Below are 72,089 nucleotides of genomic sequence, written 5' to 3'. Positions count from 1 at the left end.
ATTTGTCCAAAATCACAAGATTATTAATGGTCTTATTATTTTTTTATGAAAATAAGATTATGTCATTTCATTGATAATCAAATGAGCAATGCAAGGAGGAACTTGATTGAAAAACTAGAAACAAGTGAAAAATGGGGATGCCCTAGCTAAAGCATGAGCTACACCATTGCCTTTCTCCTCACAAACCCTACTTGAAAGGTTTTATTGTTTGCTAAATCTGCTTACACTCATTGACGATAACCCCAACTTTAGACTCATATAATTTTTCAGTATTAACTTTGTGGACGACTGCCTTGTTGTCCATTTCAAAAATTATATTTTAGAGACCCAAATTAACAACATGGGTCAAAGCAGCACGTAAATCCCATGCTTTTCCTTCCATGACAAGCAGACGAGGGCATCAACATTGGGTTGAAGCTGTCACAAATGAACCCAAACTATCTCGAATACACATGCTTACACCTGTACAATTCAGTTCATCAAAAAATGTTGCATTTAAACGATCCGTGCAGGGGTTTACGCCGTGAGATTTGTTGTTGGTGGGCATGATGAGCAGGCATGAAGTGGTCGTGGATGTTTTAGCTCATCCCGGCTACCCAAATTTCATAGCAAAAATTGATTGTATCAATAGAGGTGTTTACAATTAATGCAGTCAAATTGTTTCTTTTACAAGTAGAGCAAGCTATTTGCTCCTTGATGTATTTGATTCCACTACTTTTCTATGAAGATTTACAACTAAATAACAAATGAAATAAGTTTCAAATTCTCGCTAATTAATGTATATTACCTTGCAACTTATTCCAAATAATGCCAGTATATGTGCATAACATGTAAATCAAAGAACAAGAGTACTTGAAAAGCCAAAACCTAAAAGAAAAGACATGATCCATGTAAATGATCTATCCTTAAGTACTTGAAGTGTTGAAATTTTAGGGGATCCTTATAAAATATCAATAATCACCAAGAACACATTATGTTAGAGATTATCAGGAAGACTTTTAGGAATTCATGAATTCATTATGATTGATAAAAAAAACTCAACGGAATCTGAATCTGTAGGTGATTTCTAATCTATGTACTCTTCTTAGGATCTGTTAAGGAACGGATAACCAGCTAATAGCATAACCGATGATTCTTCCTCAATCAGAACCTCTTTATTCCTTAATAGGACATTCGTAACTCTTCATATGGGAGAAGAAAAACTATATGTGACATTTCAGACTGAGGACCATAGTCTTCTTATCCCCTAATGTGCAAACTGTTCATTTAAGTCCATATCATCTAATTTAGTTGTCTAACGTGCTCACTAAATTTGATCACATAAAATAAAACTCACTAATAATAAATAGCTAATATAATTGTCTTATAATATTAGCCTATATTAATTATTGGAATAGAAAATTCCAATAATCTCCCACTTGGGCTATTTACCTTTAGACTTTCACCTTAACAACCTCGTCCATCGCATATATCAATAAAGGAATTATTGTAGCTTTCGTCACTATAACAAATATAACTAGACCGAATGACAACCACATCAATACACTTAATGACATAAGTCAATATGGATAAGCAACATGGAAATTACATGCAATGTGATCTTAGTCATGCCTATTTTCAATTGGTCCAAACTTTATTCTTTATAAAGATTTATTCAAACACAATATAAATATTACAAACAAAACAAGTTGATAATGAAATGATAAACTTCATCTTTATTTTTGCAGAAAATCCAAACAACAAAATATTTGTAAATCATAAGATATATAACATAAGTAAGACTTTCACTAAACTAAGGTACTATCAGGAATTACACCCATATGAGTAGTGTGCTCATGAAAAACTTTACGTGTCATAACTTTAGTAAGTGGATCAGCTAACATGAAATGAGTCTCTATATGTTCTATACAAATTTATATTTTCTAGATTCTTTATTTAACAACCAAATACTTTATGTCAACAAACTTTTACTTGGTTGAATCCTTAATAAGACCGCTATGATATTGTCCCAATAAACACCCGATGACTACTTAATATTGGCGACAACAGGCAAGCCAGTTACAATAATTTAACAATCATAAATTCTAGTATGATGTCTCATAGCAAAATATTAACTCCACCAACATGGTTAAATGTGGATCCTTATGTGGAGTGATTGTTATTAAGACATTCCGAAAAAAATCAAAATCAGAATATCAAATGATCTCTAAACTTTGAACTTTCGATATGAAAACATGTAGTTTCTTGTTCTCTTTAATTAATGCATAATGCGCTTTACTACTTTCTAGTGTTGCATACCAAGATTACTCGTATATCGCCTTAGGACTCCCACAACAAATTATTTCAGGACAATAAAAAAATAAACTTAAGCATATATGATAAATTGTAATATAACTATTTTGCAACAATAAGTCATATGATGATAGTAGGATGTCATCAACATATAATACCAAAATAATAAATTTACTCTCATTGAACTTTTAGCACACAAAATCATCAACCAAATTTACCTCAACACCATAAGAGATAATCTTGATGAATTTTGTAATACCATAGACGAGAGACTTGTTTAAAAGCATAAATGAATTTCTTTAGTTTGCATACCATAGATTTTAGATAATCTTAAACAAGGTTTTCTGGTTGCACCGTATAAATTGTTTCATGAATGTTTCCATTTAGAAACATAATCTTTACATCCATCTATGCAAAATAATTATCAAAATTATCTATAGTGTCGTTATAGTTCTAAGAAATCAAAGAGAAAGTCTCTTTGTGATCAATGTCTTCTTTCTTGTAAAACTTTTGCCGACAAGACAATCTTTATATATCTCAAAATTACCCATTGAATCCCTTTCGACTATAGATTTGTATCTACAACTTATGGGTTTCACACTTTCAAGTAATTTGACAATATTCCAAATGTCATGTTTAACCATTTGTTTTATTACATCATGACATTTATTACACCTTCTCAGTCATGTTGTGAACTTATGGGTTTCACACTTTCAACTTATGGGTTCAATGGGTTGACTGAGAAGGTCTAATTGACCTTAGTCAAGTCATGTTGTGAAACCCATAAGTTGAAAGTGTGAAACCCATAAGTTATGACACTTAGTCAAGTCATGTTGTGAACTTATGGGTTTCACACTTTCAAGTAATAAATGATGTAATAAAACAAACATTGGACCTTATGTCATATATATCATAGTATTCCCCACAATCATATTTTACAACTTTCATTTTCTTCTTTTTTTCTTAGTTGAAGTTCAACTTCCTCTTTGAAAGACTAATCGTCTAGAGGCAAAAATTTCTCATAATTTAAATAAAGAGGAATCATTTATGAACATGATAAAATAAATTTATTCATTCCATGAATCCATAAAGAATAAAACACAAATATATGCATGTATTAGTTCTTAGACATCCTTATTTCTTTCAGCACCTGAATTTCATTTTATTTATTTATTTTCCCTTTATATACTCAATATAGACTATAAGGTCCAACAATTATAAAGGATTCAGAATTTCCTATAATATAAGCATCTAAATTCTCTATCAAGAGAAATGACTTAAGCGCTTATGTTATAAAGTAACAAAATTCTCATTTAATTTTAAGTTTTGTACCAACCAAAAATGTTTGCAATAGGAACACTCAAATATTCATAAAAGAATTCATAACTTGTAACATTTAAATCACACGAGAGACTAACTTTATTATTTCTATTTGAACAAAATAACTGAATTTTTCCAAATTAGAAATAAAATTTGGTTTAATAAATAACTCAATATATGTGTCAACCAAATTCAAATGACATTGAGTCTTTTAAAGTAACATAAAAGTTCTCATAGCTTCAACTATAACTTTATGTCGTCGCCCACATAGAAGAATCTTTCATTATCACTTGGTGGATGACTTTATAGGTAGCATTGTATAGACATGTTTTTGTGAGTAGTAGAATCAAAATCTACCCACTAACGTCCTTCGGTACAAAACTAAATTAACTTTAAAATAAATAAAAATGAGAAGTTTACCATTTTCACATATTAAATAGTGTAAATGAGACCCTTTTTTATATGTCTCATCCTACAAAAGCATAAAGGAAATTCCTTATCATGTTCTTTTGTTTCTTCTCTAGAAAAAAAAATTATGCAATATCTTTCACTCTCAACTGACTCCCCTCAAACTCTAAATTTTATACATGTAACTTTTGGTAAATTTTAAATCATAATAGTAACAACAACAATTAAAGAAGAGAACAATAAGCATACAATGCAAAAATAATCTTTATGGTAAATTTCAAGACCAAAACAAGATACCTAGCGCATCATTAATCCTCAATGTTTGTATTGAAAAAAACTATCAGCAAGTGATACTCTTAACGCATTGATCAAACATTGATGATAAGTCCTATCAAACAAAGGTTGTCTTTGGACAATCCATTACTCACATGGAAAACTTATATGATAATTACTCCGTTCAAATAATGATTGTCGTTGAACATTTCATTATTCACATGGAAAATCACACTATTTATAATCTCCACATGTTTACCATCGCAATCATGTAATTATTCTGCTAAATTGTGTCTTCCTTTCTGCCAAGCATAATTCGCATGAATAATTCCATGCAACATCCATGTAAATTCTATCTAATTAACTTACACAATAGAGGTTACTTTGACAACTTGTTGTTTCAATCAATTTAACCAAAAATACAAGACATGTAAATATTTTGCAGAACAGACCCACCACAAGATACCTAGTACAACATTAATTCCTAGATAAATTAATTTGTAATGGGTACTCTGAACTCAATGATCAAATATTGATGATAAATTTTATTAAATAATAGTCTTTCTTTGGACTGACTATTAGTCACATGAAAATACATTTATAATTGTCTCACATTTATCATCATAGGTACAAAATATTATTTGGTCAAATTGCATCTTCTATTGGAACGAACACATTTTGCATAAATAATTTCATACAAAATCTATGTAATTTTAATTAAATAAATTTTCATAATAGGAATTACTTTTGCAATATTTTGTGTCAATCAATTTAATTAAAAAAATACTAGACATACAAATAATTGGGATGAGAATGATTTGTTACCGCTAAATTTACACTCAATAATGGTAGCAAAAATATAAAACATTAATTATGACAAGTAAATATCATATCCTTAAATTATATTTAATGCTATCATTGATTTATACTTAAAATATCCCAAGTAAATATTACATTCGTAAATTTACACTCAATCATGATAGCAAAAATATAAGACATTAATTACGACAAGTAAATATCATATCCTTAAATTATATTTAATGTTATCATTGATTTATACTTAAAATGCCCCAAGTAAATATTGCATCCGTAAATAATGTTACCACAAATATATGAAAAGAATTTAAAAAAATCATGTATAAATTCCTAAAAGAAATATTTAAAAGATTTTATATAAATAAATAAATAAATAAAAATAATAAGATTATTCATAAAAAATATTTCCTTAGTACTAATTTATGTTTGTGATGTTTGTGCGATGCACCTTAGAGACCAGAGAAACTTCACTTTACCTTCAACTTTAATTTGCTCTCACGTTAGAAAACGAGAGTTATATAAATAAAATATATAATAATGTTTCTCCTTTAATTTATTAGCATTACAAGAAACATGAAACACAAATTTTATCCAAAAGGAAGGGAAACAAACCAATACACGATCAGGAAAATAGCAAAGCAACAATGTTTTTTTTTTACAAAACAGAAAAACAACCCAATTCATACAAATCAGTTTATCGCAAAAAAAAAAACTTTAATTCCCAATAATCTAACATTAATGGTGGCTCTCATACCACTTGTTGGAATTTAAGGGGGTCATTATAAAATACCAATAACACATTACGTTAGATTATTAGGAAGAGTTTTGGGAATGCCTGGATCCATTATGATTGATCAAACAAATGCAGCGGAATCTGAATTCGTAGGTGATTTCTAATCTATGTACTCTTCTTAGGATCTGGTACGAAACGGATAACCAACTAATAACGTAACTGGTGACTCCATGGTTCTTCCTTAATCGAAACCTCTTTATTCCTTAACAAGACCTTCATAGCTCATCATATGAGGATAAGAGAAACTATATGTGATGACTCGGTATATTGGGGACCATAGCCTTCTTATGGTGTGTTAACCTAGTAGGGTTCCCATTATCCCTCAAATAAAATTACCCACACCCATAAGGGATCATGAGAACCCAACAAAAATTGCATGGTTGGAAAAAAATAATAAATACAAGAATTTAACGTGGTTCAGTACCTCTTACCTATGTTCATGAAACCGTCTTAAAAATATTTTCCTATCACAAAAATGATTACAAGATTGTAATTCACCCTAAATAATGTATCACTCTTGTTAACAAATTGACAAGTGTACCAATTTTATCACAAGTAGTGAAGATTAAAATGGAAGTCCAAGTGTCAAATCCATAGGAACTTTGGTTGTACTTAAGTGATGTAAACTCAATTATTAAGCAAGGAAAAGAAAGAGAAGAAGATAGAGACAAAGAATTGTAAGTGCGGAATTTGAAGTAAGGCAAAGAAAAAAGATAACAGGAAAAACAAATAATAATTTAAATGTGAAAAGATGGAATCATAATGCAATGATGTTGGGGCCTAACATGCCTTATTTTCCTAAGATGCATGATTTTCGATTTTTTTCTATCAATTTGGTGAATTTTTTCTACCCACATCTATTGGAATACTTGACCTTGATTCCTCACGATGACAAGTCTATCTTATCTATCTATCTCCCAAATGTATTTGCAAAGATTCAATAGATAAAATGCATGAAGTTCTAATTCTAGATGTTTGCTTTGATGCATGTGCATAATACAATCACTCTATGTCTAGTAATGATTTTATTAAGATATCTATTCCTTTGAGTTCTATTAGAAATTACCCTCTCTCGAGCGACTAATCCCTAAAACTGATGCATGTAAGACCTTCATTGTATTTCTATTAAGGATTACCCTCTCCCAAGTGACTAACCCCTAAAGATGATGCAAGAATGAATGATACAAATTAAAATAAAAAAGGATAATAAGAAAGAAAACACATGATTACATTGATAGATATGAAGCATTACAATACATTTGTTGCCTTTTTAGGTTTGTTAGACCCTAACTAAGGGGAGTTTAGTCTCTCATTGTCATGAGAGACTTTTACATTTTAGGGGGTTGATATGGATGGAAGAAGATGATGGATGACTAATAACAAGAAAATGGGGAATGGTTAAAGAGAGAGGGTTTCCCCTAAGAGATAGACTCAGTGTGTCCTTTTGTTCCTTCTGCTTCCTCCTCCTTATATAGGCACTAGGTAGCTTAATTTTCACGCTGACTTCGCGCTTAGCGCATGCTTTCAAGCAAAGCGTGCCTTTGGGCTTTGTTGTGGGTTTTTTCGTGTGCTAAGCCTGAGTAATACGCTAAGCAAGGACACACGCTAAGCTTGGGTGGCACGTTAAGCGAGCTCTCCACTTCTTCAATTTTTCTTCAAGGCTTTTTTTTCCAGTTTTTGCATCAATTTTTCCTCTAAAGCACTTGAAATCTTATTCTTTTGAATTTGTCTAATAAAGAATAACAAAGATGTTAATTTTTTCATTATTTCATTAAAAACAATAATAAAGTAAAAAAATTACACCCACTTATTAATCCAAATTGACTATCAAATTAGCTTATATTTTGCAGTCATCAACTCTACAAATCCGAGTACCCCACTCAATGGTTATAAGAAATGATATCACTCTCACATAAAGACATTTTTGTCTCTACAAAGTGGCTTTGTTTCACAATCTCTCTTCTCACACACTCTCTTTTCATGTGTTGTTTCTCTACTAAATCTCTTCTCTATTTGTAGTGAAGATTACCACCAACTATAATAAATAAGTTCTCTTTAAAATTGAAACAAAAGCAACTTTTAATGCATCCATTCAAATAAGCTTCATGTAGTAAAATGCAATATTCTACTTTGCATTTAAGCCACATAAACCTTAGTGATAAAAATCCAATTCTCAATATCCATGCACCTTATGTTTTGGCTTGAAACTCAACAAAAAGAATCATCCATTGGATTTTTTCCAAAGATCCATCAAAACCTCTTCAAAAGACCACAAAGACATGGATGACTGATAACCTTTAAGACTTTCACAAATCATGTTTGCATTGACAACATGCTTGCAAATGTTACCTTGCATTGACCAAGAACAACCACAGAATGCAAATTTAGATCTTGGATTCCACACTATATGTGTTAAGCTACTATCTTTGTGGCTCACAACCTTGGCAAGGCCTTCATCATCCAAGGAAACAACATCATCCGGAATTTGAAGTGCTCTATGTCATGATGTAGAAGCAATATATTTTTCCTTCACATTCTGGAAATAATCAGTTTCATCAGCATACCAATGAAGCCAGTAGCTTGAATGCAACTCAGTTGTCAACTTGTGGACCAAGCAATCTACTCTTTGTAGTGCTCCAAGATGTGAATCATAAAAAATTTTGGCTTTCAATTGAACATGATAGGCTTCTAAAGCTCCAAAAGCTTCTTGGCTTGCTAGTGGAAAATTTCTCATTATTGAAAGCCACGTTTTTATAGAACAAAAGGAAGGGTAAGGAGAAAGTGAGTAAATATAAGGAGCATGCTACGGCCAAAATTTGACATTTGGAGAAATTTGATTTTGTTAGATGTGACAACATTACTATTACTATGAATCAAGGGCAACGTAATTTACATTATGATAACATTTACTTTCTTAATAAATAAATGTTATATAGGGACTTGTTTGATACATCTGACTCTTTGTTACATACCATTGATGGCTTATATGACCTATTAATGCATAAGTTGAAAGGATTTGAAGCATAAAATAAAGGAGGAATTGAAGCATATTATTAAAATGCATTTCATGTTTGCTTGACAATTAAAAAGATTAATACAAGACTAATAAAATCTGGCAACTAAATTATAATTTTTGTTATTATCACAGTAAACATTTAAAGGATTAGACATGTGATTTGATTTCACTCCCTCATGGGAGGATTTCACCAAATGACTAGTAGCATTTATTTATCACATGAAAAAAAGATTAAAATGAGAATGATAATTTTATTTGAGAATGAGAATGATCAATTTTAATCGTTAGATTAAAATAAAATGTTAAGATTCAAATATTTTAAATTCAAATTCAAATTTTATTTAAGGGAAAGAAAAAAATTGAAAGAGCAAGTGGCAATATTTTTACTCATTATTAATTTGCCAACTAATGCGAACTAGATTTACAGGTAATTGTTTTCAGGCCCTCGGTGGAAACTATTCATCAGCATTTCAAGAAAATCCTAAGAGTGTGTTTGGATGAGGTAATTTAAAATTCTAAAAAATTTTAAATTCTGAGAATTTCAAATGCTTCAATTTAAATTCCCTTATTTTTAAAATTCTGTGTTTGAATAAAAAAATTAAATTTTTTCATTTTCAAAATTTTGTGTTTGGATAAAAAAATTGAATTTCTTCATTTTCAAAATTTTGTGTTTATAAAATGCATTCTTCATAACGTTGACCCAATCTAAATTCTCGTTAATGGAACCCACTGGTACCTCAATGACGAAGTTTTGGATAAGAAGTAATCAACGTAGAAGTACATTACGGCGGTGAGAAGAAGCGATTCCCGGCCGGTGGCAGTGGCCTCGGCGGCTATTGCAGCGTGCCACTCTTTGAATAGCAGGCCGAGATTTTTCATCTCATTCGCGGTTCAAGGGAACTCCCAATCTAGGTCAACGCCGTGGAACCTGAAGGTTCGTGCGAGGGTGATGGGGGAGTTGATGAAGGTGGCGCGCAGTGCAGCGATGAGAGAGAAGATAGTGGTGTTAGAGTTGGCGCCACTGATGGAGATAAGGGTGGCGACGGTGGAGCCAAGGGTGGTCGTGAACTTTGCGAGGTTTGTGGCTGTGGAGTTTGAAGCGTGTGCGCTGCCGACAGCATTCTCGAAAGAAGCTATTGCAAGAGAGAGAATGGTGAGTGAGAGAATGAAGGAGCGAGAGACTGTGTGTCCTACAGTTCACAAAAGAATTTCAAATTCTTTCATTTTGAAAGAATTTGAAATCCTAATATTTAAGTTAACTAAAATATCTTACTAAAATACTAAAATTTCAATTTATTTTCAAATTTTTTATCCAAACATCTTATTTAACTGAAAAGTAATTAAAATCCTTTAAAAAATTGAATTACCCTATTAAATTTCTCCATCCAAACATACTCTAAAATTTATTTGCTCTCTTTCCAAAGAATTTATCATTCCTCCATCATTTGATACATTTACTGCATAGATACAACATAATCCACGGTATCATCCTTTTTCAAGGTAATTTAAGTTAAATTGTATTTTAATATTTGATATAGTCATATTCATTGTATATATTTTTAATTTAAATTTTAGGTTTAATTGTAATTTTAGTCTTTTTAATTTTCTAAATCCATGATTTTGGTCACCTTGATTTGTAATTGTAATATTTAGTCCCTCTAGTTTTATAAATTTGTAATTTTGGTTCCCTGATAGATTATTAACTAATAATTAAGATTATTAGAGATATTAAATTAATGATATATTAATTAAAATTGTAAATCATTAAAAAACTTTAATAAAAGACTATTAACCCTAATGTAACAGTGGAGTCATAGTGGAGGAAGGAGAGGATGACCATAGTGTTATGAAAAATTATGATTAATATATTATATTCAATTTTTTAATAATTAATAGTTTTGATTAATTTATAATTAACTTAATAACTCAATTAATCTGAATGATTTGTTAATCGTTTATCAAGAGGACCAAAATCACCAATTTATAAGACTTGGGGAGGAGGACTAAATGTTACAATTAAGATCCAGGATAATCAAAATTACAATTTAGCCTTTATTTTAGTTAGCAAATTTGTTTTCTCATATTTAACATTGTGATTCATATTTTCTTGTTATATTTTTAAACAAATACACAAGACCTATTGATGGAACTCATATTTCTCCATGTATTCTCAACAACAAACAAATATTATGGGACAAAAATTGATACTACTATGAATGTCATGTGTTGTTGCTCTCTTGATATGGAGTTTACATTTGTCATGGTTGGTTAGGAGGGATTAGTAAATGTGACTCAATAATTTTTTGGTAAAATTTCATTTTTGGTCCCCTTAGTTGTTTTCAATTTCCGATTTTGGTCCCCCTTTAAAATTATTCACGCATTTTGTCCTCTTTTTTTATTCAATCACGCAATCTTGGTCCTCAAGTCCAAATTTAGACTTTGAATGTTACAAAATAATGTTGACTGCCATGTGTCACGTTTTGATTGGACAATGACTACCACATGTCATGTTCTGATTGGATGTCGACTCTGTGGATGGTGAAATGCATTGTTGTTGTTATTGGCCAATCAACACAAGACACGTGACAGTCATGGTGCAATTAGAACATGACATGCGACAATCAACATTCCTTTGTAACAGTCAACGTCTAAATCTGGACTTAGGGACCAAGATTACGTGATGGATAAAAAAGGAGGACAAATGCATGAATAATTTTAAAGAGGGACCAAAATTGAAATTAGAGACAACTAGGGGGACTAAATTTGCAATTTTGACTATTTTTTTTGGAAATTATTTAGAATTCAAAAAATCATTTTCCTATTCCTTTGGATGAATATTATCTAGTGGATTCTAGATACACCAACATGCATGGATTTCTTTCCCCGTATTGTGGAGAACGATATCACTTGCATGATTGTAGAGGTCAACGAGACCCACGAGGTCCTCCAAAGTTATTCAATTATACACATTCTTCCTTAACGTGATTGAAAGATGTTTTAGAGTGCTAAAAGCACATTTTCATATTCTCAGGTCCATGTTACCATATGTATTAAGAAGACAAAAATATATTCCGCTAGCATGTTGTGTTGTTCACAATTTTATTATGATGGACATGCAAGGTGATCCTTTGTTTACACAATTCGACGGAGAAAATGCTAACTTGAAAGATCCATAATCAAATAGAAATAATTTTGCCAGGAAACATATGTCGTCATAAGTCACTTCAACATATATTCATCAAATGAGTGCATTTTGAGATCCATTGACTCTAAGATTATGGAATGCAAGAAATAGTGACTAGAAAAAAAATTGAAATCAAATTAATGTGGACTTATTAGTGTTTTATGTTTTATTATTATCATGACTTATGTGTATTTTTTGCTAAATAGGATTTAAATGTAGCTGAATTATGGACAAATTGTTGTTGTTGTTGTTATTATTATTATTATTATTATTATGTGTAATTTTTGGAAAATTGATAAGAGAACACTTAGGATCATCTTAAAAATAAGTATAAAAAGAAAGAAATTTGACCTTAACCACAACCTGCCAATAGAACCAAAGTTATCAAAAGGAGTGTGACCCTAACCGCGACCCGCCGATAGAACCAACATTATTCATTCTTAACCCAAGAACAAAGGAAAATCTCTCCCGAAACTCTCAAATTTCATATTAATCTTTAGAATCTCCAACAGAACAAATGTTTAAGGAGTCTATTTATACTCTTACTAATAACCCTAACTTAGACCCAAGGTCCAATAACTAATATAATAATTTAAAAACTTTAAAATAACAATAAAGGTCATGCAACCCATTACAAATCCGAAAATAGGTCCAAAATACAATTAAAAATGAAAATAGTACGTTGCTTCTTCTTCTTTTCCTCCATGAGAGAATTTAATCTCTCACCAAGCTCTTCTTGAAATCTCTTACCCCTTGTTCTAGTGATTGGTCCATCCATGTTGGGCTTAATTATTATCTAATCAACCCAATATAAATAGTCCACAAAAATTGATCAACTCAGCCCATGGATGCTTCTTATCTTGTAAGTTGGGCTTCCTATAGTGATTCTTCAAGTTGGCCTCAAAGAATCTTCATCCATTTGTAGGAGAGTGACCCAATTAGGTGTAACCCTTAATTCGCATTGGTCTTCTTTCTATTTGATCTTTAGAATCAGGCCTCATAATACTTCTTCATGCTCTTAGTCTTGGACCTTGTCATAGGACCTCCCATCTCCTGTAAAGGATCATTAGATGGGTTGGTTGCACCTTCATCATTCCCTCTCTCTTCGAAAGGATTCATCCTCAAATTTCATTTGTTACCTACATCAAAGAAAGATAGATCAGTCACATTAAAAGGTAACACTTATGTTACCATATTTTCCTGGCAAGTCTAGTTGATAAGCATTGTCATTTATCTTTTCTATAACTTGAAAAGACACATCTCCTCTTGGTTGCAACTTATTTTTTTGAGCAGAAAACCTTTCCTTCTTCATATAAATCCAGACCCAATCTCCTGGAAGTTTTTCACTAAAGTATGTAACTGATTTATAGTCCTGCATCACTACAACCCATATTCCAACACCATAAGCATTACATTCAATTTCAAAAAGCTTTATCAAAATTAGGCAAACAAAGCAAAGGTCCATTGGTTAGCTTATCTTTCAATAAATTAAAAGTTTTCTCATGCACATTTGTCCATTTGAACACTACATTCTTTTTGACAAGTTCATTTAAAGGTGTAACAAGTGAACTGAAGTTCTTCACAAATCTTTTATAAAAACTTGTTAAACCATGAAAACTTTTTACCTCATTAGCATTCTTAGGCACATGCCATTCCCTAATTGCTTTTCCCTTTTCTTCATCCACACTTATTGCTTTTGAGCTAATGACAAAACCCTAGAACACAACAAATCCATGGCAAAAAGAGCAATTTTTATGATTGACATACAATTTATTTTCTCTTAAAACATTAAAAAACAACATGTAAATGATCAACATGTTCCTCTAATGTTTTGCTATAGATCTAAATATCATCAAATTACACTACACCAAATTTTCCAATGAAAGCACACAAAGCATATTCATCAAGCATATAATCCAATCTAGGGATATGATATTTATACTTTATAGTGATTTTATTTATGCCTCGACAGTCTGTGCACATGCACCATGTCCCATTTTTCTTTGGAGACAGGAACAGAACACAGGCTAAGACTTTCTTTTACAAGTCCTTTTTGCAAAAACTCATCAACTTGCCTTTGAATCTCCTTTGTTTCTTGTGGACTTAACCTATAGGATGACTTGTTTGGAATTGAAGCAACCACCAGGAATGAAGTCAATTTGATGTTCAATACCTATTAAAGGAGGTAATCCATATGGAATTTCTTCTGGAGAATTTTTCAAAAGTCACAACCTTTAAGTGACTAGTTTTCAAAAGAGTCACAATCTTTTAAAGTGATTAGTTTTAAAGAAATTGTCAAGAGTTACTAACTTTAACTTGAGTCATCAAATGACTATAAATATGTGACCATGGCATGAATTTTAAATAACAAGTTTTTACATAAATTTTTGATTCATTTTCTCAACTTCTTTCTAAGAGTTTTTGTTTAAAACTTTATCTTCCAAGAAAAGTTCATTGTTCAAAAACTTGTGTTATTCTTCTTCTTCATTCACTTCTCCCTTTGCTAAAAGAATAGAAGGACTAATCACCTGAATTCTTTTGTGTCTCCCTTCTTTCTTCCAAGAGAATTCAAAGGACTAACCACATGAGAATTCTTTTGATTCTTCCCTTCCCCTTAAACAAAAGATTTCAAAGGACTAACCGTCTGAGATATCTTTTGTTTCCCCTTACAAAAATTCAAAGGACTAACTGTCTGAGAATTCTTTGTCTTAACACATTGAAGGGTACATCCTTTGTGGTACAAGTAGAGAGTTCATCTACTTGGGTTGTTGTATTGAGAATAAGAAAAGGTATATCTCTTGTGGATCAGTTCAAGTGGATAGTACATCCACTTGGTTGTTCAAAGAGAACAAGGGAGGGTACATCCTTTGTGGATCTTTGGCTTGTAAAGGATTTTACAAGGTTGAAAGAAATCTCAAGAACCGTTGGTTGCTTGGGGACTGGATGTAGGCACGGGTTGTTGCCGAACCAGTATAAATCTTGTGTTGTCTTCTTCTTCCCTACACTCTTTAATTTCTGCTGTGTACTTTTAATTGCCGCTTTTACTTTTGGTTAAGTTATTGTTTCTGTTCTTTACTTTCTTAACTTAGTAGTAAAAGCCTAATTAAATCTAGCAACATTAAGAAGGATAAGTTTTTAATTAGTCAAGACACATTAATAATTAATTCAACCCCCCCTTCTTAATTATTCCGAGTCCACTTGATCCAACAAGGCTGCATGTTAAGAGCACGTCTAGTAACAAGCACACCTCCATTTATGTTCAATAACATCAACATCACTACAATCCTTCAATGGTAGCATTTCATCATCACTCTAGCTCTCACTCTTTATGTCTCCATTATCCAGCAATATCATGGCTTTTTTGTTTGGACATTGAGAAACAATATGTCAAACTCCTTAACACCTAGAACATTTGATATCACAAGATCTAGAAGATGAATTAATTTCCATTTTACCTTTAGGTGTAGCAAATGAATTTTTGGACTTAGCTTCATCTTTTGACTTTGTCATAGATTTGTTGTTTTGCCAATTTGACTTCCATGAAGAAGTGGAAGCAAATTTGGAAGTACTCTTAGCTTTCAATTGTCTCTCCACTTGAACAAATTTGTGCAACAAGCCCTCTATCTCCATATAATGTTGCAATTCTACTACATCATTTATCTCCTTCTTTAGATCTCCAATGAATCTGGCCATAGTTGCCTCATGGTTTTCTTCAATGTTGGCTTTAATCATGGCTATTTCCATCTCCTTGTAGTAGTCCTCCACACTCATGGAACCTTGAGTTAGAGTTTGAAACTTTCTGAATCCCTACAATAGTGGCTAGGTCTAAATCTCCTTCTTATGACAGTCTTATCTCCTCCCATCTACTAATAGGCCTTTCACGCGCCTACCAGTCGATCCCGTCAAATACTAGCATAACCAGTGAATTCAACAACAACTAGTTTAACCTTATTCTCCTCATAATAATTATGGCAATCAAACACATGTTCAACCTTTCTCTCCCACTCCAAATATAATTAAGGATCATTTTTACCTTGAAACGTAGGGATTGCCATCTTAATGCTCCCCAAATAATTATCTCTTGTTGGTTCGCCTCTTTGCCTTCTTCCATAACTTATTGCATCTAAATACTCCTCTTTCTTTTCTTCTTCTGAAGTTGATCGTCTACAACTTCTAGATCGAAATAGAGATTGCAAACTATCTAATCTCAATTTTAAAGCTTGAAATTGTTCATTAACAGGTTTAACGAACAACTTAAGATCTACTCATTCTTCTTCACTCATGATTAAAATTACTGCAAGAATTGTGTTAGAAGTGATCGTAAATGAACAAATAAATATCCTAACACAAACACTCTCACGTGTTTACACTCAATATTTTTTTCACTTGTGTTTCAATCTTTCTAGCTTTTTCCCTCTAATAGTCTCACCACTCTTGCCTTTTACCACTCAAGTTCTCCGCTCTTAAGTAAGAACCTTTAGGATTGATTATACACGACAAGACACAACAAGGATCAATGAGAACTTAGTGAATAAGAACAAACAAGGACAAAGAACAAGGGATTTAAAAAGAATGTTTGGTTTTTTATTAGGAGAATAAAATCAAAGGAAGATTGACAGAGGAAGAAGAAAATAAGACCAATAGTCACATTTTGATTTTTTTCTACTTTCTTCTTTGTTCATGTTTCTTTTTATTTAATTTTTCTCTGCACTTTTTGTGTGCACAAAATTCAAATTTGAATGTAGATATATGATTGAGCATATCCAAATCTAGACGGTCAAATTCACATTAGATCCTAACCACTTTAATTATCCAACTATGGATTGTAATGGAATTTTGACTCCAAATTTGAAAATTGTATTTTTTTGCACAAATATTTAATAATTATATAAAAAGGAAGACAAAAAGATATTGATACTAGATAACTTATGATCATCTTGAAAACATGTATAAAAATCAGCACTTTCAATTCTTAACACAATAACAAATGAAAAATTCTTACAATAGACTCAAATTTCATTAATCTTCACCTTTAAAGAGTCTATTTATATTGTTACTAATTAGACTCAAGGCCCAATAATTAATCTAATAATTAAAAGACTTTAAAATAAAAAATAAAAGGTAATGATAATCCATTACAATTCTAAAAATAGGACAAAAATACAATTGAAAATAAATCATTTTCTAAAAGTTGGTTAAAATTTATGAGCTTTTCTTCTTCTCTTTTCGCGAGAGAATTTAGTCTCTGGACAAATTCTTCTTAAAATTTCTTCCTCTGTAAAAGTGATTGGTCCATCCATGTTGGACTTAATTATTATGTCTAATATTAATAGTCCATCAAAATTGATTAACTCAACCCATATAAGCATCCCAAGGTGATGAGTCAAATTGACTAGTGACCTAGCTAAGTGCAACTCTTAATTCACATTGATTCTTTCTTTTGTATTTAAAATCAGATCTTGCTGACATCCAACTTCTCATTAAAGGATCATGAGACCTCTATAAAAAATAGGAACTAAAAATAATGATATCTGAAACAATTATTATAGTTTGTTTTCAAAAACTAATGACTGGTTGAAAGATTATTATAAAATTAATTACATTTCTTTTAAAATTAAAAAACATAAAAAACTGAAATTGGTTTTATTTTTTAAAAATTTTAAAACTCAAAATTAAAAACACTCCAAATCGTCTCTTAATTATTATGTTTTTCTTATTTAAATTAATTAATTCACTTTCAGTTAACATAATAAATTTCTCTCTCATTTATTAAATTGATTTATTTCTTATAATATTTTTCCCTCCATTTTTTTTCTGAAAAAATCAAAATAATTTGTATTCATAATTTTTCCATTTCCCATTATACTTTCCCTAAAAAGAACATCACCAAACACCCAATCCCATAAATGCCACAATTATATTCATGAATTATTTAACATCACCGAAACCTTTTCTATAAATTTATGAGAAATAATAAAATAATATTTAAATTTCATAATTATATTCATGAATTTTTTATTTACTATAGTATTTTCCCTAAAAAAATAACATCATCGTTAATAAACGTAAGCATTTTTTGTAGCGTAAGCATAATCATTTTCACATTATAGTTTCAATATAAAAACAACATTGTGATTCCACCAAATAATATAATAATAAACAATATAAACTTTATGGTTAAGAAAGTAATGTAGTTTTAAATTTCAGTAAATTATATTTGAGATCCTTATAAAATGTGAAAAATATTAGTCTCCCTATTATTTAAGATATTTTGTTTTTCATTTAAAAAAATGTAATTTTAATCTTTTTGTTTTTTAATTAATAAATTTTGTTTCTGTATTTTTTTTAAAATTACTATTTTAGTTTCCTTGATAAATTTTAGACTTGTGTATTTTTTAATTTTTTTAATAATTAAACTTTTTAATAATTAAATAATTTTAAAATACATTTATCATATAGATAATAAATAAACATAGGTTGATCACCGTTTATCAAATACATGTATTAATATTTATGAAATACATGAATTAATGTTTGAAATTTGTCATGAACATTAAAATTGTGGATTTTAAAAAGTGAGAGATAATATATCTAAATTAAAAAATATGAAATTAAAATCGTAAATTTTTTAAAATGAAAAAATAAAATGTTTTAATTAAAAAATAAAAAAACAAAAATCACATATAAAAAAGTAAAAGACAGAAATTATATTTTAACATAAATTATAAAATGAATTTAATACAAGATACTTGAGACTAAATTAATTAAGAGTAAGATGCAGATGTCACAAACTAAAAGAGAAAATGAATAGTAATGCATTTCCTTACTTTTTATTTTATATACTTATCAATGAATACGTTTATAATGGTAAACACATATTTCTTACTTTTTGAGATAAATCTGACTCTTTGGTATGTAATTTGTATATCTGTTTTAAGATATGAGGGATAATTATGAATATCCATCAACTTACTTTAAGATTCACTTTTGTAAAGTTATTTATTGTGTTTATTATTATTTTTATATTTAATGATTAACATCAATTATTTATTATAATTCATAAATTTTTTAAAAAGTCAATGATAAGAAAGAATACTAATTTTCTTAAAATTACTTTTGGAATTACTTAATACCTCTTCATTTATTATATATGTGATGTATGAATGTTTTTAGAAGTAGTTATGTGCATTGATATTTAAATTCTGATTGATGAATATTGTGGTGTGAAACAAAGTGATGTCATGTGAAAAATCACACGTAGTTTTTTTTTTTTTTTATAAATATTTATGATAATTTTTAACTAGTTTTTTGTTGTTGCAAATAATAGTTAAATTGTCATGTGGTGGCAACAGCATATTGTTATATTATCAATTGAAATTTGAATAATATATATATATATATATATATATATATATATATTAGTGATAATAACCTTAAATTAAATATTTAAAAAAGAAATAATTGAATATTTATGAAATAATTTGACTTATGAATATTTCTGTTTAACTTAATTCGAATATATTGTAATTTTGAATTAAATATATATATATATATATATTAATATTATCAATTAATCATAATCATAATATATATTATATTATATGTTTTTTTCGATTTTCATGATATCAAGTTAGTTTATTAAATACTAAATAATAAATATCTATAATTATTAAAATAATTATCTAATATCGCAAATTTTAGATAATAAAATCAATATTGCATTGAAATCTATTTGTTATATACATAATAACTGGATATTTATAAAAAAATATATTTTTTTATTGGTGAAAATTAAAGATAATGTCAAAAGTTTATATCAACTCACACGTCTAAGTGAGCTAGATTCAAAAAGAAAAATATCTAAATCAACCATAAACGAGATTACAGAAAAAATAATAAAGTCTTCTTAAAATCAAGATTAAGCCTAAACTCCGTAACGGAAATCATTCTAGTTTTGTGGTAGACCAAATGTTTTTCGTTTCCGTCTTTCGTATGGGTTTTCTCTTATAGTCATAGAAGTATTTATCTATCGATTCTTTTTTTTGTTTCTGTTATTATAATTCATTCGTGGCAAAATTCCGCACGTGCCTTGGTGAGAGGTGTCACCGACCTTTCTCTTTCTCCACGGCAACTCGTCGGCGTGGTCGTGGATCATTTGGGGGTTTTCTTTCCAATTGCATATTGCGATATTGAATTCGTGCTTGGTCTGCACTCGATTGTTCACCGTTATAGGTTCGTGGTAACCCATCAAGCTATTAGGGTTTCCGTGTTCCTTAACACACACACACATATATATATATATATATGTATATATTTTGATTCGATTCGGTACTTAGGGTTTCTTGCAGTACTTATGTTTGATTGAATTTGTATAATATAAATTTAATCTTTCAGTTATCAATTTCTAGCAGAAGGGGATCAGCGTAGCGTGATTTTGTAGACCCCCTTTTTCTGTTGACTGAATTTAGGAAAAGTTATAAAAATTGCTTGCATTCAGTATCATTTGCCTTTTCTTGCTCTTGATGATATAGGCTTCTTCCTATTTTATTTCCTTCATGCCCTTCGTGCCACTAATGAAATTGTTGTCCGTTGATTTACATTCAAATGGATTTTGGCATTGAATTCACGTAAGTTATTGGTGTGTACCCTGATTACAGGGGTCTGGTACGGATTCAGTGCTAGCTGATGGTGGAATACTGCTACGCTTTTGAGTTATGTGAAAAATATAGAAGATGAAACTGCAGGCACATATTCCGGGGGAGATGTCAGGACAGGTACCTAATCAAGCAGGGTCTCAATTGTCTGGTCTGACCCAACTGAATGGGAATGCACTACCTCACCAGATGCCACCTTTAGGGGGTGTACCGCGTTCAACAATTAATATGGATCCGGATTTTCTTAGAGCTCGCACTTTTATTCATGATAAGATGTAAGCATTTTTTTTTCATTTGTTTAACTGCACTCTTTCTGGGTCTTCGTTGATTCTTATTAGGAATTTTATCTGTAGGTATAAGAAGTGGAGACTGATATTTTTGTTAAAACGAACTACAAACACGCTAGCTTAAACTCAACTATGAAAGGCAGTATATAGATAGGTTCATAAACGAAATTGATAGTTGGAGTTATCTGAAAACAGAAGTGAAAGGAAATTATTATTTTTTGACACTTGATCATTATTATTAATTCTCTTTTATGTGCGAGTGTATGCTTTGTGGCTCACTTGCATGGACTAGTTGAATATTTAAGCTAACCTATAAGAATTTAATGTAATAATTTTCATAATTTTATTAAGAATCTAAGAACCTGCTGTGAGTGAAACTGTATTTGCAACTTGCTTGACAACATTGAGTCACACCGTGCTTCTTTATCTTCCACTTTATAATTTATGGCTATATCATTCTATCCAAGTTGTTGCTATGGGATCCCTGCAGTGTAGATGCCATCAAGTGAATTACATTACTGCCTCTCTGTCTCTATTACGTGCCAATTTCCTCACCTGTACTTGTTTTTTGACTTAAAAATAGTAGATATAATGTGTGCACAAGAGAAACTCCAACTACAATAGTTTTTTTCGTTCTCATCATAGATATTTTGTGTTTTACCTTCCAGCTTTGATATGTTGTTGCAACGACAACAGCAGCCAGTTACAGATGTACAGAGAAAGAAGCTTAAGGATCTTGCAAAACGCTTGGAGGAGGGCATGTTAAAAGCTGCTCTCTCTAAGGTTTCTTCTGGTCTTGTAGTTATTTTTCTTTTCCAGTTTCCATTATTTGGAAGGATCTAAATCTTGTTCTTTGATTTTAAACACTAGAGATTTCTGATTCTGGAAATAATAAAATGGAACCTTGAAACTCATTTCTTAATTTAAATATTATTTTTATGTTGACAATGCTTTGTACTTATCATTTAGGAGGATTATATGAACTTGGATACACTGGAGAGTCGTTTATCTAATTTCCTCCGACGAGCATCTATGAATAATCACAACCAACAATATCCGCAGCCTGTTAACTCTTCCCCAATTGGTACAATGATACCAACCCCTGGTATGTCACATGTTCCAAATTCAACCATGATGGTTGCATCTTCTATGGATGCCTCAATGATTTCTGCCAGTGGGTGTAATAGCATAGCATCAACATCTTTCAATAGTGTAAACATGCTACCAGCTGGTGGTATGCTTGGCAGTACCTTAAATAGATTTGATGGTAATATAGGTGTTATTATTCTTCACCAATCCTTTTTTTTTTCTTTTCTTGTCCTTCATTGTAGAGTCTATGTGTTGCAGGTTTGTCTAATGGTTATCAGCAGTCTTCTACCAGTTTTTCTGTTTCCTCGGGGGGGAGCATTTCATCAATGGGGTTGCAGAGAATTGCTAGCCAGATGATTCCCACTCCTGGATTCACAGTCAGCAGTAATCACTCACACATGAATATAGATTCTAATAATACTAATGGTGGTGCCTTTTCCAGTGTAGAGTCTACTATGGTACCCCTGTCTCAGCTACAGCAGCAGAAGCAGCATGTTGGTGGCCAAAATAGTCATATATTGCAGAACCTTAGCGGCCAAATGGGTAGTGGAATGAGATCTGGTTTACTACAGAAGCCATTTACAAACTCAAATGGTGCTATAAATTGTGGGTCAGGCATGATTGGAAACAATATGCAGCTTGCAAATGAACCTGGCACTTCTTCTGATAGCTATGCCTCAACTTATGCTAATTCTCCTAAACATTTGCAGCAGCACTTTGATCAAAATCAGAAACCAGTAGTGCAGGGTAATATTTCTTACTCCTTTCTTCTTTATGTCATCAAGGAATGAGCTTAAGATCTTTACCTCCTACCCAGCACCTGTATTAAGCTGCATAACTTTTTTGGCTATATTGTTGTTTGTTGGGTTATATCTGTGTCTGTATGCATATTGCATGTTCTGTATTTTTGCCTTAGAAATTGACATGTCTCAGAAAGGATAACAATTCTATTATCAGGTGATGGGTATGGAATGAATAATGTTGACAATTTTGCTTCTGGAAACTTTTATGCATCTGCGACATCCTCTGGGTCTATGATGAACAATCAGAACACTAATTCAGTTAAATTACCATCAATGCCCAAAACTAGCTCATTGATAAGTGGCTCGAATTTGCACGGTATGCAGCAGGCTGCTCATATAAAGTCCCAACCAATTAACCAGCTAGAAAAGTTGAATTTTCAGTCTTCATTGACTTCAAGAGATGGCTTTCTGCATTCTCAACAGCAGTATCAGCAAAGGCCTCAACAATTGCAACAGCCAGATCAGTATTCGCAGCAGCAATTTCAATCTATGCAAAGTCAACAGCCTCAGCATGTGATCAACAGTGACACATTCAGTCAGTCTCAGCTATCTTCCAATATAGAAAACCGAGTGAAGCCTGAACCTGGAATTGAACACCATAAAGTGCCCAATTCTCATGTCTCTGAACAGTTTCACATATCTGAGATGCAGAGTCAGTTCCAGCAGAACTCATCTGAAGATTGCTCTAGGGGTGCTCAACATCTTCAATTCCCATCTGGTCACCATGATTTATCATCATCAACACCTCAAAATTCACAACAAATGTTGCACCATCATCAATTGGTTGCAGAGTCTCAAAATAATTTCAACAAATCTGTAATTCTAAACCAATGGCCTCAATCACAAGATTGTAACCACATACTTGACAGTATTTCACATGATCAACATCTCCACATGGATTTTCATCAAAGAATATCTGGGCAAGATGAAGCTCAATGCAATAATTTATCGTCAGATGGATCTATTATTGATCGGGCTGTTCTTTCTAGAGGCTCAGCTGAGCAGCTGGACTCTGGAATTGCTATAAAAAAGGCGCACAGGAATCAACAGAGGTGGCTTTTATTTCTACTTCATGCTCGACGTTGTTCTGCCCCTGAAGGACGATGCAAAGAACGGTTTTGTTCTAGTGCACAGAAGTTATGCAAGCACATAGAGGGATGCACCCTGCGCCATTGTCTATATCCTCGTTGCCATCATACCAGGGTGTTGCTTCATCATTTTATGAACTGCAAGGATCCATGTTGCCCTGTTTGTGTTTTTGTGAGAAAGTATCGACGTGCATTTCAACTCAAGCCTCAGATTCGGCCAGAAGCTGAATCAAGCTTGCCAACTGCAGTGAATGGATCCTCTAAACCTTACAATATTGTAGGTGCATCGCCTAGATTGATCTCGAAGCCTCCCTTAGTTGTTGAAACTTCAGAGGACTTGCACCCATCTATAAAGCGTATAAAGATTGAGCATTGTGCCCAGCCTATTAATCCTGAAAATGATCATTCTGCTTCATCTTTTACTGCAAATTGTGAATCTCTTGTTTCCAGGGATGCTCAGTCTCAACGCCAAGCTTATCCCAATGTTGAGAAGTCTATCTCAATCCAATCTGAGCTTACAGAAGTTAAGGCTGAAGCTTCTGCACATGTGGTACATGAAAAACTCAGTGAGATGAAAATGGATAACAGTAATGCAGATTATAAAACGCCTAGTGCTGAACCTGTCAAATATGAGGAACCTCCTAATTTAGCTAGGCCTGAAAATATGAAAACTGAGAAAGAAACTGGACAAGACAGACAAGAAAATGTTGTGCAGGCATCTGAAAATGCAGCTGGAACCAAATCTGGCAAGCCAAAAATAAAAGGAGTCTCATTAACTGAATTATTTACTCCAGAGCAAGTCAGGGAACATATCACTGGTCTCAGGCAATGGGTTGGCCAGGTAAGTCTTTGTATTCTTGTGCCATCTTTTCATTGGAAAAGTATAATTTAGTTCATTAGTTAAATAATACTGCATTATCTGTACTAGTTTACTATAAACCTGTTCCATTGTACTTTAAAATCTATTATAATGTTTCTTCTTGATAATAGTTTGCATATCTATTGTTCCTATCAATACACTGACTTTCGTTTTGTTAGTTGAAATATGATTTGGACTTTATGTAAGCATTTGTTAACACACATGTAATTCTTCAGTGACCTCAGGTTTGATTTCACGTCCTTTAGTCAAAGGACAGCAGTAACTGGAAAAGTCACTAGTTCAAAGAAAATTTTTAGTTGTAATGTTGTCTAACACTAAATCAAATGAGACAGAACGAGAATGTATTTGGCATCGCAACAGTGGGCTACTTTTGTATTTTAATTAGTAATTTATAAAAGCAAAATTATTAGAATGAAGCAAAAACATTGTAGTAGAACTCCTTTCTCTCTACAACTCTTAATAGGATTCCTTGAAAGGAAGCATGTGCTGAAACATGGAGAGACTGATAAAAATTTCATACCAAGGTGAATCTAGGGATAATTATTTTTCTTTGTAGATGTAGGGATTTTGTTCTAGCCGAAGAGACCAAAAAACATTATAGAAAGCATATTTCTCTAACAGCATGCCGTCCTTTCTCTGACCAAAGCCTGTGAATGTAGTTAATAGAAAGTACTTCAATCTTCATTTGCATTCCCTTGATTCACCACATGAAGTCCACTCCAAATGTATCAGCTGGACAAAATTTGAACTATGCTTATTATGCTATTGGATAACTTTTATGCCTGATTAATCACTATCACATACTTTTAGATACCCTTTGCTGTCTGTCTCTTGAGTCTTTTTTATGGTCTACTGATGTTTGATTTTTATGCATATGAGACACCTATCGTATATTCCATTAATTGAATCTTTTAATGCCAGATGAGACATCTGTCGTCTATTCCATTACTTGAATCTTTTATCCATCTCATCTGGTCATTTTTGTGGAAATGTGATTTCTTATAACTTGTGCCTAGAAGCTTGATTTACATGATGCATTCAACTTCATAAAATGCCATTTTCATAACATTGTGTATACAACAAGCCACAAAGATTAATTCAATCATTATATTTTTTGTATCTAAATGTTCAGCCAAAGATGTTAGTCCAAATATATGGTTGTTACTGTAGACTTTAAATTTTCTTTTCCTGTCATCTTGCTATTTAACATCCTAGTTTGTGTTATTTTCCTAAGCCCAAGTGTTATAAATTTTAAGGTTTGGATAAGCATTATATTGTACTAGTTTTTAATTGTTCATGTGGCATATTTCCTACATAGTATTTCTCTAATTATATCTGGTATCCACATGTTACCATAACATCATTTTCTTGTCACAGAGCAAGTCAAAAGCAGAGAAGAATCAAGCAATGGAGCATTCAATGAGTGAGAACTCCTGTCAATTGTGTGCTGTTGAGAAGCTTACCTTTGAACCACCGCCTATTTATTGCACAACTTGTGGGGTTCGCATTAAACGCAATAATATGTATTATACCACGGGCACTGGTGACACACGACATTATTTTTGTCTTCCTTGCTATAATGATGCTCGTACAGAGAACATCATTGTTGATGGGACTCCCATTGCCAAGTCAAGATTGGAAAAGAAGAAGAATGATGAGGAAACTGAGGAATGGGTATGTTAAGTGTGCCATGTGTCATTTTGTTGTTCAGTTAACAAGTTTTTTTGTTTTATTAACCATCTATTCTTTGTGTGCAGTGGGTTCAATGTGATAAGTGTGAAGCATGGCAACATCAAATTTGTGCCTTATTTAATGGTAGAAGAAATGATGGTGGACAAGCTGAATATACTTGCCCTAACTGCTATATTCTAGAGGTAGAAAGAGGAGAGCGCAAGCCCTTACCGCAAAGTGCTGTTCTTGGAGCCAAGGATTTGCCGAGAACTATTCTTAGTGATCACATAGAACAGCGATTATTTAAACGGCTAAAGCAAGAAAGACTAGAAAGGGCAAGGCTTCAAGGAAAAAGTTATGATGAGGTGATTCTTGTATTGGTTTGGTTCACTTTTTCATTTCATCATTTATTTTCTTTAGTATATTTTAGTTCTTTCATCATTATTTTAGGATATGTACGTGGAGGTCATGTTTAGTGTGAGAACACAAGGTCGGCCTTAACTGTAGGATTATACCAAGGGTTGCCTGTAATCCAGTATTATTTCACCTTGTTCTTGGATCTATCTATTTATTGTTCTATCCAAGAGCCGGTGCCAGATGCATACTTTATTCAAAATGATATAGTCCTAGTTTGAGATATGAGAGAGGAAATCAATGGGAAGATTGGGATGTGGAGATAAGCTTTGGAAGCACAAGGCTTTCATTTTAGTAAAAGTAAGAATGTAAGATGGGATATATGGAATATAAGTTTAGCAAGAGAAGTATCCAGGCTAGCTTAAAGGTGAAAATTGGAGACCATACCTTACCACAAGTTATACAGTTTAAATGACTTGGATCATCGTGCAATATAATGGAGAAATTGAGGGTAATGTAAATCGTAAGATTCAAGTAGGTGGATAAAATGGAGGAGTGCTTTGAGTGTTACCTATGGCAAAAAGCATTATAGTCAAAACTGTGATTTTTGATTGTGGATTGCATGATTCTACATTTTTTCAAGTGCCCAATGATCCCGTTTTCAATACCAGTTTTGGTGTGATAGGTGGGATCACATGATCTTAGGGTAAAATTGGTGGAATTAGACAACTTCATCGTGCCAAGGAGAAGAACATTTTCTTTGGGGAAAAACAAGAATCATCCCCACAGCCCCACCCGCTTAGAAAAATCCTCGAACCTTCTTTTCCTTGTACATTTCGACTTGTCTGCACCTCTACTCTCTTCTTCTGCTCACCTTTGCACCCATCTTTTGGTTCAACTGGGTTCTTCTCCATTCATCTTCTATGGCTCTCTGCATTTTTTGTCAGTTTGATTGCTTCTGGTTCTGTTGTTTTCAATCTGGGTTTTGTTTCTATTGGGAAAAACTAAGTCCCACATTGGCTAGAGATAAGGCCAATATAGAGTATATAAGTGCAGGGCAACCCTCACCCTAAGAGTTAGCTTTTGGGGTTGAGTTAGGCGAAAATCTCACATTCTAAGATGGTATCAGAGGTTTATCCTAGATCCATTAAATGAGCCACATACCATGCACCAAGCCCAAAAGCGCTGGGCGTGAGGGGATGTATTGTGAAAAACCCAAGTCTCACATTGGCTAGAGATAAGGCCAATATAGAGTATATAAGTGGGGGGCAACCCTCACCCTATGAGCTAGCTTTTGGGGTTAAATTAGACTCAAACCCACATTCTAAGAGTTTCTATTTCCTCTGTTTTACTTGTCTGAATACTGTGCTGTGCTGTGGATGATCCCACTTTGGTTTGACTTGTTTTGGTGTTGTGTTGTTGAGTGACTTGTTTGAATAAACCATCAGTTTCATCCATAAATTATTACTCTCTCTCCTAAATAGTCCCTAAAGTAAACAAATTATATAAGGAATCCCTCAAGTATTATAAATCATACTAAATAGTCCCCCAAGTATTGAAAAAATCATTCAAATTAATCCTTGGGTGTTAGTAAAATATATCAATGTATGGACTAAATTGATGAATATTCAATACTTTAGGACCACTTACATAATCTCATTACTTCAAGGACTATTTAGGAAAGAGGGTAATACTTGAGGGATCGAGTTGATGGTTTGCTCAACTTATTTTCTTTTGGTATTTTAAGTTTTATGTGTTGTCCAAAAATTTAAAAGTTTTATTTAGAATTGTTAGCTTGTAACTTTGGAGTTTGTAACTTATAAGTTGTATCATGCATTTTACTTTTTATGTACTTTTTAAGTTTATTTAAATGTTAGTCATAATTTGAACTTTGAAGGTTATATATCTTATTTATTTTATATGCATTATGTGGACTTGGATGAAGGGGTGGGAAAGGGATTTCAATGTTCCTTTTCATTATTGGTCCTCAGCAATGCCTCTAGTTTTTATTTAATGCTTTTTGTGAAGGGCAGGGTTGTGGTATGTTGTTGGGTTGTTTTTTTTTCTCTGTTCTTACAGGATTTTATTATCCTATGTATCTTGTAGTACCTCTGGTACTTTTCCTACTTTAATATAAATTATCTTTGCAGTTAAAAAAAAATATGCATTTATTTATAGGTTTATAACTTTATAGTCATATCTAATGAACCGTGTTACAATTACACAATTTACATGTTTCCTTACCCTTTCCAATCTATGTAAGATCTCGACTTTGACTACCTTGGCTATAGACTTGCAACGTTATATGAAACTGAGTTTTGGATAGTAAAAAGTCAACAGCAGAGGAATATGACAGAGATGAGAATATTGAGTTGTATGAGTGGGCATGGATAAGGATTGGGAATGAATGCATTAGAGAGAAAGCTGGGGTAGCACCTTATAGAAAAAAATGATAATATCTTGCCTTAGGTGGTTTGAGTAGTGTGGACTATGGAAAAGACCTATAGAAGCCCCACTAAGGAGAGTATATTAGATGAAGGATTGCCCTATTGTTAGAAGTAAAGGGAGACCATGGGAAAAAATGGCGAAACCATTAAGAAGGATATAGAGGTCTGTGGTCTGTTAACATTATTGCTCGATCCATGTAACTGACTTCATTTAGTGGATAAGGCTTGGTTGTTGTGTTTATATTTTTTTAGACACCTGTGTTTTTTTCTTTTTTAATGTTTCTTGGATATTGATTATTACACTCGTTGCTAGCATATCCTGGTTTTCTATGGATTACTAATTTCATATTCACTTGGATGTGTTGCCAGATTCCTGGGGCTGATGCTCTTGTTGTAAGAGTTGTGTCATCTGTTGACAAAAAGTTAGAAGTGAAACCGCGGTTTCTGGAGATTTTTCAGGAAGAGAATTACCCAACAGAATTTCCATATAAATCAAAGGTGATGAGAAAGTTGATTTATCAATCTGATCGTAATCGAATCATTAATCATGAATATTATTTGATGCCCTTAGCTTTCTATTCCAGGTAGTTTTGTTGTTTCAAAAGATAGAAGGTGTGGAAGTTTGCCTATTTGGCATGTATGTTCAAGAATTTGGATCTGAATGTCAATTTCCTAATCAGCGCCGCGTGTATCTTTCATATTTGGATTCTGTTAAGTATTTTAGGCCCGAGGTTAAAGCAGTGACTGGAGAGGCTCTTCGGACTTTTGTTTACCATGAAATTCTGGTAAATTTGGACACCAAGATGTTGCTTTGGCACCCTTCCTTAGTGATATTCTAGTTTTGGGTTATTATCTTCCTGTAAATTATGTTTGATACAAATTATTTCTTTTTAGATTGGATACCTTGAATATTGCAAGAAACGTGGTTTTACAAGCTGCTATATCTGGGCCTGTCCTCCATTAAAGGGAGAAGATTATATTTTATATTGCCATCCAGAAATTCAGAAAACACCAAAATCCGATAAGCTACGTGAATGGTGAGCCTAATAGCTTCAGTATAGACAAAATGAAAAAAAAGTTGTCTATTTATTTTCCTTGTACAATGTGATTAGATCTATTTATCTCTAACTTCAGCATTTGTAAACATGTTTCTTCAGGTATCTGGCCATGCTAAGAAAAGCTTCCAAGGAGAATGTTGTGGTTGATCTCACCAACTTGTACGATCATTTCTTTGTATCTACTGGTGAATGTAGGGCTAAGGTTACCGCTGCAAGACTCCCATATTTTGATGGTGACTACTGGCCTGGGGCTGCAGAGGATTTAATTTATCAGCTTCGCCAAGAGGAAGATGGAAGAAAACAAAATAAAAAGGGAACAACTAAAAAGACTATAACAAAAAGGGCTTTAAAAGCGTCTGGTCAGTCAGATCTCTCAGGAAATGCCTCAAAGGACCTGCTCCTTATGCACAAAGTAATTCACTAATAAACATGTATAATACAAATAGTTATGTTCTCTTGGTAAATGAGATCCCTTGCAAGTCATTTTTAAGTTCTTTGGATATGCCATACTATATAACTAAAGTTTCAAACATTAATATTGTTTCCTTACTTTACTGCTTTCAAATATTTATCTGTTAGGTTCCTTATGTTTGATAATTTCTTATAAAATTCTTGATCTTTCTCCAGCTTGGTGAAACCATTTCCCCAATGAAGGAAGATTTTATTATGGTTCATTTGCAGCATGCATGTACTAGCTGTTGTATTTTAATGGTGTCTGGCAACCGTTGGGTTTGCAACCAGTGCAAAAATTTTCATATTTGTGATAGGTAAGGATTCTTCAATCTTATCTTCATGATTTTGTCATTTGATGTGTTAAATGCTATACCTAATATCAAAATTGTGTCTTCTTTAACTAAATACAGTAGTCCTAAACTGAAGTCTATGAAGCTCAAACATGTATGCTGATCATGTCCCCTACAATTTAGTAAACTGACGTGACTCCATGCCCATGTTGTGTCATATCCATGCCCATATCATATTTGTGCTTGCTAGACTATTGTGTTGGTAATCTGAATATTCTTCAAGTAGTTGTTAGTGTAAATCATCGCTCATTAGGGGTGTATTTGGTTTGAGAAAATGTTTTATATTTTTATTTTCAGTTTTCACAAATAATTACAAAATGCCACCTTGTTTTTACTCTTGCCTTCAAAGATTTATACAAGAAACAATGAAGATTAAATTTTGTTTTCATTTTTTTTCCTACACAAATCTTATGAAAGGAATAAGCAAAGTGGAAACAAGGTGACATTTTGGTAATTACTTTTATGGCTTTCCATTATGTGTGTTGTTGCTATCTTTCTAGCACACATTGTGATATTTTCAGTAATTTTGTCTTAGAAATTGGTCTCAAGACCTATAGTAGTCAACAATCCGGGAATAGCGGAGAGCCGACCCCAAAAGTGGGATAGCAGATAGTGGGATGACCACTATTTAATATTTTTTGTCCCTCGAATTTGAGGTCTTCTTTTTTTAGTCCCCCAAATTAAGATATTTTATTTTAGTCCCTCAAATTTGTGAAATGCTTTTTTTAGTTCTTGACTGATTTTTGGCGGTTTGGATGCACAATTTGTAGCGGCTTTTGACCACATGAAGGACTAAAAAAAGAATTTTGTGAATTTGAGGGACTAAAAAAATGCAAATTTTAATTTGGAGGACTAAAAAAGACAAACCCCTAAATTTGAGGGACTAAAAACATATTTAAACAAATTTGAGGCCCAACAGATGAGAAAAGAGATAAAACACAAAGAGGACACAACTAAGGCAGCCCCAAAGAGGACACAACTAAGGTGGGCTAGTGATGACCACAATTAAGGTGACTTTCCAACACTTCACCTCATGCCCAGGACTACTAGCCTGGAGCGTGGTAAATGCAGTTGGCTGTTGGCCCAACAATCGATTTTGATACCATTTTAGAATTTGGGCTTAAGACCTCACTCAACCTTACAAAATTGACTTGTAAGGTGATGACTGTCCAACCTTTATAAACTCTTTTTAAGCCATATCTCTAGTCAATGTGGGACTAAACCACCACCCTTGAGGCTGCAATTAAGGCAACCCCCAATGAGGCCACAACTAAGGTGGGATAGGAGTGATTGCAATTAAGGAGGCTTTTCAACAGTTTGATGTACTAGAAATGCTTAAATTGTGTCTATTTTTTGTTAAACTTGTTAAACTTTTATTATTTAAGTTATGCAGGTCTTATAATGATGTTTTTTTTTTCTTGTCATTCATCTGCTATTATTTTCTGCTAATGACTTGACTGATTTTTGGTTTGCCACCATCCATCATCATTCATAACACTTCAAACTATAAAAGAAGTTTTACTACAGTTTTGGACAAAATATTGAAACTGGCAGACTGCTGTGGATATTGTCTCCATACCAGATTTTTTAGTATCTTGACATCATATCTTATGATCTTATTAATATTTATTGTTAACATCCCTTTTTATTATCATTCTCCTTTTCTTTATCCCTTGCCAGCTGAACCACTTCCAAACTCACCAATCAATTTTGCTAGTCACACATTCTGTCTTGTCTTTTCTTAGGTGTTACGAAGCAGAACTAAAGCGTGAGGAGAGAGAAAGACATCCTATTAACCACAGGGAGAAACATACTCTTTATCCGGTAAGTAGCTGTAGCTCTAATTTTTTACATGTAATATTAGTGCTTCTGTACTAGTTCATTTCTTCTGTTCTTCAATGCTTTGCTAGATTTTATTAGTACTCGACTGTCAATCATGTTAGTGTGCTTTGAGGAACTAAGTTGTTAGACAAATTATGGAGTTCTAGTTTGAACTAGTATATTGCATGTTTGGTTTTAGTTATTTTATACTCAGAAAATGACTTTTTAGTGAAAACTCTTGAGCATTTTTTGTTTTTCACTTTTCTGAAAGCAAAATAAACTATTCAAATACATACACAATCATACGGTAGCTCCAAGTATAAGTGAATTTGGAATTTTTTTAAACTTGCATCTTAATGCAGGTTGAAATTACTGATGTTCCTTCTGATACAAAGGACAAAGATGATATTCTTGAGAGCGAATTCTTTGACACTAGACAGGCATTTCTGAGTCTCTGCCAGGGAAATCATTACCAGTATGATACACTAAGGCGGGCCAAGCATTCCTCAATGATGGTTCTCTATCATCTTCATAATCCAACGGCTCCAGCATTTGTGACAACTTGCAATATATGCTATCTTGACATAGAAACTGGTCAAGGTTGGCGTTGTGAGGTTTGCCCTGAGTATGATGTATGCAATGCTTGTTATCAAAAGGATGGAGGTATTGATCATCCTCATAAGTTGACAAATCATCCATCCATGGTGGACCGTGATGCTCAGAACACAGAAGCAAGGGAGGTTCGAGTAGTGCAGGTATTGTACAAGATTGTAGTTTTAGCTCCCATGGACTGTCTTATGATAATGGATCTTCTCATGTGAAATTTTGACATGGCAAAGTCATGTTTAAATCTTGTGTCTATCTCTTTCTTGATATCACATTAAATAGGGAGAGATAGACACAAGATTTGAGTGCGATCTGCCTTGTACATGAGAGGATCCATTCCTTTGTTTTACATAGCATTGAATCTGCTTTTATCTCAGTTGTTTATTTTGTATGTCAAATAAAGCAGTCATATATTCACATGTAATGAAATTTGAGCAAGGATAGGAGTTGCTTTGTTTGTTAAGTATAACAAGTGGAGTATGTAAAAACCATGCAAGTTAAATTTGAGTTTAAGCATACAAGAAAAGCCTTATCCCCCGCTAGGTGAGATTGACTACATAGATCAGAGTAGAAAAATTAGGACTCTTGTTGTATTTCATGTTTGATGATTTTCAAAGATATTGGCAAAAAAAAAAAAACAGATCATCAAATGACATGATAATTCTAATATATCACACATTTTAAAAGTATTAAGTCTTGTATTCTTCCATGGTAATTAACTGATTTTTTTTTGTGGTCACAATTATTATTAATTATTTAATCATTTATAGTCTGTAAAGATAATGTGTGAAGACGTATGTGCATCTTTGTTAAATTGTAGTCTGTGGATTACTTCTAATACTTTTTAGAAGCTTTTTTTCACTTTTTTCATTATACCATGATTTTAATTCTTTTTTTCGGGCTATTGCTTGCTTCTGCTCATTATCTATAGTTATAAATATATCTGGTTTAGCTGCAACCCATCAACCTTTCCAGCTTTTGTTTCCATCCCTTGTAATGTTTTGCGTGTGTAATATTTTGTAGAAGCATGGATATTGATTTTTGATTTTTTTGACTTTTCCCCATGCATTTTGGACGGACTCTGTTCTAGTGTTTACAAATGTTTTTTTGGCCATTCTTACACCACCTTGCTTGGTGGGGATATTGCACCTTTCTGCATACATATAGGATCTCTGATATAAATGAATTTTATAATTACAGCTACGGAAAATGCTTGATCTCCTTGTTCATGCATCCCAATGTCGTTCTGCACATTGCCAATATCCCAATTGTCGCAAGGTGAAGGGGCTTTTCCGCCATGGCATGCACTGCAAAACACGGGCTTCTGGAGGTTGTGTTCTTTGCAAGAAAATGTGGTATTTACTTCAACTTCATGCTCGTGCTTGCAAAGAATCTGAATGCCACGTACCACGTTGCAGGTTTGTAGATCAGGCATTGCCAATATTCTCGAGTTAACTCTTTTTTATAGATTTTGTATGTATTAACACTGTTTATTTGGGTTAAATCAGAGATTTAAAGGAACATCTAAGGAGGCTGCAGCAACAGTCTGATTCACGGCGTAGAGCTGCTGTGATGGAAATGATGAGGCAGAGAGCCGCAGAAGTTGCTAACAATGCTGGATGAGCAATTTATACTTGTAAATATGTGGCACTTTGAAGAAATGCTCTAGACAGAGGTATACCTTAGTTTCACCTATGCTCCGACAGCAGTGATTGTTTTTGTGAATGGAATACGTAGGGTACATGTAGCCTTGCGTCCATCTCGACATCTTTGTCCCAGAAAAAGATCTGAGTTCAGCCATTTAGTGCTGCTGTCCTCTTCTGCAAAGGACTAACAAGGTCCGGCGGGGATATTTGGTGGTTCGTCTGTTTTTGTAATTCTTTGATTTTGTTAAGTTACTTGTTTTATGTCAGATGCCATTCTTCGGTGGCGGGTGTACTATAGTCCTAAATAGGTCACAAATTTCTTACAAATCTGTGGGAGGGAGGGAGGGATGTCATCAAGTCGTTTTTAGTTGACCGTTTTAAAGATTCAATGCATTTTGTAGAATCTTTTATTTAAAGATGAAAGTAAATAATTAGAATATGCGCATAGTTCTGCTTTATGGGATAGTATCTACTGTCTCTTTGGCGTACTTTTTTTTATATTCGATTTATTGCTATGGAAGAATGGAGCATTCATGGTTCAGTTTGAATCGATCTAAAGTATATTTTAGAGTATAAATAATTGAATCAATCTTCGTGGAAGGAGTAAAATTGTAAAATTTTATTATATAGTGTATTTTTTTTACTGCAGTATACTGTGTATTAAAATTATATAATACTGTTTATGTTGGTAGCACTTTCCTTATTCTTTTGCAGAATATATCTTTCTATTATTTGATATTAAGGGATTGATTTTTCGAAGTTATACCGAGTTTTCTTTTTGGTTACACACATTAATGTTAAAATTGAATATAGGATTGCACGTCTAAGATTTTTTTTGCCACTCAAATCATTTAAGTGGAATATTACATTGAACTCGGGATAGTATTGCATGTGCAACACTTTTATCTAATTCTAACTTGGGTGATTATTGTAGTGTTAGATTCATATACTAAAGAATTGCAAATTAAAGAAAAATTAGAAAAAAATGAATTGAGCATAGACGTTTTAAAAATAATAAATTTTAGGGTGTTCTTATAATACCAGTTCAAAAATGTTAGACACATTTTAATAAATTGAATAAATATTTTATATTTCTAATATAATAAATATTTTTAACCTGGGGTATGCGATATGCAGTTAAGGCAAACAAAGGGGCTTTGACAGATTGTTCGGTTTTTGGATTTTTTTAGACTAAAATTTTAGTGTTTTTATTTTCACCAAATTTTAATTTTGGTTTTCCTAGTTTTCAAATTTTATAATTTTAGTCATTATGTTAATTTCAAATGTTTATATCAAATGTTTATAGTCTATTTTTAAATTTTATAATATTATGTTAAGTTCAAGTGTTGATCGTCTATTAGGTGATATGATATATCTAAAATGAATTTATTAAAACGTAAATATAAATATTATTTAATTAAATTAAGTAAAAAAAAAAGGGAGAAGGGTTGGGGAAAAGGGAGAAGTGTTGGGAAAAAAGGGATTGACAAATTTCTTTAATTTTTATTTTTATTTTTAATTAATTTTTACTTAATTTAATTAAACAATAATCATATTTATATTTTAATAAATTCATTTTAAAAGTGTTATGTCATCTAATAAACAGTCCGTTTGAACCCTCATAGTTAGAAATTAATAGAAGGACCTAAATTGCAATGTTTGAAAATGAGAGAGATTAAATGTTGCATTAAAATTTTAAGGATCGAAATTTTGTGAAAATAAAATGAACAAAATTATAATTTATATTGTATATTAATATAAACTATAGAACAGTTGTAATTCTCTTTTTTCATATTATATAATATATAATATAAATATATTTGCCTTTAAAAAAAATTCCAACAATTTCTTATTTTTATAATAAAAGTATTTGGTAAGCTTAAATTTTAATTTATTTTATTAATATAATAAAATTATAATTATAATAAAATAAATTAAAATTTAAGCTTATTATGATTATTGTTTAATTAAATTATAATTATCATGTTTTTTAATAAACCTATAACAGTTGAAGAATTTCTCCAATCCAGGCCGAATAAAAGAGAAGGTTTTATATGTGGAAGCACTGAGTTCTCGATATTCCTGGCTGTAATGTAATCCAAAATATGTGGTGAAAATTATTCCTTCTCGTTTACAGGTCTACGTGTCTGCTTCTTAACGTATGAAGCAGACGGAAGTCCAATTGCTAATGCAGAAGCGCGGGCCACACATTTTCTGGTTCATATGTACAAGAAAACAAAGCCAAAACTAGCTGTGGAACTGGAAGCACATTCACATTCACATGCAAAAGTAATAGCTGCTAAATGATGAACGCCGCAACAGCAGCTAATAGCAGTGTTTATTCACAGACACAGTGCAGACTACTTTCCTCGGATCTTCGAAGTTCGATTCCTTTCTTGAATGAACGCAAGTCACGGTTGGTGGTAAGGGCTGGTGGTCGTCCTCCTCAAAATATGGGCAAGGACGATGATGAGAAGCAGCAGCAGCGTGTCACACAACAACAACAACAACAACAACAAGAACAACAAGCACCTCCGCCCGTGTCTCTTAGCCTGGACGACGTGAACCCCGTAGGACTGGGTCGAAGATCGCGGCAGTTGTTCGATGAGGTTTGGAGAAAGTTCTCGGGATTGGGTCAGATTTCTAGGACAATACGGTCGGATGATCAGGAGGCTCTGGATGCCCTTCTGGTCCGAGAAGGTCCGATGTGCGAGTTCGCAATCCCTGGCGCTCAGAATACTACTGTACTCGTTGTTGGTGCCACCAGCCGCATCGGTCGCATCGTTGTGAGAAAGCTCATGCTCAGGGGCTACGCTGTCAAGGCTCTGGTAAGGAGGGCAGACCAGGAGGTGCTTGAGCTCCTTCCAAGGTCTGTAGAGATAGTCATTGGGGATGTTGGTGATCCCGCCACTGTCAAGGCTGCTGTTGAAGGTTGCAACAAAATTATATATTGTGCCACTGCTCGCTCTGCTATAACTGGGGATCTCTTCCGCGTTGATCATCGAGGCGTTTATAATCTTACTAAAGCATTTCAGGTCTCTCCCTCCCTCTCTCTCCACACTTTCACAAGGAATCTTTACTTACTTAGACTTCTTCATTTTCAGGATCACAGTAACAAATTGGCACAATCACGGGCTGGGAAAAGCAGCAAAAGTAAGCTCTCGATTGCCAAATTCAAATCTGCATCGTCACTCAATGGATGGGAAGTTCGTCAAGGAACTTACTTCCAAGATGTAGTTGCCACAAAATACGATGGTGGGATGGATGCTAAATTTGATTTCACTGAGACTGGAGATGCTGTTTTCTCAGGTATATCTTATCTGCTAGTGGATATTAATGAACAATACCGACAAATTTCGTAATATATGTTGCTTATAATGGTGACCTCTGCATTTTCACTTTTACCCCTATATTTCCATACTCATTTCAGGGTATGTCTTCAATAGAGGAGGCTATGTGGAACTATCCAAAAAGCTTTCTCTGCCACTAGGTTATACTCTTGATAGGTATGAAATATTAGATGGATGACTTTTGTAGATAAGATAGCCATCCGGAATTTTTCTGTATAATTGTATTTTTCTAAAAATAGGAAATTCTTTCATGCATTCAAGCATAATAAGTTCATCAATAATGATAGGTACGAGGGTCTGGTTCTTTCTGTCGGTGGCAATGGAAGATCTTATGTATTAATTCTAGAAGCTGGTCCTTCGGCAGATCCAAGTCAGAGTAGATTGTATTTTGCAAGAATTAGTACAAAAGTGGGATTTTGTAGGGTAAGAATTATTTTCCTTTTAACGAATTATGGTTTCTCTATTCTTACTTCGAAATTTCATCTTTCTTAGCACTGACGAGAAGCTTTCATATCTCCTGTCCGTATTACAATGACAGGTTAGAGTACCATTTTCATCATTCCGCCCAGTGAAACCAGATGATCCAGTGTTAGATCCTTTTCTTGTGCATACTTTGACCATACGCTTTGAGCCTAGAAGACAGGTTCACTTCCTTATTGTTTTGAATTCTCTTTCTTAAACTTAGCTTGCATTTTAGAACCTGATATTTGTCTTAGTAATATAAATTCCATTTTTGCAATATAATTCCCCAACAATTCTCCCTCCTTTCTTTTCCAAATATCTGCAAAATAGGTCTGAAGAAGAAAAAAACTCATAAGATTACAGAAATTCAATGCTCACAAGAGAAATCTAGAGAAATAACCGTAGCAACATTTCTTTGCAATAAAAGGTCCTTGCAGTTTCCAAATTCCTATAACAGGATTTTTATTGAGTATTGGTGTCCAAAATGAAAGCCTAAACTGTATAAGGAATTATAACATTCCAAAGGATTTAGGGCTGAATTGTGAGTGGAGGGGCTCATTATTTAATAATGGAAAACAGATTTTCAAGATGTTAAAAATCAATTTTATGAAAGATCAATAAATAATTATAATAAATGAAAAACTATTGAAAGTTCTCCCATTTGAGGCTTTTTAAATTGTCCATGCTATATGAACCAAGACTTTTGGAGTTAAATAATTTCAGGACAGTAGTTAACAGACTAAAGTGCAATACATTGGGAAAACAAAAATGTAAATTAAAATTAAGAGGGAGTCTATGACTCTGTCTTTTTGTTCTAAGAGATTGTGATCATACTGAAATGATTAGATCCTTCTCGACTTCTAATATAACTGGATCATATTTTAGGAGAAGAATAATTGTTTAAAAATGTCTCCATCTCTGAATCAGTATCTGTTAGGGATGTTGGCCCAACCCAGGAAAAGGAGTGGAAGGTGTATACTAGGAGAAAGAAATAATAGGCTGGACATTATTGGGGCTATTAAATAATAGTAATATAATAAAGGGAAGTTATGGAAATTAGGGTCATTATATACATTTAGGAATGCTGCACCTTTGGACAACAATTAAGTTTTATTCTTACTGATTAACTTAGTCACTCAGTTGTAAGGAGACAATCTCCTTGGACAGCCACACGATAATACTTATTCTCTTGAGTTTTTCCCGCTAATTCTCCTTTCGTGCTACCATACAATTATTGTTCTTTCTTCTGTGCTCTACCAATTTGGTTTGACCTGCCAAAGCGCCTACATCCTAAGCTGACTGCTAGGTATTGCGGCCCCTACTTGGTGCTGATAAAGGTTGGGGTAGTGGCTTTCCAACTTCAATTGCCAAAACATGCTTGAATTACCCTGTCTTCCATGCGTTGCAATTGAAGCGAGCAGTGGGTCATCATCTAGTGGAGGCAGAATTACATCAGGAGTTACAGCTAGATCCTATTATTTACTTGCCAGCTAAGGTTTTTGCTGAGAGTGTGGTCACGCGGAAGGAGGAGAAGATACCTCAAGTCCTAAATAAATGGCAAGGGAAAACTCAGGAAGAGGCGACATGGGAAGATGTATAAGTCATTCAGGACTAGGACTAGTTCCCTGAGGACAAGGTTATAGTTGGGGAGGGAGGTATTATTAGAGACATTTGCTGAGCTGAGAGAGACCCAACCTAGGAAAAGGAGTGGAAGGTGTGTACTAGGAGAAAGAAATAATAGACTGGGTATTATTAGGAATATAATAAAGGGCAGTTAGGGAAATTAGGGTGATTATATATATTTAGGAATGCTGCACCTGTGGACAACAATTATGCTTTATTGTTACGGATTAACAGAGCCACTCAAGTAAGGAGACAGTTTCCTTGGTCAGCCGCTCAATAATACTAAAGGAGAAGACAAAATATGATGAATTATTTCTCATTATTGTTATTCTCTGTACATACAGATTTTATAGCCAAGTCTAAGGTACAGAAAGGAAATAAATCTCCCCAATAAAGATACAAATAAAGACCGATTCCTACCTAATCTGTGTGGTCCATAAATCACTCACTATCCAAAAATAGTACAGAATTAAATACATAATTTTACTGATATTTGCATACATGTGCAAAAGTTAGTTGTAATGCAATGATTGTCTTGTTTTTTTTATCATTAAAACATAGAGTTGTTTGTTTTAAACTTAACACTTATTAATGCTCCCCTATTGTCATTCGAGCAACCCGAAGTTAAGTAAGATTTGGCAAAGTGTATCATGGCTAATCTAACCAAATTTCTATTAGTGGTGTCTCAATAAAGAAATGAGAGATATCCTTTAGTAAACATAGGTTTTAATTGATTTCTACCTTTCTACTGTCTCTTTGTGAATTGGAATCTTCTTAAGATCTTCTAACATTAAGTCAATACAATGAGCTGCACAAGGTGTCATATGCAATCTCTTCCTTTTCTCCATCATGATTTCTCTAGAAGCCTTATAATTTGCTGCATTGTCTGTGACAACTTGGACAATGTTATCTTCACTAACCTAGTCAACAACTTCATTCAACATGTTAAATATCTTATTAGATGTCTTAGATATGTGTGATGTGTTGATAAATTTAAAAAAAAAAACAAAAATAACCTTAGGGCTATTTACCAGGAAGTATGGCCCTACTCCTCTTTTTGGTCTATCCATTTGTCATTATGGTGCATTCCGATTTCTTTCAACAAGCTTTATGCTCCTCCAATGCCTGCTTGGTTAAATCTACTTTTTGTTTCAAATATTTGACTCTAATCCATGTAGGATGATGGCTTAAATCCTAACCCATGTTGAACAACCAATTCCAACTTCTTGTCAAATTCTTCAATCTTTGTCACATTGTTATAAAATAACAGAAATTTCTTGACTAGCTTCCTCCCTCAAATTATTGAAAATGTTACTGATGGTGTATTGAGTCCCCACTCCTCTTCCCTTAAAAATATTTTCATGACTCCCAACCACTTATTGCTTTGTATCCTTTCTCACCACCATCTTCTACATTTTCTTTGGGCCTTGGTCCTCCCTCATACCCCCTTAATTTTTTCATTAACCTTTCTTGCAGGGTCAAGTTTACCACATTCGCTTCCTCACCTCATCACTGATAGCTTTGCAAGCTAAAACATCCTTCTGTATTCATGCCAAAAGATGTTTCCATGTATAACCCCTGATAATGACTCTTTAATAGTACTTGCACTTGATTTTTCTAGGATTACCATCAATTGAAACACCATGATTCCCTGCCACATCAATTCTACTTCCCGGAGCATTCTTGATCACTTCGTAACTGCAATACCTAGATATAGAACCAGCTACGCTATAACTACCAGTGGCTTCCCTAGCACTAGACATTTTTCTCAGCAAATGAAACAGCAACATAAACCAGAAAACAAATGTTTCAAGAACAAAACCTCCATCCATGGACCATGATTACAGAACTGCAACCAATAACCAACAAGCCTTCACGTACAAGTCCAAAACACATGTTTCATAAATGTAGCAAGACCAACACTCAAACGCTAGTTCAGAATAGGGAAGAGAACAAATATCAGCTCCGATTGGCTACCACCAGCTCATAGCAGGGAAGAGAAGTGGATAACAGAGATCAAAGTTTGAAATGGAAGAGATGAGGTCAAGAAAGGGAATAGATACCTTTGGAGTGTTTCCAGTTTAAAGTAGAGGGAATAGAACACATAATGCCTTTTCTTAAATCCGGGTTGCAAAATCCAACCTGCTGGGTCCTGGGTCTCAAACTCTATGTGAAGCACTAATTCCATGTTTTTGTAAGTTTCCCCAATGATCCCACATTGGTCCTACAAGGTTGCAATCTTACATGAACTTGAGCTCAGAGATGCAGAAAAGATAAGACTTGTATGGCTCTCCGTGCAACAAATAATTAAGCTAATTCCTGTGTAGTATTAATTCTAGCTATTTCCTAAGAGAGAAGTTCCAAGACAGTTTAATTCAATTTGTTATGTCCAACACAACTATTTCCTAAGGCATTTAACTGAACACAATTTTCCACACTTCCTAAGGTAGACCCATTTTATTGGAGGCTCGGTAACAGCTTCCTGCTTTCCAACCTTCCAAAATTGAGGTCATTACCTTATTATCTTGTACATATTTTTAATGCCTATTATCTCCCTTTCCTGTTAAATACCATATGAACTTCTAAGCACGTGCAAGAATTTACAAAGGTCCCCGATTTCCTTATTTTTTTAAAATACTTTTCCCTACATGAACTTGTGTTTTATTTTTAAATAGTGTATAATTGTCGAATGCTGATCCTCTATTCATTTTTGTTTCAGAGGCCTGTTGAAGGAAATGCAACAATGAAACAGGATTTAAGAAGCTTTAAGCTTATATTGGAATATATTAAAGCCTTGCCTGTAAGTACTTCAATGCATTTTCTTTTAATTGTGGCATAAGCTACAATGTTTTTATACGCTTGTCTAATTTCACTGTATATGTATTGTAAATCAATTGTTCAATTGATAATTACAATGGTAGTTGTTAGATGAATGAGGATAAAATAGTTATTCCCTTTTTTTTTCTACTTGAGATAATAAAGTACAAGGATTTCATCAATAGTATGGAGTATGGGCTATAAAGGATGAAATTTGTTTATTTTATTAGAATATTTATTTTTCTATTTTTTTTAAGATGTGGTTATTCTTATAAATGTGGATATGCTTTACAAAATATGACTGTTTTATTAGAATTCTTTGAAGTATTTTTGTTGAGCTACCCACAAATGTCCATTCATGCAAACTTCATTCCAGAAGTACAATTTTGGGCATAATGGGGTGTGTTAAGATCCCACCTTTGCTAGGTATATGGCAAAAGTAATTCTCCTACTTTAACTAGCTTTTGGAATTGCATTAAGCCCAAAAAGGATGAATTTGAGGACAAGATAAGTGGTGCTATGCATTGCTGTCCTTCAAGTCCAAAGGGCTCTTGTGCAAGCAAACATGTTGGAAAATATAAAGCCATTTATATGTCTTAGCCTAATAGTTTAAGTTTTTGGATAAAGACTCATAACTTGTTCTTGTATCATATTTCTAACATTAAATTGCATAATACTCTTTGAAATTTACGCTTTTCCCCTTTATTAATATTTCACCCACCTCTCTCTCTCAGGTTCAAGCTTTTTTAAAAACCTTTTTAGTTAAATAGGTCAGGTCATAGACCTTAAGAAAAGCCTATTAAGCCTGATAGGCTGGCTTATTTAGCAACAATATTTTTTTAAAAAAATTATTATTATTATGATATATAATATTATAGTTATTTCAATGAAATTGCGAAATTATTTTAATGATTTGATGATTTGAATCATTTTAATGTTTGGAATATGTTGATTCCTATAAGCGTAAATGAGTAGCAGGAATAAAGGCTCTTTTCTTTTGGTGGAACTCAAAAGACTTTGGTAGCCTATCATGTGTAATATCAATAGGCAAGTTTTGGCCACATCTTGTGGTGTAAAATTGTCGTTTTGTTTTTAATGAAAATCTTTGGCTTTGTTAAAGGAAAAAAAAAGTAAATAGGAATGCAATGCATCCAATTTTGGGTAACTTAGGAATAACATATAAGTCGTTGTTTCCCACTTTAATATTTCAACGAATAATAATTTTATTATCATACAATAATTTTTTACACTTTGTAATATGAAACCGACCTTTAAATAGGCTAACGGGTCAAGCCGAACTTATATAAAGGCCAGGCCCAGGTCTAAAAATAGACTCGTGACGGGTAATAGGCCCAAACTTAGGCCATAGAAATATAAAGTAGGCCAGACCAAGCTTAGGTAGGGTTTGGCCTGACCCAACCCATTTTCTACCCTTGAGTCACACTATATTTCTTTATCAATGTTGATTACATAGGATCAATTTAATAATGAGTAATAAAGACTAAATCCGTATTTGTTATCTACTAATAAATAAGAAAATAAAATATAATCTGATAATCAACATTGTTTGTCTTCATTCACTTGGAAGGTGACATACTCAAGTTTTTTGTGCTGCTAGTTTTCAATTTAAAAAACTTGGTCTGGGAATCTTGTAATGCTTGGCATTTGTTTGTCCTAGTTCTAACAACTTGAGCCAGCTTTTGTTGAAACTGACTGTGCCCCTTTCCCCAACAATATCACATGATCACTTATTAGTTATTATGCCTCTTTTTCATGTAGGATTTGAGGTATATTGATATTCTAGAGCAAGTAATGAAGTGATACATTATCATCTATATTATTCAAATTACTTATTCCAAGAAAGCTATTGTCTCGTGTATTGTTACTGGACTGTGTGAATAGTACTTGTACAACATATATTCTTTCATTGCTTTTTTGCAGATCTTATTATGCTTTATGCCAACAACGTGAAAAAATAAAACATAAAAGACTGCTTAACAAGGCATCTAGATGATTTATGTTCTTCAGTGATGTTAATGATACTTTATCCCCTAATGTAAATTCTGCATGTGAATATACTGCAGACTGGGCAAGAAACCGATTTTGTATTAGTTTCATGTTCTGGACTAGGAATTGAGCCTTCCAGGCGGGAGCAGGTTCTTAAAGCCAAGAGGGTTGGTTTCATTTATTTGTTTGATTTTTTACCTTGCTGAAAGTTGCTACTTTTGTTCCCTTTTATTTTCGGGGTCATGTCTGATCATGTCAATGTTGAATTCTCCAGGCTGGTGAAGATTCCTTAAGAAGATCTGGCCTTGGATACACAATAGTCCGTCCTGGTCCATTGCAGGTAAAGTTTCTATTGCTGCTCCTAGGTAGAACATGTGATTGATTTAGTTGCAGAAATTAGCATTTCTGTGACACCTGGATACAAGGGAGCCACAAAAAAAAAAAAAAAAGTGAAATGAGAATGTGTGACTGCTTGAAACCTGCAGTAAACCAAAAAATGTCTTGGGGAGACAAATTGGCGTGTCAACATCATTGATGAAAGAACCCTCAATGTCTTACATTGTATCCATAACTGTTCTAATATTCACATTCTCATGCTATTCTCAACATAATTATCATGATATCCATCTACTGATATCTTTTTCAGATATTATTGGGTCAACAACACATATGCATGTACACATGTCTATTCATCATTGGATTTCACAAGTACATCAACAATTCCATCATATATATATATATCCCATCAATGGGTGCTTCAACAAGCATCCTACATATATTGTATAATCTGGCCCACTACATCATTCTGCATACAATGTAAACATAGAATTGATTCTATCAGCAGTAATAGAAAGATAATACTACTAGCAGTTTCCAAGGAAGTACAAACCAATTCCAAACCAATTATTGGCATGAAGCATCTTAAACAATGATAGGGGCTTCCATGCCATCACACAAGGACATCTAACAAACTAACTACCTCAACCAAAATATACAAAACGAACCACACTAGTCCAGCAAATCATGCATGGAGGGAATCCCCCGCCTGATCTTCCTCCAGAGGGGAGATGCTGAGAGAGTTCCCATCATCACCACTGCTAACTTCACTAGCACAAAAGGATAAGTCCCCAAATAAGAGAATCACATAAACATAACAGAACAAGTAATAGTACATGGTTCCTGTCCAGTCGGAGCATGAGTAAAACATTGCCTAACTCGACCATTGCAAATTGTAAATGTACTCCCAAGTGGTATGGTAATTATCCGTGTCCACTTTCCAATTTAATGCCCCTTCACCAGATTTTTTTTTACTTTAATAAACAATTATTGCTTTTGATCCCATAAAAAATAGGTGTTGTCCCCTAAAATACTTTTTTTTAATAAAAGGATGTGAAAAATTATAAAAGATATAAGAGAAAATAAATTGATACTAATTTTACTCACTTTACTCTTTTAAATTTGTAAAAGCTTTAAGTGTTTTGGTTTTTTTATTATGAGATTGTGTATTTTATAAAAACTTATAATATTTTTTGTCTTTGAAAATATTATAGACTATTTCTTTGTCCCTACAGAAGTTTTTTGGATCCACCACTAGTAGTACATAAGAATTTCTACAGATGGATTTCTTCGCTATGATTCTTTATACAAACTTTACCTCAATCAGTAAGAGAATAATACTTCTTCCTTTCATTAACTTCTTACTGAAGTCTTAGTCGGAGACATAAATGGATGAGTCCTAGTTGTTTCTTGATACCTTTTGGCCAACATTCCCTGCAGCCTACAAAATCATAAATGAATTGAGTCCTCGCTGGCTCATTGGAGCATTGCTGTTTCATGCAGACGAGACATATTCTCTGGCTTGACAAATGTTCATGACCAAAGGCTTCCCATGCTGTCCTGCACAGAGGCCAGTTTCTCAATTGTCACTATATCTATGCGGCTATGCCTCTTGTGTTGTTTTACTCCTTTCCTCCAGGTTGGGTTGGCACTTGGCAGCGCAGTTGTGGTGGCCAGTCACAGATGGTGATAAAAAATTGACAATTTTTTTTCTTAACAGCTTTATCCACTCTAATTTGTTCTAAAACTTTGAAATTAGCATCTTTGTGATCCCCTGGCTTTAAATGGTTACTAAATTCAGTGGTTGGGTCATTTTCGAGAGAGGCTAGTATATGCCATTTCTACTGTGTCTAATCAATGTCAGGGTCCTTTTTAGGCATATATATATATAAAAAGCTTCGTACCCCATTGCCCAGAGGCTCTTCGCTATGCGAAGGTATGGAGGAGGGATGTTGTACGCAGCCTTACCCTTACATATGCAAAGAGGCCGTTTCCGGATTCGAACCCATGACCAACAAGTCACCAAGGCACAACTTTACCGCTGCACCAGAGCTCGCCCTCCATATATATATATATATATATATATATATAACGGAAGGTTTATTACATAAATATTTAAGACTGCTAGATTCCAGTATAACTTTCCATTAGAGTAAATTATTAGTGCCTCCAGTAAGCTGAATGTAATGTTGTAGGTTTTATAATTTTGGTGTTCTTTTCTTGTCAACTAACTTGCAGTTTTTCTGACAGGAAGAACCTGGAGGGCAGCGTGCTCTAATATTTGATCAAGGAAACAGAATATCACAGGTTAGTCTATTTTTGTACTAAAGGAGGGTTAGCAACACACTTTCTAATACTCTCTTTCTTATTAGTTGAAATCTATGAAGCTTAGATACAGAGTGTGACACGGGTGTAGTATACGATACAGCGATATGACAATTTTTTTAAAATTAAGGATACGACACGTCTTGGATATGTTAATAAAAAATTGTAAAAAAATATATATTGATGTAAAATAAAATGCAATAGTGCTGATGTTAAAATGCAATTATGCAAATGCTCTTGATTGCTGTTAAAACATTGCAAATATACAAATCCTACTTTAGCAAACATTGCAAACACTTAGAAAAATAAACCCCTCATCAGAAGAACATCTAGAACTTGTCGAAAAGGAGTTGTCATGCATGAAGAAGAAGGAAGGGGTATATCGAATTTTTGTTTAAGTTCCGAGAAGAGAAAAGGAGTTCTTTTTTGTGTATGCTTGGACTTTTTTATTTTAAAAATCCTAGAGTTAAAACAAGAAAATAAAATAAAAAAAATTCAAAAGTGGTTCAAGCCATATTAGAGCCATGCCTAGCCACCTTGAGCCCTATCGGAGCTGTATCCCATCTGTATCCTATATTTTTCTTAAAAAATTTAAATAAAATTGGATGTGTATCGGGATGCGTCAGGTACGACACTGATACGTTTCCATTTTTGAAATATCGGGGCATCATATTGAAATTCATGTGGGTCTCGCCGGTTTGAAAATAGGATCCACCAAATAATAGGAAATTAGACATATTTAGTGAGGCCCGTGTGAATTTCACCCAATAAGGAGAGAGCTCATGAGAAGGGGAGTGTTAGAGAGAGTAACTAGCATTTCTCTTTTGTACTATCATTGTGGAAGCCATTTTTTTTAGTTTTTTTCTTCTATTCTTTATTTGTTTTACTTAAGTATTTCAAATACCTGTAAAGTTGTAAACCCTTATAGAAAATGACGATCTCAATAATGCTAGTTGTTAAACATGTTTTTAGGGCATCAGCTGTGCTGATGTAGCTGATATATGTGTGAAGGCACTACATGATACAACTGCAAGAAACAAAAGCTTTGATGTGAGTAAACCCTGTTCGGTTATAAGATTGAACTTTGATTCAAACGAAACTAAACCTCTTCAACCATGTCTGTAGGTATGTTACGAGTATATTGCTGAGGATGGAAGGGAGCTTTATGAGCTGGTATGTGAACAATGATTAATCGTAGTTTTGTAAAGTAAAAAAATAGGATGAAAATCTTATCATCTAGTCTGCATTTATGGAAACCGGTTATTTTTGTGTCTGCTTACTACTTAGGTTGCACACTTGCCCGACAAAGCAAATAACTACTTGACACCAGCACTCTCTGTCTTAGAGAAGAATACCTGATCATCCCTTGTTGAGACAAAATACTTCCCAGAAGATTTCATAAATTTGCTACCTACGTTCTTCTACTTCTGCATTGGATCAATGCAGAAGTGATTCATGTAACTATTTTTCCTGTATATATATTCTTGTGTAGCACAAATCTACGACTTGAGAAATTAATTTATTTATAAATTCTTCCTTTGAAAATTGGAATTATACAAAAAATATAGATTTCAATAGTTAAAATGCATCATACAATCAATGATATGGATATATACATCTCGCCTTGTATAATGAAACAATAGCTTAAATATGATTTTGGTTGCTATAAATATACTCATTTCATTGACTTTTTAAATTTAGTTTTGATTTATTTATTTTTATTGGTAGAAATTAAATATATTGTTAAAAAATTTATAATAATTCATGTATTATGTTGAATCAATTGAAATTTGTGTCCTTGTTTTAAAAGTGAGCACTTAACACTTTTGGTCTTTTGTCAGGATATATTGGGAAAGATAGCTTTTTTCTTATCTAAATTATTTAAATTTTATTATTAGTAGGTTTGTCTAAATAATTTATATAGATAAATTGAAAAAATTATAGATAATAACATTTTTAAATAATCTATAAACATTTTCTTATACAAAAATAACATAAATTTTATAATTAAATTATAAGTTTGGATCAGTTTTGTTGTAAAATTTATTTACAAGTTTTAAAACTATAAAATATGTTTTTGTGATTATTACTATTTTTAACATAATAGAATTTTTATTATTATCTTTGCTTTAGATTTTTTTCAGCTTCTACTGAAATATTTCTTGAATGTTGTGAAAATGATATTCTTAAATGATTTTTTAATTAGTTCTTTGATGCTTTTTTTAAAAAATAAAAGGTATTTAAAAAGTATAATACTTAATATATTAAGAAAATTTAACTATATATTTTATGGAATCATTTTTAATATTAAGATTCCGTAGATTACGGGTGGCAGTGAAACCAACATAAGATTAGAAAGAGGATAAGTTGTAGCGCTGGTAGCATTGCCAACCTGCAGGAAAGAGTTAAATTCAAAACAACACCTTTTGTGATGACTGATTAAATACTTAATTCAACACTAATTACATTGCATGCATGCATCGATCAACAAACAGGTGCTTTACTCACACAGGCAAGCAACTCCTCGTCTGCTTCAAACTTTGTCATGTCCTCCACCTTTAAGCTAACATAAGCCTCTATGCCACTGTCATTCCTTGTGTCTATAAACACAACCAGATTATTAAAAGTTAATTATGTGAAGTTTTATTGAGCTAAGTTGAAAGTATGAGATTTTAGATTTTTCCAAAACTTAGTTCGATGAAATTGTGATACCGAATTCGTTAACCGTTGGATCGTCTTCAAATTTTTTCTGGATGTTCCTAAGATATGTTTCTACAGTTTGACCGTTGGGATCTTGAAAATAGTAACTTTTGGTCTCCCGCTAAACGAGTAAGGCGCGCTAAGCGCAATTCCAACAGAGGGGAATTGCGCTGAGCGGCCCAAAGCTGCGCTAAGCCCAATTCCAATCGAGAGAAAGTGCGCTGAGCGCCTAGAAGGTGCGCTAAGCGAGCCCTAGTGCAGAGGAGGCTGTGCTAAGCCTAAATCCTTGCGCTAAGCGCTAGAAGTGGACTTCGACTTAGCGAGACAGACCCGCTAAGCGAAAGTTGCAGGTTATAAATACGTCCTTAGCGTGAAAAACACAATTTTCACTTTCCTCTTCCCCCAAAAATGTCTCCCAAACCCTAAAACTTTATTTTCCACCACCTGAGACCACCGATGGCCACCGTGAGCTGCCGTTAGACTCCCACACCAAGAGGAACACTTTAATCGGAGCAGAATCCTCAAAATCCTCCTCAAAGATTCGATGGAGAAAATCCCTCAATCCTCCATTTCATAGTTTCTCTGAGGTAATCTTGACTTCTAAGCCTTCTCCTAACTAGTTTGAGTTCCTCTTAGTGTCTCCTATGTGTTGGGTACTGTAATAGGATGTTTTTACACTTCCTTTGAAAAACCCTAGAGAATGAGACATTGTAAAAGTTATCTTTTTATAACCTTGAGGTTATTTTTGCAGCATTCACTGAACCCCGGTCACATTGGCGTGATCGGAATTTCAAAATGATGTCTCCATTTGTAGAACCCGAAATAACCTTCAGCCCTTTTATGTTTTGACAGTGGTATTTGACCCCGAATGTTACCTTTGACCTTGTTTTTGAAATCCATACTAAATTCCTTTCGTTTTGGTGTAATAGAGACTTGCGTTGGACCAACAAGCGCGAACGAGAGAGAGACCTCTAAGTGACGCAAAGAAGAACTAACGGAGAGCTCACGATAGGTGAGGGGAGTTATTATAAAATTTACCGTTTTGACACCATAGTTAGGGTCAGGGAACCTAGCTATGAGAATATCTGCCTGTCCCTGTTGCATGCTGATTTTCTTTAAAGAAAAACTATGTTTTTAACGAATGGGATGCGATATATCTATTGTTGATGAATAACATTATTGTTTATTAAACTTGTGTCGTTTGAAGACCTGAGAGTGTGAATCTTTTAATTGATATGTGGTGATATTGATTTGAGATGGCGTTGTTAATAAAGATCATGTCAACATGAATTGGTGTTATTGTTGATAATTATGTGAGTATGAAATGAGGTTGTTGTTGTTGTTGATAACGTCATTGAGACGAGATGACGTCTATGTTAAGAATGATGTGAAAATGGAATGTTGATTAACGTTGGAAATGCGTTGACATGTGCATGTTGTGTATGTTCGTGGGGGGCGAAGTGCACTGACCTTCCAGGGTCTTTGGCACTTTCTTTGGGCCACGTTCATACATTGGATGTTGTGTATGTTCGTGGGGGGCTAAGTGCACTGACCTTCCAGGGTTTTTGGCACTTGCTTTGGGCCACGTTCATACATTGGATGTTGTGTATATTCGTGGGGGGCTAAGTGCACTGACCTTCGAGGGTCTTTGGCACTTGCTTTGGGCCACATTCATATGTCGTGTGTAGTGTATGTCATGGGGGGTTAAGTGCACTAACCTTGTCGGATGGCCCAGACGTGGGTGACAAGTGTGGTTAAAGAATCTAAGCATTCCTGAGGGGATGCTTAGGCGCTTTAATTGGTCCATGGTCTTTGGCACTTGCTTTTGGCCATGTTTATAGCTCATACGACACAGGAAATAGAATAACTGTGGCAGAGTGTACTTTGTACTGAGGGGGCTTGTCACCTGGTAGGGAACTTCTTTTGGCCCTAGGCTGATCACCTATGGGGGACAGTTATGCGCACAATCGGGTGGTCTCGACGAACTCTACATGGTTTCCTAAGTGAGAGTGTCGTGTGGACACACTTAGGTTATTTCCTGGGATTTGGTTGTTGGTACGTACCACATTGCATCTGAGAGTTGAGTCAGGTGCATGCATCATTCTGTGCAGTCTTGATTAGATCCATGGATGGATGATGAGTAATTGTTGAATATGGATGATGAATAATTGTTGAATATGGATGATGAATAATTATTGAATGTGGACAATGAACAATTGTTGGATGTGAGCGTTGAATAATGAATGTTGTGTAAGCTCGTGATGTTTGCTTATGTTTACTTGCTAATTGTGGTTATTTGGATTTAACATTGGTTCTTTTTATAATGAACTCACCCTTTCAATTTTGTATCGTGTGGTTGATACCTGTGATGATCGCGAACCTTGTTCGTGGGAGCAGAATGACAGCAACAGGGTGCAAGGAGTAAGATTCTGGTGAGGGGCTGCCAAGCCGACGTGATGACGTTGGCATTATTTTTGGGAGAGAGTTGTGTTTTGTAATCAACTCCTCCGTAGTTGGTTTTCAAGTTTTACTTTGTTGGGTTAAAGATGTAAAACTTGGATTTTAATTATATTTATGAACAGATTTAATTTATGTTATGTGTATGACGTGTACCGAGTTACTGTTTCTATATAATTATGTATATTCACTTAAGTAATGGCGTGTTGTGGGGTGAATGTATGTTGTGACAAAAATTACTTCTATTTTCATAAGAAAATGAAGGTAGTTCCTTTTTATAAAAATTGAAATTATCACATAATAGAGTGGTGATATCGTAGCGACGAGGTGGGTCGTTACAGTCTCCAATTTCGATTTTAGTCACCCTTAAATTTATTTACGAATTTAGTCCCCCAATGATGTCGAATCCTGTAAATATGATCTCCAAGCCCAAATTTGAACGTTGATTGTCACAAATAAACATTAACGACCACGTGTCACATTCTAATTGGATGATGAAAATGTTAGAACTGACTTTTGGATGCACCTTTTCATGTCCAATCAGAATGTGACACATGGTAGTCAATGTGAACTATCCTTAAGGAAATCTAGATGCTCGTTTCCATCTTGGAGTTTTTTCAAATAATCCTTGTCAATCTTGTTTATCTAATCCCTTACCTGTTTCACTAGCTAGGTGCTCTCTAGTGTTAAATGAGTGAATTGTCATAGAGATTCGGTAGTAATTGCCAAAGGAATTTCGAGGCAGTGGTGGTTCCTTCTTTGGACGCAAGTTGACTGTGTGAATCACAACATATGTTCTCAGTGGACCAGTCACTACCACATAACAACTCCAAATGAAAGCAGATAAGGCTTCTACTCGGCTAGGGTGCTTCTCGTTTTCTGAGGCATATCTTGCCCTAAAAATTTCAACAACATATCCGTCAAACACAAACATTTTCCAGATGTGTTCTACTTCATGATGCCACTTTGAGGATCAAACCCATATATATTTTTTGGTGGGAAAAGCTTAGCTGAAATGAATTGTGTCTGTGGATTTGGCAAGATAGCTTGTTCTCCCTTGCCCTTAGCAAATTGTTAGGAATTCAAAACAAGGGACCTAGAATTCAAGGTCTAGGAAGCCTCCAAAGCACAAAGGAAAAGAGAAAGAAAGTATATATTTCTTGTCTACCTTCTTACACGATACATAGGTATTTATAAGCAGCATATAGGATGTTGTGTGCAAGATACTACAATAACAGAAATGCAAAAAATAACAAAAAGGAAAATGACAGACAATAGGTAGACAACATCTTCTGGCTAGCCAATGCTCTCAAGTCAGCTCAGCACTCAATAACTGAATTTGTTAAATGAAATCCTTTAAATGCCTTGATGGATTGATCTTCCTTTGGGGCCTCTCATTCGTGCCTATGCTTGTAGTATCTTGTGTTATTTTCTACATTTCTATTATTGTAGTATCTTGCACACAACATCCTATATGCTGCTTGTAAATACATATGTATCGTGTAAGAAGGTAGACAAGAAATATATACTTTCTTTCTCTTTTCCTTTATGCTTTGGAGGCTTCCTAGACCTCGAATTCTAGGTCCCCTTATTCTGAATTCCTAACATCTGGTGCTTTCATTGAGTTCCATGGCTGATTCTACTTGTTCCAAGTCTAGTATTGACCACATCGAAGAGGTCATCGTGAAACTCACCTCCAATCAACTCAACCTCATCGCTACTTAAAACTCCATGTCCACCAAACTAGACGAACTTCTTTAGAAATTGGCCCATCTCAAAACCAGTCAACATTCGCCCATAGCTTTCATAGTGTCAACTCCATCGCCGTTGCAGCCACTCAAAACAACTATCCACCACCAACTACCCCTACATTTGTACTACTCTCCACGAGACCTTTTCCCTTCTTCACATGCCCACACCCATCTCCACAATCAATTTTAGAATCATCATCAGTATCTTATAAATTAACTCATTTTTTGCCCTTACACCCAAAAGCTCAAAGCCCACTATATCAGGAGGGAACCATTTTGGAAAAACAACATTAACATTCAATTGTTGTGCAATGATGAAACTCCTCACTCTTATGTTTGTGCCTTGTTGTTCCTCAAGCAATTGGATGTCTACTTCATCTTATTTGATGGTTGGCTAGCTGATGCATGCCAACTATTTGATGATACAGGCTAGGTAGCATATGTGACATTTGTGCGCCCCTTTATCAAGTGGTTCTATTCTGGTGATATAAGGAGCAAAAATTTGGCACATTCCCAACCCAATCCACATGAAATGCTTTTACATCATCCTACATTTCATGATTCTACACATCAAAAAAGGATGTTGGATAAGAGAGCTGCAACTCTGTTTTGTGCCACATGGCCATGTGTGCTATTTGGGAAAGATGGTATGATGTCTATGGTTGTTAAGTCTACGACAAAGGATTTTGTGAAATGTGCAGTTGTTGATGGAGGAGAGCTCAAGTCAAGGTGAATTTTGAATGTTAGAGGGAAAAGTGCTACACTACCTTCAATTACTGAGAAGGATTGAGATGGCATCATGTTTGGAGTGGATAACAAAGTTGACTTATATGTTGTTTCCTTTGTTAAGGATGCTAAAGTTGTTCATGAACTGAAAAATTATTTGAAGAGTTGTGGTGTTGATATACATGCCATCGTAAAAATTGAAAGTGCAAACTCTATACCAAATTTGCATTCAATTATCAGTGCATCTCATGGGACTATGGTTGCCAGAGGGGATCTTGGCGCTGAGCTCCCTATTGAAGAGGTTCCACTTTTGCAGGAAGAGATAATCAACCTATGTTGTAGCATGGGAAAGGTTGTTATTGTGGCAACATATATGCTAGAAAGCATGATTGTTCACCCAACTCCAACTAGAGCAGAGGTATCAGATATAACAATTGTTGTTCGAGAAGGTTCTGATGGAATAATGTTGTTTGGAGAAACAACTCATGGAAAGTTCCCACTAAAAGCTATGTAAGTAATGCACATTGTAACATTGCGAACAGAAGCCACTATACCAGGTGGTAAAATGCCACCTAACATTGGTCAAGTGTTGAAGAACCACATGAGTGAGATGTTTACATACACCATGCAACCATGATGTCTAACACCCTTAGAACCTTAACTATTGTCTTCACTAGAATGGGTTTAATGGCTGAAGTGATGTTTCTTGACTACATACTTATTGTAACAGACAGAGTGGCAGCCATAGAAAATGGTCTTCTCCCACACAAAGCAACACCTCTGTTTGATAAGCTTGCATTTGAGAAGACACAACAAGCACTAGGTGGACATGTTCCTATCCTATTACTAGGAGACTTGTGGAAGAGATTTGTTTCTCATATATAGGAATTAACAACCTTGTCTTGCATTTCATTCGTTGTAGCAATGGTGCTTATTGTTCTTATTATATATATATATATATATATATATGTAGTGAGGGGTTTGAACTTGGTGCTCATTTGGCAGCTTAACCATCACTATCACCTTGAGGACAAGGTGTTTTTCAATGGCATAGGGGATGTTAGGAAGGGAATAATGGCTCAACAAGATACTACAAGCAAGCATAGACACGAATGAGAGGTCCTAAAGGAAGATCAATCCATCAAGGTGTCTAAAGGATTTCATTTAACAGATTCAGTTATTGGGTGTTGAGCTAGCTTGATAGCATTGGCTGGTTAGAAAATGTTGTCTACCTAATGTCTGCCATTTTCCTTTCTATTATTTTCTGCATTTCTGTTATTGTAGTATCTTGCACACATCATCCTATATGCTACTTATAAATACCTATGTATCATGTAAGAAGGTAGACAAGAAATATAAACTCTCTTTCTCTTCTCCTTTGTGCTTTGGAGGCTTCCTAGACCTCAAATTCTAGGTCCCCTTGTTCTGAATTCCTAACACAAATGCTGCCCAACAATTGAGGAACGTGAAAAATGTCAAACCGTCTACAATCTGGTGAGAAAGGCAAGCTCTGATTGCAATTCCACCGCAATCAAAAGCATTAAGCTGAACACCAAATGTGATATTGGTGATATCATCTAGTAGAAATGGAACCAAATGGTTGAGTTCTCCTGGAACTACTGGTTTGTGAATAACGTCGACAACTTTGCACTTCACTTAACTTTTAATTAAGAAAGGATACCCTTGTTGTTGCAGTCTATGAAAGTAATGCTCCTATTGATGACTCGCTCGGCAAGCGGGTAGAAATGGGTTCAAACATCAGACAAAGATTTCTTTAGCTTTTCGGAAATGTTGATTTGAGTTTGAGTGGTACCATCGCATATTAAGTACAAGAGAGCCATGGGGTTATACACCATGGGAGTGACTGGTACAAACAACCAGAGAAGCTATGCTAATGCGCTACAAGATAAAAGGTAAGGGATAAACTCTTCTGCTTTATTCATTCATGCATTAGCGTATTTATACATGAAATTGATACTAGCTACAGAAGGAATGATATTTTGTTACAACCCAAGATGTTGTCCCCTGATACCCGACACAGCTAACAACCTCACTCGTAATTATGCAAGTATGTGGGCCTCGTGTGAGTGCGTGCAGATTTGCGTGTGGGCCCTTGGTATTCATTTGTACGTGGCTCCTGCGTAATGGGTTGCAGTGGTGAATTGCTATCAATACCCCCAGTCCGAAAACAGACCTTGCCCTCAAGGTCATAAATGTCTTTAAGCTGTGTCCAATACTCCCAGGAGGTATCTTCAAGTGCTAACCCGGCCCATTGGACCAAGACCTGTGGAGTGGGTGACCGAGTGGACTCATCCATTTTCCAGTCCAACAACTGTAGTGGGCGCACTATTGGATGATTAGCAGTGCTAAATGGTGGCAAAGTAGGTACGTCCTGTGGAATGGGACCATGATGGGCTTTTAGAAGGGAAACATGAAAGACTAGGTGGATCTTCGAAGTGGGTGGCAACTCCAGGCGGTATGCGACATTGCCCACCCGTGCCTGAATCCTGTAAGGTCCATAGAACCTTTTGGAGAGCTTAGTATAGGCTGGTTGGAGTAAGATCTGATGGTAAGGGTGTAAACGGACGTAAACTCAATCACCAATGTTATAGGTGAGATCCCACCTGTGTGAATCAGCTAAGTGTTTCATTGACGCCTGGTACTTTTGTAACCTGTGTGTGAGGGTTTGGCGAATGACATCCCGCGAAGTGCGTATAACGTTTACTATTTCCACAGTTGAAGTTCCGGCAGAATAGAAAGACGGAGCTGGTGGTGGAGTTCCATACATAATCTCGAAGGGTGAAAAACCAGTACCACTGTGGACGGAAGTATTATAGGACCATTCAGCTAGCGACAGAAACTTGAACCATTGCTGAGGATGATCATGGACGAATGCACGTAAATACTGTTCGAGAACACAGTTAATAGCTTCCGTTTGGCCGTCTGTTTGCGGATGGTATGTTGTACTGAAACGTAGCTTGGTTCCGCTGATACGAAAAAGCTCTCGCCAAAATCCACTGATGAAGATGGGATCCCTGTCTAAAATGATGCTGTGGGGAAATCCATGGTGCTTGCAGATAGTATCCATGAATGGTAAAGCAACCTTATGCGCAGTGTAGTGTGTTGGCAATGGTCCAAAGTGAGTGCCTTCGGAGTATCGATCGACAACGACCATGATGGTGGTGTACCCTTGCGAAGCCGGCAAACCCATGATAAAGTCCATGGATAGGTCACTCCAAAGTGATGAAGGGGTTGGTAATGGTTGCAAAAGGCCTACAGGTTTGCGTGTCTCCGTCTTGATTTGCTGGCAAGTAATGCACGCCGCGATATATTGACGGATATCTTTGCGCATGTTGGGCCACCAAAAATGTTGTTGAATACGATGGAGCATTTTTGAAACACCCATGTGACCGCCTAACAGGGTGAGGTGATATTCGTCGAGGAGCACCTTGGAGAGATCATGACCAGCAGGGAGCCATATCTTTCCCCGGAATAGTAACCTATTCTGATTAACAGTGAAGCCAGGGTGGTCCGCAGGACTTTGTTGGACCTTAAGAAGCAACTCCTGGTATGTCATATCCTGGGAACATGAATGTAGGAGTTGTTCCATGAAGATGGAGTGAGGTACCGATAAAAGCATCAGAGAGGGTTGCACCGGGACCTTCGATAAAGCACCCGCAACCACATTTGTCGCACTAGGTTTGTATTGTATGGTATAATCATACCCAAGAAGCTTGACCAAGTAACGCTATTGTTCAGGGGTCTGAATCACCTGTGACATCAACTCTTTTAAGCTCCGATGGTCTGTCCTGATGATGAAGTTGTGCCCTAGCAGGTAGTGACACCATTTTCACATAGCAGAGGTGATGGCATGTAACTCTCAGACGTAAGTCGAAGCCTGTTGCATCCTTGGGCACAATTGCTTGCTAAAAAACGCAACAGGTCGTGACTTCTGGAGCAGGACTGCCCCGATAGTGGTGCTGAAAGCATCGGTTTCCAAAATGAATGGCACCGTGAAGTCAGGTGAAGCAAGAATAAGGGTCTGAGTCATTAAAGTTTTCCGATGTTGGAATGCAATGTGAGCTTCAGGCGTCCACATGAAGTTGTCTTTACAGAGTAAAGCCGTTAATGGAGTAGTAGTGCTGACATAATTGTGAATGAACTTACGATAGAACCCCGTGAGACCCAGAAAACTCCTGAGGTCCGAAGGAGTGGTAGGTGTGGGCCAAGCGGTCATTGCGTGAATCTTCTCAGGGTCTAGAGCAACACCTTGTGAGGACACTATGTGGCCGAGATAATTCAGTTGTTGTTTGGCGAAAGTACACTTGGAACGACGAAGATAGAAGGAGCTCTGTGAGAGCGTATCCAAAATGGCCTGCAAGTGTTGAAGGTGTGCATGAAATGAAGGGCTGTAGACGAGAATGTCATCAAAGAAGATAGCAGCGAACTTTCGCAAAAACGGCCAGAGAAGGTCGTTCATGGTGGCCTGAAATGTCGAGGGAGCGTTTGTCAAACCAAATGGCATCACCTTGAATTCAAAATGACCATGGTGTGTGCGAAACGCAGTTTTGGGAATGTCCTCTTCATTCATTCGAATTTGATGGAACCCTTGATGGAGGTCCAACTTCGAGAACCACGATGTTGTTCCAATCTCATCAAGTAGCTCATCTATCGTAGGCATTGGAAATCTATCTTTGATGGTAATTGCATTTAGGGCATGATAGTCAACACAACACCTCCAGCTCCCATCTTTCTTCTTCACCAATAACACCGGAGAATAAAATGGGCTATGGCTATGGCGGATCATGTCCACGTCCAACATGACGGTGACTTGCCTTTCGAGCTCATTTTTTGGGGAATAGGGGTACCGATAGGGGCGTACATTAATGAGGTTGGTGTTTGGTTGTAAATGGATGTGGTGGGTAATGGTGCGTGGTAGGGGCAGATGGGTAGGTTCCTGGAAAATACCTGCGTATCGTTGAAAAAGACAATCCAGTGCGGGTGGGTGTGAATAATGGGAGTGGGTGTGATGTTGGTAGAGGGGGGTGGGGGTAGTGACTTGGGTTAGTTGGTATAGGGCAGAGATGCTATGGGTTTGGGCAAAACGTTTAACCTGTTGGGCTAAAGCTGGGTTGGGATGGATGGGTACGTCTGCACGTAGCGTAATGGGTTGGTTCTCGTACGTGAAGCTCATTGTCAACGAGGAATAGTTTGTGGTGACCGGACCTAGCTGTTTCAACCACTGAACTCCGAGCACTATGCTCGCACCACCTATAGGCAATTGAAACAAATCAACAAGAAAAGTGTGGCCCTGGACTAGGATGGGTACCTCAGGACACTTGGTGTCGCAATCAATGGTGCTGCCATTGCCTATCATGACTCGCATGGCCACCGTGGGAACCTGAGCCAGGTGGAGGAAGGAAGCGAGGCGAGTCTGTATAAAATTGTGGGTGTTGCTGCCATCCACGAGAATGATTACCTGATGGTGTGCTATGGTTCCATAGAGACAAATTGTCTCCTGTGTCGGCATTCCCGCCAAAGCGTTGAGGCTGATCTGAGGACCCTGAAGTGATGCCAGAGGATCACCATGGTCATCGTTGTGCAAGTGTGGGTTAGTTGGTGGAAGATTTGTGCAATCATCATCATCATCGTCTGCAATGAGTAAGTGGAGGCGAGGGCGGCAACGGTGACCGAGAATCCACTTCTCGTCACAATGATAACATAACCCCTTGTCACGGCGGACAACAAGTTCCTCCGCGAAAAGCCGCTTAACTGAAGGGCATACCGAGGTGAGAACGGTGGAAGGAACCGTGGTGGGTGGTGGCGGTGAAGGTAGCAGACCAGAAGGGGTATATGATGTGCAGGAATGGTGAAGGCGGTCCTGAATCTTTTCTTCCTGCAACTTGGCAAGCGCAACTGCTTGTGGTATGGACATAGGTTGCAGAGCTTGAACTTCGTGGCGGAGGTCTGGGTAAAGGCCCGAAATAAAACAGCTCAGTAGCGCCATTGGGGAGAAGCCAATGATTCGATTCGCTAAACGTTCAAACTCAATGAGGTAGTCGTTCACTGAACCTCGCTATTGAAGCTTGAATAGTGTCCTTTATGAATCATCGTAAAATGTCGGAGCAAATCTGGACTCCAAAGCTTGGAGTAGCGCAGGCCAGGAGGAGATGAACTCGTTGCGGGTCATCCATTGGTACCAGGATAGCGCCGGACCATCCATGTAGAATGAAGCCACGGTGATACGCTCATGGTTTGGTAAGCCTTGATAGTCAAAGAATTGGCAAATTTTAAAAATCCAGCCAACTGGATCTTGGCCGTCAAATCTAGGTACACCGAGCTTCATATGTGGTTTGTAGGGGTGTGGAGAGGGAATGGGGTTGTGGTGCGGGGAGTGTTGCGAGGAAGCTGGTTGGAAGGTGAGGGCAGTAAGGTGTTCGAGCATGGCGCCCATTTTTAAATTCATGGAAGTTTGGATTTGGGCGAGGGTAGTGTGATCTTGGGTGAGGGTGGCCTGAGCTTGGGTGAGTTTGGCGACGACCTCCTCGAGATGTTCCAGTGTGGATTGACGGGTGTTATGGTCTGGCATGGTTGGCTGGTGTGTGGGTGGTAGGTCGGACCAAGTTGGTACGAACAACCAGAGAAGCTATGCTAATGCGCTTCAAGATAAAAGGTAAGGGATAAACTCTTCTGCTTTATTCATTCATGCATTAACGTATTTATACATGAAATTGATACTAGCTACAAAAGGAATGATATTCTGTTACAACCCAAGATGTTGTCCCCTGATACCCAACACAGCTAACAACCTCACTCGTAATCGTGCAAGTATGTGGGCCTCGTGTGAGTGCATGCAGATTTACGTGTGGGCCCTTGGTGTTCATCTGTAGGTGGCTCCTCGTAATGGGTTGCAGTGGTGAATTGCTATCATAGACTTGATCGAGAAAAAAGAGTGGATAATGACGAAGATGGTCCTGGTTGGAGAAGAGGGTTTGATGATTTCCTTGGAGATTATCTCCACTTCTAACTTCATTCTTTCGGTGACCACAACCACAAATTCAGAAACTCTCACTTGTATATTAATAAGCGGCGGGTGACAACAAATTCAAATACGTACTGTCTCTCTATCTGGGATGTTCCATGCTTGCTGCTGTCCTTTTCTCTTTTTATAAGTTTCTTGTAAGCTATATGTATATATATTCATTTTACGAACAAGGATTCATGAATAAAAAACAAAGTATTTTTCCTTATTGTTGAGTATTAGATTAGACTTAGTAGTTTTTTTTATAAGTAGAATTGAAATTTCACCAGTGCAACATTCACATATTCTCGGTTAGACTCCTTCAATAGACTTGGCTAGTTTAACAATAAAAACTTAGAACTTGACTTAAGTCTTAAATATGTTTTTAAGAAGAATGTTAGAAACACGTTCTAATATACTTATTTAAATATATTATTTTTAATTGATTAAAATTTATTTTAAAATTAAGAAAAAAAATATGAAAAGTGAAATCAGAAAAAAAAAACTCTAAAACACTATCTAATCACCCGTGACGAGAGTTAAACAGTTTTTATAATCTATGGAGAGAGAATGAAAAAAAAATGGATGACATTGGATGCCTGAATCTATAGAGCAATTGTTGGTGTAATTGAAGTATGCATTTTAACTTTTGACATTTGCGGTTGCACGTTATGATAACTAGAGAGAGATGTTAAAAAAAGTTTAATTATTTTTCGTGCAGTTATATAAAAAAAATCGTGTAGCAGAGAAAGGTATGTCTTGATCTTGCAAGACTTGGTGGGGTTTCTCATACTAACACGGCAATTGACGAAGTCCTTGTCATTAATTTGAATGCCGTAGTTGGCGAGTTACCTCATTGAATCAAATTCGTTGTGGCAAGGAAATGAAGTATGATCCAGATGTAGATATATTTTTATTTTGTTTTTAATTTATCAAAAAAATGATCAAAGTTAGTTTTAGTTTGTACATTTTTTTTTATCAAATACTTTTTTCATTGGTTTTGTTTCTCGAATTTTTAAATATAGTGAAATTAGTTTCTCATCTTAACTTTTAATATTTTTGTTGAGGTGACTAACGGATACAACATGACATTCAAGTGTCAGCCACATGAGATGTAGGTAGCACAGGACATTAGAAACCAAAACAAGATTTTAAAAAAAAATTGGGACTAAAACAAATTTGACCAAATCAACATGGACTTTTTTTTCTTCTAAATATTAATGATGATTTGGTGAAATTGTGGCCAAATTGTTAAATATTAAAAACATTTTATTACATAATAATGATTTTTTTTATACGCTTATAAATTTTTTTAATATTGAACAAATATTCAAGAGCGAAAAACAATTTTTTTAATATGATTTTATTGAAGAATTCTTTAATTTTTTTTATAAAAAAATAAAGTAAAACACTTACACATGAATGTAACATTTAAAGTATTGGAATAGTGCAGAGACGGATCCAAACGTCTATGTGAAGGGTGGCAAACTTTTGTTTTCTTTCTCTATAGTTATTTAAATATTTAATTTTTAATAAATAATTATTTAATAAAATATGTATTGATTTTACATATAAATTAAAACTAATTCTAATTTGAAATGATAAAAATAATAAATGTAATAAACACATATCCATTACGCCTCTTGCTATATGACAAAAAAAAAAATAGTTGTTCAATACTTTTCTTCTTCGACTCACGTGAATTTGCAGCATAACAGAGTCAGCAAGTTGTACCCAATGGAAAAGAGCCCGGGCAACAAGCATTTGCAGTAACATTGTTTTGGACTACAAAAAGTTTCCTTGGATCATGTCTTGGGCGGTTTTGCTTGAGTTCAGTTTACACCGATTAAATCTGATTTGAGAAAATTTAACGCCGTCTTAACCAAGTTAAATGCATAATTGGTCCAATAAATGAACCAAAGTTAAATGCATAATTGATCCAATAAATGAACCAAAGTTAAATGTATAATCGATCCAATAAATGAACCAAATCTGGTACAATTTTTGGTCTGACTAGTTCTGTCTGTCACTCCAATCCAATCTTTATAATATTAACTATAACTCACTATCAACAAATATAACATCAAAATGATTCAATACATACACGTAGTTATATTAAAACTCTTACAAAACATACATCATAAACATTTGAGCTAGTCAACACTAAACAAAACAAAGATCAAGGATAAAGGGAAAAAAAGAGCTACGTCTCCACACCCATCTATGTCCTCCACTCCCATTTATGCAAGTTATAGAGATATGAATAAAGATAAAGATAGAGACAATCTATGTATTTTTAGTTGTTGGTGATTTTACCATGTAAATGTGCTAATGCTAATTATATAACTACAATGTTTTAAAAAATTATGAAGATTATTATGTATGAACTGTTTGATTCTTAGATAAAGTATTCATATATGTTGATAATGAGGGTCTAACAAGCTAGTCAAGCTAAGTGAATCATAGTTTATGCATCAATCATGATCTAAGGATGGATTGTGATAATTAATTTTGGTTTTGTCTATGTGTATCCTTATTAAACAAACAAATGACACAATGAAATAATGTTAAAGAAAAACCCACAAGAATGAAGACTTCATCGAATAGGGAAAAAGTGGGGTGACAACTCACAAGCTTGAGAGAATGAAATGTGAAGAAAAAGAGGCAAGAGGTGTGAAGGGACAAAGTGAGGAAGAAGAAAGTAGGAGGTCCAAAGGAAGAGGAAAGGTTTAAAAGAGAAGGAAGAAGGGAGGGGTGTAAAAAATGTTAGACTATTGATATGATAGAGCAACTAGTTGAAAGTTGTTACATTTTAAATTCAAGTTATAGATAGATTTAAATTCAAGTTATAAATAATTTAGTGGATAATTTTGAGTTATTCTTTTGTATTATATATATATATATATATATATATATATATATATATATATATATATATATATATTTTGTATGCTCACAATTAGATATAAATTAAATCCTAATTATTTCATTCTTTTAACATGATATCATAGAAATAAGAGCTTAACAACTAAATTGATTCCTTTTTTTTTTCTCTTTATTTATTTTGTTTCTTCACAATCACCTACAATTGCTCCCAATTTATCCATTAAATGTAGCATATGCCAATTACTAAATGACCCATCTCCTTGAAGCCTAAACTTCTTGGTGGTTATATAACGAGAATCACATCATGTCTTCCATCCGAAGTCATTCATGATGGTTAAACCTTAAGCCATTTTTTTCTTCTTCTCCCTTATAGGTGGTTAAGTCATTTTTTGTTTTTGCCCTCTTAGGTGATTAAGTCATTTTGCTTTTGCCTTTTTAGGTGGTTAAACCTTTTTGTTGCTTTTGCCTTTTTAAGTGTTTAAGCCTTTTTGCATCTGCCTTATGATGGTTAAGCCTTTTTGTTTTTCCTTATGATGGTTAAGCTTATTTGCTTCTCTTAAGAGGTTAAGTCTTGTGTTATGACTTCTGCTTAATGATTAAGTTTGTATTTGTTAACTTTGATCGACGTGTGAATCTTCTCTCCAAAGATCTTACATTTTCACACAACAAATTTATGGTGAACAAGATTCACATTGTCTTTGCCGCCATCTTCTTGTGAGAGCGTGTTAGACTATTGATATGATAAAACAATCGGTTACTAGTTGTTATAATTTAAATTAAAATTATAAATAATTTTGAATTTATTATTCCTCTGTATTCCATATATCTCTTATATACTCACAATTAGATATGAATAAACTCCTAAATATTTCATTCTTTCGAAGAAGGGGTAAATTAGTAATTGGAACATGCAAAAAATAAAAAAGGGTGTTGAGAGAAAAAAGGATCCTACAAGAGAATATGTTCGTGGTTGTCAACGGTATGGAGGTTGAAAGTGGAGTATATGTTTATGAAATAATCAGAACTCAGTTTCAAATTCAACTCTCTATTTCTTCAAATACTCCAAGTATGCGACAATCATCGGCATTTTGATTACGCTGAGAAGATCGGGTAGAAAAAAGGGCAAGATCCAACGTCTCGAACACACCTTTCTTTCGAAAACAAAATGGTACAAATTAAATTACTTGATTCATCATTTATTTTATCTCGTTTTCGATTTGGTATTTTTTTTTCTTTCAATTTCTGGTTATTCCTGTATGTGCACTAAATTTTAATCATTCTGAAATTGTAGACGGGGGCTGAAGGCCCAACCTACACAGTAGATGATGCTCTTGTGGCTTTGGGTTTTGGAAATTTCCAAATTCTCGTGCTTGCTTATGCTGGTGTAGGTTGGGTTTCAGAAGCAATGGAAATGATGCTACTCTCTTTTGTAGGCCCTGCAGTTCAAACTGCATGGAATCTTTCCGCTCATGAAGAGAGTTTGATAACCAGTGTGGTTTTTGCTGGCATGCTAATTGGTGCATACTCATGGGGCATTGTTTCAGATAAACATGGAAGGAGGTAGGTTTCTTTTTTCCACTAGTTCATTTGTTAGTTGCTCTGGCATATGTGAATTAGTATTTCATTTTTTGGGGGCGGGGGAATGGCCTGCTTATCAAATCTAGGATTAGCCATACCTCATTAAAATCTTCCAATGGATTTATATATATGGATGGTACCAGGCTATGCTGAACATATTATATCAAGTTATCTTGTGCCTCCAATTAGGAATTATAAGGTTGGTCTAGTAGTGACCGGAGAAGGGGGTGAGAGGTCATGGGTTTGACTCCCCCAACAAAATACTAACAATTAACAATAAAAAATAAAATCTTGTGCCTCCTATTATGTCATAAATGCTTTGTTTTCAAGTATACTTGCCATTGTTGGTTCATTTAATAACATTTATCTTTTTCTTTGGCTTGCTTTAAAAACTCAGGAAAGGATTCCTTATCACAGCGACAGTTACTGCTTTGGCTGGTTTTCTTAGTGCATTTGCTCCTAACTATATATTTTTAATTGTCCTCCGTTCTCTGGTTGGGATTGGTTTGGGAGGTGGCCCTGTATTATCATCTTGGTTTCTAGAGTTTGTTCCTGCTCCCAATAGAGGTACCTGGATGGTTGTCTTTTCAGCATTTTGGACTCTTGGTACAATTTTTGAGGCCTCACTTGCATGGGTAAATTTTGTTCATTTCCTTTCAAAATTTTCATTAAATTGCAAACATGTTCTTAAAATTTATTTCACCCTCAGAAATGGTCCATGGGCTTAGATACATGTCATATTCTTTAAATTGATATTAAATGATCAACAACTCAGACATTTTGCTATTACTTAAACTTCTTTAAGCCTATTTTTTAATTTACCCAAGATTCAAGAACTAAGTAAGTTGCAAGCTTTCTCTCTGAGATACAATCCCCCGAGAGATGTGTACTTTCTTTATTTCACCTAGGAAAGTGCTATTGCTGTACCTTCTATTCTTAGGAGTGTATCTTAATTTGGAATAATCTTGCAAATGTTATGACAAATTTTCTAAGTTTGATATTATTGTGGTAGTTTCTATTCTTGTTGCATGACTGACAAATTATAGAGCTGATGGTTTCACCTGGTGTAACATTCCTTGCAGATTGTGATGCCAAAACTGGGTTGGAGATGGCTTCTTGCACTGTCTTCTCTTCCCACGTCTTTCCTTCTTCTGTTCTACAAAGTGACTCCTGAGTCACCAAGATACCTATGTTTGAAAGGTAGAACAGCTGATGCAATTAATGTTTTGGAGAAAATAGCAAGAGTAAATGGAAGAGAACTTCCTTCCGGTATCCTTGTTTCTGAGCATGAAATTGAGTTACACAAAATTGATAACCCTACAGAGGACGCACGCTTGCTCTCACCAAGAACAAATGAAGATGAACATCCTAAAGGAATAGTTTCCAATTTAGGTGCTATCTCATCGTTGTTAGTGCTTCTCTCACCGAAATTGGCAAGGTCAACCCTTCTATTATGGGCTGTGTTCTTTGGCAATGCTTTTTCGTATTATGGCCTTGTTTTGTTGACCACTGAGTTAAACGGACATAGTAAATGCATGTCAGATAAATTGCAGACAGAGAAGTCCCAGGATGTTAGATACAAGAGTGTTTTTATTGCTAGTTTTGCAGGTATTTTCCTATTGATTTCAGAGTTTTCTTACTTGACAAATGCAGGAAAATGCATAACTGATACATAACTTAATTTTGTGCATAGAGCTACCAGGGCTTCTCTTGTCAGCTGCAGCAGTAGATAAACTCGGTCGTAAACTCTCAATGTCAATCATGTTCTTCATGTGCTGTATTTTCCTTCTCCCATTATTATTCTATCTGCCTGAAGGCCTAACAACGAGCTTTTTATTTCTAGCTCGCATATGCATCACAGCAACCTTCACAATTGTGTATATATATGCACCCGAGGTAATGTATGCTACTATATTGCAAAATAATTTTTAATTATCTTGTTGAATCAGAGAGTATTTGAAATAGAGGAATGCTAGCAATAGATTTTCTAACACTCACTCTACTATTAGTTAAAATTTAGTGAAAACTAAAAATGTAAGAGAGAGATTGATTAAATATAAACTTTGTATTTCGATACAAAAATTGTCCTTTATGTTACAGAAATCTCCCTTCCACTAATTAAAAAATGAATTGTATGAAGTACAATATTTATTCTCAATATATAAGATAAATGCTGGATGTGGTTTGACAGGGTGTAAGACAATAATGTTTTGATCTAATACTTCTTTATACATGACTGAAATTTAAAATGAACTGCAGATGTACCCAACATCAGTTAGAACAACTGGTGTGGGAATTGCAAGTTCGGTGGGCAGAATTGGTGGAATGATATGTCCTTTGGTAGCTGTGGGTTTAGTACATGGATGTCATCAAACTGCAGCTGTCCTTCTGTTTGAGATCGTATCTCTTGTTTCAGGAATATGTGTCATGTTCTTCCCAATTGAAACCATGGGCCAAGAACTGCGAAATAGTGTGCAAGTCTAAAAAAGACCAACAACACAAAAACATATTGAAAACAAATATACAGACAAATTTTGGCTCTGCCCTTTAAGAAGAGGAGCAGAACGGCAGAAGAGAGTTGGAGAAGTAACTCTGCCTACTGAAACAAATTCCGGTCTTTCTCCATATTTCTTATTTCATTATATTGGAACTATTCGTTTCCCCACGTTTTGATCCTTTTTTTGTATAGTGTATTACTATCGATGAGAGTAAAATAACATGTCGTTTTAGTTTTTGGAATTATAAAAGAAAAATTGACTCTAAATTAGTTAATGTTGGTAATTTAGCTTGACGCTCGACAACATTATTTCCCTTATTTATTTGATAGGAAATTAGGAAGGAGAAAGTGATAAAAAGCCGTGGGCCTCAATGTTAGAACAAAACTCTTGAAGAGCATGAAGTCCCTAGTTTAGTTTTGTTTTGATAATTTTGTAATGCTTAACATGTTTTGATAGATGAGACATTTGTATTAGTTGTTTTAGTCTAGGCATGTGTGTCCGATATAGTTTTATCTTTTTCATGCGTAGTGCTTGATAGTTATGAGGTAGATGAAGATTTTTTTTCCTCTGAGTTTCTTAAAGGGCCCACTTCTATTTGAAATTTGGCTAACAACATCGAATTAATTGATCGTCTCATTTGGTAGTTGACTGTCCAAGCTAGTTTAAGAAGAAAAAAGATTTCGCAACTTAGGATAATCGATTACTCCATATGATAATCGATTACCTAGCTCCTGGAAACAAAGAGAAACTCTGTGTGTGAATCTATAATTGATTATCACACATGATAATTAATTATTCACTCAACACAAGAGAAACTGAAATTCTTAGATTGAAACTAATTAAGTGATTACTCCTTCTAATAATCGATTAACTAGTTTCTGGAATTATAGAACAAAGGGATTTTGACGAATTAATCGGTTATTTGTTTTTATAATCGATTAGATTTATTTTAACTGTCAAAATTTATAAATAGCTCTATGTGTTTTCTTTTTAAGTGACTTTTAATTCGTTCAATGTAAGAAAAAAAACCCTTTTAAGAGAGTCCTAAAAGAAAATAGCATGACAGTAAGTCTAAAGATTGAAGTTGATCCAAGAATCACTCATTTTACAATCATGAATTGATCAACTTGTGAAGACATATTGAAGATAAAAAATTTACACTTTCTAGGCGTATTCTATCCTTGTCTTTTTAATCTTTTTAGAGTGTTGTTCTTGGTTAGAGTTACTAGGGATGTTGAAGAATTGATAGGGTTTCAATTCTCAATCTTTTTAAGTGACTTTTAATTCGTTTAGTGTAAGAAAAAAAACCCTTTTAAGAGAGTCCTAAAAGAAAATAGCATGACAGTAAGTCTAAAGATTGAAGTTGATCAAAGAATCACTCATTTTACAATCATGAATTGATCAACTTGTGAAGACATATTGAAGATCAAAGATTTACACTTTTTAGGCGTATTCTATCCTTGTCTTTTTAATCTTTTTAGAGTGTTGTTCTTGGTTAGAGTTATTAGGGATGTTGAAGAATTGATAGGGTTTCAATTCTGAATCTTTTCTTGTAGGGTTCAAGAGAAAGGTTTGTTTTATATTAGAGAATTTTGTGTGCATAGTATTTGTCCTAGTGTTTTCTATATAGTGGATGTTCTTAGGTGACTTAGAACAAACTGGATATAGGTCCAAATTGAACTAAATCAATATAAACTCTTGTGTAATTCTCTTATTCTTTATAACTATTGAGTTTTGTAATAATCTTAGGAGTGAAATCAATTTCAAAGGATCATCATAAAAGTTTGTTTTTTAAAACTCTTTTGAAAAAACTGTGATTGATTTAAAGGGGTATTTTTAATTGCTGTTCAAAATGATTTGGTAAATTTTTTGAAAGAATCTACTCAACACCATATTCTAGATTCTCGGCTTGACCCAACACTCAATATTCCATTTCCCTTTTCCATTGTTGTGATTTTGAAAGGAAATAGGAATTTGGAGTGTTGTTGTACCTGTTTATACTTGCACATCGTTATTTTTTTTTATCACGCACTCATGCAGTTATATTTTTTGTATTAAAAAGATGCAATGATTGAATTTAATTTAAAGAAAATAAATTAGAGTGTATGTGAAAATAACTTTGTTTGAAATAGTTAATTTTTAAACAATTGTTTTAAGATATTTAATTAAAAAATTAATTATATATAAAATAATTAATATATATTTTGCAATTTTGTCAAATTATTGAATTGAAATTGTATTTC

The 72,089-nt window shown here is 34.5% G+C and overlaps 3 protein-coding genes and 1 pseudogene across 5 annotated transcripts; all 4 read left to right on the top strand.

Moving 5' to 3' along the window:
- Nucleotides 1–20,117: 20,117 nt before the first annotated feature.
- Nucleotides 20,118–35,857, top strand: LOC114422558 (histone acetyltransferase HAC1-like). 2 transcript variants are annotated; one of them, XM_028388977.1, is made up of 17 exons: nt 20,118–20,334; nt 20,760–21,031; nt 21,712–21,826; nt 22,013–22,310; nt 22,391–22,879; nt 23,090–24,864; nt 26,281–26,577; nt 26,661–26,939; nt 29,745–29,873; nt 29,960–30,160; nt 30,270–30,412; nt 30,533–30,845; nt 31,061–31,200; nt 32,982–33,060; nt 33,420–33,812; nt 34,864–35,081; nt 35,172–35,857. In XM_028388977.1, exons 2-17 carry the CDS (start codon nt 20,835–20,837, stop codon nt 35,284–35,286), a joined length of 5,181 nt encoding a protein of 1,726 aa, XP_028244778.1. In that variant the 5' UTR covers nt 20,118–20,334; nt 20,760–20,834; the 3' UTR covers nt 35,287–35,857. The 2 variants fall into 2 exon arrangements, with proteins under 2 accessions (XP_028244778.1, XP_028244780.1); XM_028388979.1 differs by having other exon boundaries at nt 20,119–20,334; nt 22,013–22,148.
- Nucleotides 35,858–37,477: 1,620 nt separating this feature from the next.
- LOC114422557 lies at nt 37,478–49,842 on the top strand. 2 transcript variants are annotated; one of them, XM_028388975.1, is made up of 12 exons: nt 37,485–38,344; nt 38,414–38,618; nt 38,740–38,815; nt 38,947–39,082; nt 39,198–39,302; nt 43,464–43,544; nt 45,646–45,735; nt 45,843–45,908; nt 48,155–48,211; nt 49,202–49,279; nt 49,355–49,402; nt 49,517–49,842. In XM_028388975.1, the coding sequence occupies exons 1-12, from the start codon at nt 37,613–37,615 to the stop codon at nt 49,586–49,588; spliced, it is 1,746 nt and encodes a 581-aa protein (XP_028244776.1). In that variant the 5' UTR covers nt 37,485–37,612; the 3' UTR covers nt 49,589–49,842. The 2 variants fall into 2 exon arrangements, with proteins under 2 accessions (XP_028244777.1, XP_028244776.1); XM_028388976.1 differs by lacking the exons at nt 48,155–48,211; nt 49,202–49,279; nt 49,355–49,402; nt 49,517–49,842 and adding an exon at nt 47,140–47,781 and having other exon boundaries at nt 37,478–38,344.
- A 5,875-nt stretch (nt 49,843–55,717) lies between these two features.
- LOC114423980 lies at nt 55,718–56,377 on the top strand (annotated as a pseudogene).
- A 10,354-nt stretch (nt 56,378–66,731) lies between these two features.
- On the top strand, nt 66,732–70,333 carry LOC114422556 (organic cation/carnitine transporter 7-like). Its single transcript, XM_028388974.1, has 6 exons — nt 66,732–66,938; nt 67,062–67,330; nt 67,746–67,983; nt 68,431–68,956; nt 69,042–69,244; nt 69,608–70,333. The coding sequence occupies exons 1-6, from the start codon at nt 66,936–66,938 to the stop codon at nt 69,830–69,832; spliced, it is 1,464 nt and encodes a 487-aa protein (XP_028244775.1). The 5' UTR covers nt 66,732–66,935; the 3' UTR covers nt 69,833–70,333.
- Nucleotides 70,334–72,089: the final 1,756 nt, after the last annotated feature.

The sequence above is a fragment of the Glycine soja genome, chromosome 8 (genome assembly GCF_004193775.1).
Source record: "Glycine soja cultivar W05 chromosome 8, ASM419377v2, whole genome shotgun sequence".
In the NCBI taxonomy this organism is placed as follows: Eukaryota; Viridiplantae; Streptophyta; class Magnoliopsida; order Fabales; family Fabaceae; genus Glycine; species Glycine soja.
This window is presented reverse-complemented; position numbering and strand designations above follow the sequence as displayed.

Coding starts and splice junctions, on each gene's coding strand:
- LOC114422558 (XM_028388977.1), top strand. CDS start 20,835: ATGAAACTGCAGGCACATATTCCGGGGGAGATGTCAGGACAGGTACCT. Junction 30,161..30,269: donor TTGTTTACCATGAAATTCTG/GTAAATTTGGAC, acceptor ATTTCTTTTTAG/ATTGGATACCTTGAATATTG. Junction 35,082..35,171: donor TGCCACGTACCACGTTGCAG/GTTTGTAGATCA, acceptor GGGTTAAATCAG/AGATTTAAAGGAACATCTAA.
- LOC114422557 (XM_028388975.1), top strand. CDS start 37,613: ATGATGAACGCCGCAACAGCAGCTAATAGCAGTGTTTATTCACAGACA. Junction 48,212..49,201: donor AAGGAAACAGAATATCACAG/GTTAGTCTATTT, acceptor ACATGTTTTTAG/GGCATCAGCTGTGCTGATGT. Junction 49,403..49,516: donor GAAGGGAGCTTTATGAGCTG/GTATGTGAACAA, acceptor CTTACTACTTAG/GTTGCACACTTGCCCGACAA.
- LOC114422556 (XM_028388974.1), top strand. Junction 68,957..69,041: donor TTTTATTGCTAGTTTTGCAG/GTATTTTCCTAT, acceptor TTTTGTGCATAG/AGCTACCAGGGCTTCTCTTG. Junction 69,245..69,607: donor TGTATATATATGCACCCGAG/GTAATGTATGCT, acceptor AATGAACTGCAG/ATGTACCCAACATCAGTTAG.